Source organism: Symphodus melops (assembly GCF_947650265.1).
Source record: "Symphodus melops genome assembly, chromosome: 5".
Lineage (NCBI taxonomy): Eukaryota > Metazoa > Chordata > Actinopteri > Labriformes > Labridae > Symphodus > Symphodus melops.
In genome coordinates, this window is record NC_136695.1 from 20,714,593 (window position 1) to 20,775,206 (window position 60,614).

General features: G+C 40.2%; 1 protein-coding gene across 5 annotated transcripts; it reads left to right on the forward strand.

Annotated features, from left to right (window-relative positions):
* The first annotated feature begins 3,005 nt into the window (after positions 1–3,005).
* kcnn3 (potassium intermediate/small conductance calcium-activated channel, subfamily N, member 3) lies at positions 3,006–56,856 on the forward strand. Of its 5 annotated transcripts, none has more exons than XM_079344628.1 (12): positions 3,172–3,214; positions 3,543–3,595; positions 3,679–3,932; positions 11,538–12,646; positions 24,955–25,050; positions 36,507–36,803; positions 37,788–37,909; positions 39,704–39,845; positions 46,142–46,252; positions 52,686–52,813; positions 54,760–54,829; positions 55,667–56,856. In XM_079344628.1, exons 3-12 carry the CDS (start codon positions 3,863–3,865, stop codon positions 56,099–56,101), a joined length of 2,580 nt encoding a protein of 859 aa, XP_079200754.1. In that variant the 5' UTR covers positions 3,172–3,214; positions 3,543–3,595; positions 3,679–3,862; the 3' UTR covers positions 56,102–56,856. The 5 variants fall into 5 exon arrangements, with proteins under 5 accessions (XP_079200758.1, XP_079200754.1, XP_079200757.1 ...); XM_079344629.1 differs by lacking the exon at positions 3,172–3,214 and adding an exon at positions 3,308–3,358; XM_079344631.1 differs by lacking the exon at positions 3,679–3,932.
* The last annotated feature ends 3,758 nt before the right edge of the window (positions 56,857–60,614 follow it).

The window sequence follows — 60,614 nt, forward strand, 5'->3', positions numbered from 1 at the left end:
CACACACACACACACACACACACACACACACACACACACACACACACACACACACACACACACACACACACACACACACACACACACAAACAACAACCCTGAATAAACTTAACTCTCATGCTGACACTTTCAAACTGTAATTAGCTTCTGAACTTATTTAGCACTCCTGAATGTAAGTAACAGGGCAGCTGCACACTTGTGGACATATTTAGCCAATTGCCTCCTCAATCAAGCTTGGCACATAAAGTACAATATAGCATTCCTTTTGTCAGAAGGTTTTGGACCTTGACTCCTAACTACCTACACATTAAAGGAGGCCTAAATTTGACGCTGCTTCTCAGAACCATGAGGTTGAAAAACAGGCCATAACTTTCACTCACCATATCTCCTGGCCATTACAACACCAAACTATCAACAGGGGACAGAGTAGTGTTGGTGGACAAAGGGAACCACAGCTTTACACTGTTTAGCTGTGGTAAGAGTCAGAAAAGTAATTGGGGAAACATGATCCCACAGATCTCAAATGCTGCCCACATCTCAGATTTGCTGAGTGACTGATATTGGTCTGGTGCTATGCTAACGGATGGCTATTTCTGCTATGTAATAATACTGATAATACATTTGTTTTAGCTCTTTTACATAGTGCTTATTTGGAGGTATACAAACAAAAAAACAGAATCTAGAAGAGTTGATGCATTGAGTACAGCATCTTCCTATAGCCTAATTTATATCTTATATAAGATATCAAACATAGCTACATATGTTGCCATGGTTCTTGTCCCTTTCGCTCAATATCCTCTCAGTATAGACAATTGGGATGACCTTTTTGCAAAAAAATACAGAAACATTGGAAATGGTATTGGAAATGTTCCAGTCTTCATTTGTAGAAGAAGTACATTTGTAGTTGTTGCTTTTGTTTTGAGTTGCTTATGTATTTGTTTTTGTTTTTGTTTTGTTTTTTTTAAACTATTGCTGTTTGCACTGTGGTTTGGAGAAAAACAGAACGTTTGGCAAAATTGACTATGAAACAGATACTACACTGGCATTTCAACAGGCACAGTCTGATACCTTGAAGTTATGTTTATATCCACTATGGCTGGATGGTTAAAAAAGGCTCTGTTTTATGGTTATGGTTTATGACAACACAAGTTGGATTCTGGTAAGAAGATACCTTCCCCTCCCCTCCCCTGGTATCTCCACCCATGGACTCCACCTCCAGTCTACAGCAAAACTTTTGTGCTGGTCTGCCATTTTTATGGTCTCTACAGAGGAGTGATGTATACCTGGAAAACTTAGGGGGGTTCATCGCATTTAAAGAGACACATACCAAAACATAGCGTTCTGAGAGATCAGGTTTCTACAGGGTCACAAACCTCCTTTGGTGCTTGATTCATGTTATATTTTGACCAAAGCACAGCACAGATGTTTCATTTAGAGCGCAGGGGACTGTTTGAAAAGGGAAAAAAAAGAGTATAATATTTCCCTTTTAATCTCTGCATCATGGGCCATGGCTATCATGTTGTTACTTGTGTGAAGAAGAGGAGGGGGCACATAAGTTGGAGAGAAAGGGGCTAAGCAGTCAAAGTAACCCAGTATGAACAGGTCTTAACTAAGAGCTATAGTCAGTTCAAGAACATGTTAAAAGCCATTGTGTTGTTTTCAGTAAACTGAGACATGAGTTAAGTGTGACTATTTTAACATAGAGTTCTAGATGGATTAGCCCACTTTGGGAGGGACTGACTGCCCAATTCATGATTTACAAGAGTTCTGTTTCCAGTCTTTCCCTATAAAGAATCGTTCAAGGCTTAAAATAATTAAGAAATAAAACCTATTACATTTTAATTGCAACTAGAGAGAATAACAGATGTTTATGGCAGCAGTTACAGCAGAAGAGTAATACATTCGGTACAAGCTGTAAGACATATTGGACACCAGGAGGATTTTCCAGAAGAACTAGACAGGTAGATATGGTGTCAAAGGTTGTTGTTGGCCATAGTCACCAGTAGGATTCTGAGTGACAACTAGAAATAAGATGTGGAACTTATAGGTGGCTTAGAAAGAAAGCTGATCACGTTGTCTGGTTACTGTGACAGTTTGGCATCATTGCAATTCTCTGGGAACCAACTGACACAAAGCCAGGTCAGCTGATCTATCACATGTGTCCAATCGAAGTTAAAGCTGTTTGTTTGCACTAACTCATGTGTTTCATCTTTTCTAGATCTTGGTTTGTGTTGTACCAAAGAAAATTGTAGAATTGTAGCCATGGATCAAAAAGTCACATTTTCCTTCAATTAAAATAAATGAATTTATCTGTGTGTTTTTAAGTATAATCTTTCTTAGAAAAGTTGGGCAGATTGAAAACCATCCTGTATTTCTTGGTGTAGATTTGTGTAACACTGTTCTCTTCGCAGGGATAAATAACGTTCTGACTCACTGGATGATGGACCCTCATCAGGCTAAGATGCGTCTCGCTCACTGTCAGCGATGGCTTAAAAAAACGGTCACCCCTTGTTTACAAGTATATAATTGGAGTTGAATTCTCTGAATAATATACTGCTGCGATCTCACATTAGCTCACTCCTGCTTGCTGCCAAAAAGTCTGACTGAAAAATGTGGCCCTTTACGTTCGCACATTCAGCTTCATATATCAGGAGTGAGAAAGCCCTGTGTCATGTTTATTACTACACTATAGTTTTTGTTTCAGTGTTTTATTGAGTCTTTATTTTTGTGCATTGTCAGGATTAGTACATTATGTAAAGAACTTTGTAGGATTGGTGCTCTGTAAACAAAGTGTCGTGGACCAAGCAGTCAAGGTAAGTGAACACAGGTTGAAAGTTCAACAAGAAGCTTTATTATTCAGAAAGTGTTTAACAAAGGCACAAAAAAAAACTCTGTCAGGGTACATAAGTAAAGGACTTGTTAAAAGAGGTCAAAATGAAATAACTCGACTGAAAGTTCATGCTAACTGAACAAGATGTAGGCTACTAAACTAACAGACCTCAAATGAGAACTGATGGGGATATTTAAAGCTGCTGACCAAACCAAAACTAACACACAGGGGAGAACAACACACAAAATAACTAAAAGTTAACACCAGGGGATCCTGATCCCCCCTTCTGATATCTGAGCACTTGGTTTGGTCCTCCTCCACAAACTCAAGCTCCACCCTCAGCCTCATCTATTGTTCGACCAGGAAGGAGAGCACACCAGCCAGGTAACTCCAAAGGAAAATAGAAATGAATGAACAAAGCTTTAGTTAGTGAACAAAAAATGACCAAATAAATTTACTGTGTGTACTTAAATCAACGTTTTAATAAACAGATGCTTAACCAAACATTCCTTGTAAATGTTTTCAAACGTGAGTGCGAGTTGTGCGGCCTACAACCTTTGAATGTGTGGCTATGTCCATCACACAAAGCTTAATGGTTGAAAGATAATGTGAAACAAATAGAAACACAACGTTGCACAAAGTTAAAAGGCCTGTTGGAAAAAAAATTTGTCACGATTGTTGAATATTTTCCCCGTCTATGTTTGCTTTAAAGGAGTGAGGAAGATAGTGGTGAAGTAAAATGTCCAGTGTGTTCCTGACAGTGAGGTGAGTTCTGTGCTCTCACTTGAAGCTGTGATACATCTGGACAAGTGTTTAAACCTTTTTTTGGACTTTTCTTCTCCTCAAAGATACCCTGAGTCTTTGAGACACTCACTTCTTTGTCATGATTCACTGTTAGACCAATCTGTTCGTTCATGACTTTGAACTCACCACAGAGTGTGGCTCTGCCTCTATAGTGGTGTATGTATCAGTGTTTGAAAACATACTACAGCTGTGACTTATGCAGAGGAATGGGACTCAAATAATGATGAAATGTCTGTTTCACAGCTCACACGAAAACAGCATGAAGATGATTATACTGACCAAACAAGGCATCTGTCAGGTATTTGTTCAAATCCGTTCAAAGAAATGTGATGTGATTTGCCATTAGGCTTTTCTGAACTCAACATTAAGCTTCAAAATTGTCCAGATCAGCTCACTGCAAATATGATTGTTGCCCTTAATGACTGTTTGTTACTCTCTGGATTTTTCTTCAGTCTCCTGTCATGTCCAGACAAAAATAAACATGGAAAATAATCAACACATATTACAGTGCTAAATGGATCTTGCATGCATTAAATAAATGCATGTCTGCACATTTAGTCTGTCTGATTTCAGGATACCATTTACTTAGTTTATAGCATTTGCGAGAACCAAGAAAGGGAGGATATTTTTATTTTATCGATATTTTATTTTTGATGAGACTTACTACGTGATCGCAAGCTTGTTCTCTTTCCGATAAACAGTTTTAAAGTAAAAAATGCTTTTAAATCATTTTTAAAAATATTTATACAACTATAACGATTAGAAGACATACTTGTTGGTTTTTAACAGTGCATTTACTTTGCTAAATAATCTTTAGTGTCCCCTTGGTGAAATGTGTCTTTGACTAAGTTCTGCCAACTACCAAAGAGACAATAAAGTGTTTTCAATTCAGCAAATTAACTGTTAAAAGAAACAGGTATAAAGTATTTAAATTAGTACCGGTATATGAAAAGTACATACATTTTCAAATTGGAATCTCTGGGTCACTTTAGAGTTTATTTATTTTTGTGGTTGTTTGACAGTAGCAGTATTTATGTTGACATTGCCCTTACAAATAAAATTAACTTGATTTCAATCATTTATGAGTTTGCTTATTTTGTATATCACAATAAAGCCTATTTTAGGCAGTTGTTTGTAGCCCACAGAATAATAAAGTTGTAATCGTAGTTGCACTAATATTATAAATCTGTAAAATGCTACATTTCTCTTGTTCTTGTCTATTGTAAACTGATAAGTTGAAGTAAGATCCTAAAAATAATTCTATGAATTTTGTATTTAATTTCACTGTATTAGATTGTTAAATTATTTAAAATTGCAATATATTGCTGGCATCTGTGCTGCCAGTAGAAATACAGAAATGTAAATGGCCACTACTGTAAAGTTCTTTAAAGTATTCATACTGTAAAATAACAGTATATTGCTGGTGTCTCTGCTGCCAACTCTTTACTGTTATTTTACAGGAAAGCACTGCTGGGTTTCTGGCTCTCTGGGAATGGAGCGAAAGAAAACCGCTCTCCAGTATCCAGTCTATATAAACTCCCCTGAACCCTCAGAAGAGTTGTGAAGGACATGAATGTCAAAGTTATAAGAAAGGGAGAATTGTGTCCGAGAGGAAATCAGGCAGTGTCACTACTCTGCTGACAAGCAACTTTTAGCGAGACAGCTGACACAAACACCAACCAGTAGATCAGTACAACCATACTATAGACTGTGTTACCATGCTGACACTGTGAAACACATAGTTACCATTTGAACTGCTCAAACCCTTGTAAGTGTTTGTAACATGACAGCTGCACACTCTTGTTAGCACACTTTACCAATGGATATTATGGTCAGGGGCAAGGATAATCTACTTCCAAGGAATTTTCTCATCAAACCAGACCTGACATAAAGGACAGAGTATTTTGTTTGGTGTTTGATATGTCTGACGGACATATACGGTAGTCTAAAAAGCTTTGTCAAAGGTGTGTGTGTGTGTGTGTGTGTGTGTGTGTGTGTGTGTGTGTGTGTGTGTGTGTGTGTGTGTGTGTGTGTGTGTGTGTGTGTGTAGGTGTGTGTGTGTGTGTGTGTAGGTGTGTGTGTGTAGGTGTGTGTGTGTAGGTGTGTGTGTGTAGGTGTGTGTGTGTGTGTGTGTGTGTGTGTGTGTGTGTGTGTGTGTGTGTGTGTGTGTGTGTGTGTGTGTGTGTGTGTGTGTGTGTGTGTGTGTGTAGGTGTGTGTGTGTAGGTGTGTGTGTGTAGGTGTGTGTGTGTGTGTGTGTGTGTGTGTGTGTGTGTGTGTGTGTGTGTGTGTGTGTGTGTGTGTGTGTGTGTGTGTGTGTGTGTGTGTGTGTGTCTGCTGGTGTCAGCCCTTTGATTAAAAGGGCAAAGCTGTTTGTAGGTGATATATTTCACACAACATTACCAGTAGCTTTCTGCAAGCTTTCCCCCTTCCTCCTTAGTATTTTACTCTGCTCTGTATGTATTTGATTAGTCTCTCTCAAGCAGAAGGATCAGAGTGCCGTTTGCTCGGACAGATCTGCAAACATACGGCCAGTTTTAGACTGTGGGTGACTCTGCACAGCTTCCTCTGCACAGGCCTTTAATGCAATCCGAGCCATTAGGATACAGTGGATCCGGTGTGGAGCAGTGATTAGAGCATGTCTGATAGAGTAGGTTCGATAGAGCACAGGGGTTCATTAGGAGCTTTGCAGCTATGTAATGCACTCACTCATCACCCCTAGGGCATTTATCATAAATCTGGACAACAGGTGTCTAATTCAGAAAAGGAGTAAAATATGTTCCTCCTTTTCCCTCTCTGCACTGACTGGACACTGATGTAATCCATAATGCTTTTCTTTTTTTTTTATTACGCCCTTAAATTTTTACTTTATTCTGAAAAAAGGGTTTTACTCATGCATCATATTGGTTATTATCCCCCCATGGTTTTTGTGGCTTTCATCATAATTCTACAGTGGGTTGACTCAGACCCAAGTAAGGGTACGATGACTCTTCGGCGTGTCACTACTGGAGGAAAAATTGAGGAATACTTTTTGTCGGCTATATATCTGCATAGCCATCCCTCCTTAAAGATACTGGGACAGTTGTACTGTTTATTGTAATTGTAATAAAATGTGTCTAGCTTGGGTTTTCATGCGTTTGTTTGGGTGTTACTCTTATTTCACTCATTAGCCTCACATAGCCCCGCCTCCCATTATGTCACTATAAAAGTTGTGTGATTTGCACAGTATGAAATTATTCAAGCTGGTATATGGCCTTCAGCACTTAGGTATAACAAAGCGAAAGAGAAAGAGGGAGAGCTATCAGGTGGACAGAGCACTCATCTGTATACTATTGTGTTGGCATAGCAACTGCCATCCCACTTTATTATTCCTCTTTGTCTTGTATTATTCACTTTCTTGTTCACATATTTATCCCAGCATACATCTGACGTCTGCTGTAGGGCAGGACTGTGAACTAACCTTTTCATTCAATGGGCCCATCATTTCTCCTCTCTGTCATTCCACCCTGCTTTCACCACTCTACACTCTCCATCTTTCTCTGCTGCCCTCTAACCTCTGTCCACAATATTGAGGCTCCTGAATGATATACAGTGTGGCCTGCCCTCCATTTCTATTTTCTGTCCCCTTCGGCCTCTGTCAGTCCCCTTTTTACCTTATGGTGCTTTATTGTGTCCTATTGTGTTAGTCAAATCTCTTCCTCGCTCATGCTCTCTCGAGCTCATGTGAGAGCAGCTGTGAAGAAACCACTGCCAGAACATAAAAGTTTTGATGATTAGTTTGTTGCATCATTAATTTGAATCTTTTTACTTGAGCTCATAAAGGGTGAGAACCAACATCAAAACCACCTACACAGTCACGTTTTTTTTATAAATTGACTGCGTTCAACTATGGGTGCAACTAAAAATCATTTAAACAGTTGATTGATTTTATTTTTTTCTTGTGCCCGATCAGGGAACAATGAAAACCCTCATCATTGCATGTTGTATTTTGTCTAAAAAACAATTAAACATGATTTTCGACAAAAAAGTGGAGCTGAAAGACAATGTTATATTTTTGCTTGTTAAATAACAACAATCCATGTAAAAGCCCTCAATATTCTTATGCTAAAAATAGATTTAAAAAAAAAGAAACCGTTGTATATTGTGTGTCTGAGCCTTATTCTTTCAATCTGTCTGATATGATATAGTCTATAACTGACCTTTGATCTTACTCTGGGCTATTCTTTAAAGAAGTACTGCCTGTTGAAGCAGCCACTCTCCATCACTGACCCATCACGAATCAGCCCAGGGCAGAAACAACACATTACTCTGTTTATTTGCTATTCATGAGGAAAGAAGGAGGAATGGCCCTGTGCTTTGATTCAGAGGGAAACACTTTGAGTAGAGAGGAGAAAAAAAACAACAATGAATTAATTACAATATAGCCTGATAGTAAAACATATGGCATGGTGATTTATATGTCCAGTTCAAATGAGGTGTTTGCATATGGTTGTGGCGCATAAATAACACTTGGGATCATCCTGCATATGATTTACTTTATTGATGTCTGTCAGGTTTCATAATCGCAGAATAGGCTGACCTTTTTTAGGCTCTCACAAGAATCAACGTCAGCGCTCATCCGATTAAGAGTGCACGTAACGCACACTGAGAACCATCATTTTGAAGAGATTAAAGTAGGTAGAATAGCTTCATTATGTGAGATTATGTTGTATGAGCTCTCTGCAGTTGGAATTATGAAATGATTAGTCAACTTGGAATGAAATCGGAGAAACACCCTTGTTAATTATGCATCAGTATGTTTTCCTTCCCTTAAGGGTGTAAATTAATATTTGATTCAATCCACAACTTTATTTATTACTGCAAGAGCAATTCTAGGCAGAAGCTCAACACATAAATCAGCTGATAAAAGAGAAAAAACACTGAATTATACCAATCATGAATGAATGATCATGAAGAGGAACTCAAATATGTACATGCATGGCACCAATGCTTATGCAGACTTGAACAACTGTTGCGAATGCCATGCGGGCTAACTAACATACCAGGCAAAACAAACCTGTTCCACCTGAGTTGTTAATTTACTGGCCGTTGTTGGTCAACATTGACAAGCGACCCAGTGTAATACCCCTGGATGGATGCCTCCCATAGGTGGAGCTTTTTATAAAAAACGCACAGCCACCACCACACCCAGTGATCTAAAGGTTGTTTCTTTTAAACATGCAAATGAAAAAAGTATGATTTGTAAAGCAGCACAGGTGAAGATGTTTATAAGCACCTTTTAGCATTTAAAATCAAATTTCATTATAAATAATTAGGTAAAAGAATTGTATAAAGAAGGTGCTTATAAACGCGTTTGCATTATTATTATCCTAATCCACCTCTCACACACGCCATCATAAGAGTTGTTTTGTGTGGCAGCTCCAATGGTTGCCTGTTTCAACAAAAATAGCTATTGTAGCTTTTTTTTTTATTTTTATTTTTTTTACACTTTATCATACTTACGATAAGATTAAAAAAAAACAATTCCTTCATTGAGTGTATCCTTTGGAGTAACTAGGGTTAAAAGCAGGAGATATGGTGACAACATGCCATCATATGTGACTGAATAGGGCCCCATTGTGCAGGTCGCCCTGAAATCCTGGCTGCGCTAGTTTCCTGTTAGGGGCTGGTGACAACAGAGGGTCGGGTGAAAGTCAAATAACTTGTTTTTATGTTTAGATAACACTCTTAAGAACATAAAAATGACATTTTAATGATTGGTATTCTAACTTAAAAAATGACATACTTTGATATACATACATTTTGAATTTTCGTTTCAATTTTAAATTTCTGCTTTAATGAATTTGTTTAAGTGTGTATAGCCTATTTTAAAAATTGAAAATGGTACTGATAGAAACTTACACTCAACTGTAATGAATAACTAACTGTGAACATCCTGTACACATTTGATGACATTCTTATTTTGATTTCCAGAGATACATGTGATAAGGCTGGAGCTGTCCCTTTCAGAGAAGCTCTAATTTTTACTATTCTCATTTGTTGGTAAGATGCATAAAATATGCACCAAAAAAAAGTAAGTGCATTAAAATATTTTTATACAACCATCCGTTTTATAAACTAGACAAGTGATTTCAAGTTATGAAAAAATATGTTTGTGCTTTGTTCTACCTCGGGTAGGGGGTATCTCGAAAACATTTTTGAGGACTTTGTTCCTCTAGTAAGAGACGCACCGCTCCTGCTGCTCCACACCCTCCTCCTCGCCATGTGTGGTGGGATTTTTTTTTTTGAAAATCACTTATTTTTAACGACAGACTGTTGGCAGGTGTATTCACAATTGCTTAATAAACGTGAACATTAGTTTGTGACTGTTTATTTAATATGTTTCTTTTCATTGGGTTGCCATTGTCTTGCGTCCTTTCGCAAGCGTAACAGGTGCGTTAGACCGTAGACTATAGTGTCTATGAAAGAGGCAGCAACTACACGCGCTGTTTTCCGAAGCTAGAGAAAATATATATAGGCCTATGTATTCACACTACAAAAAACGGGGGGGGAAATAGACATTTGTTTGGCATCATCAACTACAGCACAAAACCTGCCACCTGTTTTCAGCTCTGATTTCGCCTCTCTGATTCTGTCCAATGGGAATGAACGGTAGGACTGGAGGCGGAGAAAGAGGGAGAGAAGTTGGAGGAGAGAGTGAGAGATAGGCTAGATCCAGGGAGACAGTGAGCTGTAGATGGACTTGAAGTCGGTGGATTCTCATACTATATGACAGGCTTCACTGCTCATTTGTGGAGTGGCACTGGACGCCTTGCTTTGTGTTGGCGGTTTTTGTTTATTTGCCTGTTTTTTTTCCTCCGGTGATAATTTTGGAATTTTTTGACGTGCAGCCACAGGTTGACCGATTTAATCCAGTCAACATGGATTACACCTTTTCATCTCGGGTCGATTGACACTGAGGTGATCGAAATGGGCACCATCGAGAGATCAGTGATGAGTGAAAGGGAAACAAACTGAGCATAGCAAGTGAGCGCACACGGAGGTAAACATCTGTGGGGAAAGCGACGCACAATTGCGAGAGACAAGCGAAGACCTGTGGAGGGACCTGTATGAAAGAAGGAGAAGCGACAAGATCATGGGATGGCTTTGACAACATGAAAAAGAAGAAGTGTGGTGGTCTTTTTTTCATCCAGCCAGTGATTCAACACAACTAACCTGGGGGACAGGGACTGAACGAGAAGAGGTAGGTAGAGAAACAGACAGGGAGGAGGGGGGGGGGGGGGGGGGGGGGCGTGAAGGTGTCTGGTTATATCATACTGAAAGTAGGTTATTGTTTTGGATCAATCAAATGTACAAAAATGCAGCCAACTTGCGCTAAACTCAGACATGCACACATTGAATACTTCTCCAGCTATCAAAATTGACTCATGTAGCAATATAATCCCTTAGTCTCTGAGCCTGATCTCATTTCCATGGTGTAAAGCCAGAGGATGTGCACCATCCCTCTGGCATACAACAGTGTAACACAAATGACATTTTATGGCTCAAATGGCTGGAAGCATTGTGATGATAGAGAAGGAGAGGACACTGGGTAACACAGACAGAGAGCGCTGAGAGGGGCTGACTGGGCAGCTGAGTCAAATGCGACTCAAGGAATAACATATTCCCCAATTATTGCTACTTTTCTTCACTCTGCTGCACCTCTTTGTCACACGTCCTCAGCTTTTGGAGTTCAGACTATTCCCTCATGTCTTTTAACTAACCATTATCCATCAGCAAGCTCCCCCACTCCTACCTCAAGCCAATATCTGTCTCCTTATTATTGCGCTCAATGAAAAATAGTCTGTATTCTCTGTAATTTTTCTCCAGTGACAGTCTGATTCTTCTTTCTGTGTGTGTCTGTAGAAAGGTGCCTGGCCACAGCCGTGACCATGGAGCCTCCCCCGTCTCTGAGCCTGGCTCTGCTAGGAGGGAGCGAGGATGAGGACCAGCGCTTCCTCCTACCCCTGGGCAGTATAACCCATCCCTCTACCACTGGCAACCAGCCAGGATCAAACCACTCTAACCACATGGGAGGATCAAGCCTAGATCGTCTAAATGGCAGCACCCCGTCCCCTGCCGCGCCCAGTTTACCTCCAGCATCGCTACCCAAGTTGCCCCTGTCATCCTCCACAGCCCAGCCTCTGCCCCCATCCATCCCCAACGCCCTTCACCCCACCAGCACTCCACTCTCCTCCTGCCTGGGCTCGCAGCACAGCCTGAGTGGGGACAATTCACCGCTCTACAATCCCCTCTTTTACTCCTCCCATTCGCCCTCCATGGAGCGGGACAGGGACAGGGATAGGGAGCGAGATAGGGGGTGCAAACACAGACAGGCCAGCCCTCTGGTCCATCGCAGGGACAGTAACCCCTTCACAGAAATCGCCATGAGCTCCTGTAAGTATACAGGTGGGGTCATGAAGCCCCTGAGCCGCCTCAGCGCCTCCCGCAGAAACCTCATTGAATCGGACAGCAGCAGTGAAACCAAAGAGGCTGGCGTTTCAGCTGTTGCCGGGGCAACTGCTACTGGTAGTCATGATCGACAGCGAGAAGCCCCTCCTACCTCCTTGTCGGCCCAGTCCTGTACTAATCAACCCCCAATCCAGAGCCCTCCAGAGATTGTGATATCATCCAAAGAAGACTCGCCATACCCCAGAGTAGGGTATGACATCACAGACTCCACATCTGATCAGATGTCCATCTACCACCAAAACCATGCGCTGGTGGAGAGCAGGCGGGCGCAGACAGGGAGGGGCAGCAGGCAAGGAGGGGTTGGGGCAGTAGGAACTGGGGCCAGAGGCAGCACCTCCAAGGCCTCCAAACGGAAGAACCAAAACATTGGCTATAAACTGGGGCACCGCAGGGCACTGTTCGAGAAGAGGAAGAGGCTGAGTGACTACGCCCTCATCTTTGGGATGTTTGGAATCGTCGTCATGGTGATTGAGACCGAGCTGTCTTGGGGCGTATACACAAAGGTGAGAAGATCAATCACTGGTGCTCACAGGCCTTTAACTGATTGTACACACAAAGATAATATATTAGTCCTCACTACAGCTGCCCAATGTGTCCTACAGAGTTAGAGAAGTTTGTTAAAGTTTGAAGAAACAACCCTGATCATGTCATAGTCTTGTTTTGGGCTTAGAGATTATAAATATATAGGAGAAGCCTGGGTTACAAACTAAGTTTTTAAGGTGTAAAAGCCATGGTCATAAACATTCATGAGCGTCTAATTGAAGACATGATACTTTTACCCAAAATGTACAAAGCCGTGCTCGCCACATTCTATGGGATAGTTTGCTCCCTATCTAGTAAATGATTGTGTTTCACTTTCCATGCATGGACTGTGTGTGTAAGTCTCCAGAGCGTCTCAGCAGTACCGCTCTGTTGTGCTCCAATCTGAACACGCGGCGTGTATATTTTTGGAAGAGCGTACGTCCAGAAGAACAGAGTAGATACACCTGCACAAAGTGCACAGAGCATCCGGTCAATTTCAAAATAAAAAAAAAAATGTGTAGACAAGTAATACAGGAAGTGAAATGCGTCTTCGAACCCCATGTCACCAACCCTAACGTTCTCTCCTTTGGACTGGTTCGGGGCCAGAAAAATCTGAGTCTGCTTTTAACAGTTAATCACTGAATTCATGACTAGTACATCCAGAGTGCTGTCCATGTTGTGTGAAGGTTGTGTACTGTAATGACCAGGCTTGGCAGTTGCTGCTTCTGAGTGATGTAATACAACAACACAGGATGGGGGTGTGGGGCAGATTATCAGTATGAGGCCAGGATCTCATTTGTCTGTGTAATGGGGAGTGTAATAAGCTGAATGGGCCCCTGGCTGCCTATGTCCGTTTGTTTCGGCTGTTTGTGTATGCAAGTGTTTTTGTGTGAGTGCCAAGGAGCCTTGGAGCGTATTGTGCATACCTTCTTGATGTAAAGATACTTAATTTTCTTCTTTCAGTCATTTTAGTCAACAATTTTTTTTAATTGAAATGTGGTAGAGAAAAAAGGACCACATGAGAGCACAGATTTACACAAAGCCCATTAGAATAGTCCAGCTGGGTGTGTCTGTCGTCTCTAACTCTTTCTCTGGTCTCCAGTAGACACGTTATCATCCCTGTGAAGTCCAGAAAAGTCTTCCTTTTCTGTTTTACAAGCGTCGTTGCCAACTCATGACTTTCTGAAAATCTTTGTTTTAGAGGCTATGAATTTTTTTGGTAAATGGTAATCATAGTTTAAAAGTCTTTCTCAAAATCCCTATTTTCTCTTCTGTGTACCTTTTCTCTTTTATGAAGAAGTCTTTCTTTCTTTCTTTCTTTCTTTCTTTCTTTCTTTCTTTCCCTCTGCTCTGCTGTGCTCTTCCAGTGGGCGTCAAACTGGGGGAGTGTGATCAGAAGAGAGACAGAAGTGGCTGGGCGAGAAATGAAAGACTGTAGAAGGAGACAAAAAAGGCAATGCGATAATGAAAAGCCTGATTTAGGTTGTTAAGTCACAACCAATACCCTCCTCAGCTCAATCAGGCATTGTTAATTAGTGAGAAGTGATGGACAGTTTATAATCCCAAGAAAGTCAGCCATGGTTGATCCATGTTCATTAAGGTATTGAGTTGAGGGTGGAAAGTTGGATTTGGGATCTATGTTCTTCCTTGTCTCCTTTCAAGGTTACACTTCCTTATTTGAAGAGTTTGAACTCATAGCTTCATTAGCAAAGCCTGATCAAAATTCATTTTTACGTGCAGAGTGCCAAGCTACATATTTTTTCGGTTTTTATGTCTCCTGTTCTGGTTTGCCTCCAACAGATACTGGAGCTCCATCAGACAGTTCAAGCCCTCACTTAGGTAATTGAGGTGGAAAGAAGCATGCTGGTTTGTTGTGGGGAAAAAAAGGATGGAGATCACAAAGATGAACGGGAGATGGATTGGAGGTGGCGAAGTGAGAAGTGTAGAGGTCCATGCAGTGCTTTAAAGCAGTCTAAGAGGGAAGCCTTGAATGATTTCTTGGATTGATTATTGATAATCTCTCACCCACACATGCACTGTCCAACCCGGCACACATGTGCTTTACAATCTGGCACACTGAAAATGGATGTTGTCTCGCTGAGGTGCTGCATTCTTAGTATTGACTGAGATGCTTAATATGTGCAGTGAGAGCTTCTGGTGGAAATGTGATAGATCATTTTATGTATGTATTTGTACGCTCACTGTCCACTTTATTATCTCCACATTAACCATATGACCAAATACAACGGCCCTGTCATAAATTCAGCTTTTACAATTTCAAAAATCATAACTCTATAAAGAGACGTTCCTAATACTGTGATCTCATTACTTTCATCAGAGGAGAACAGAATTGCCAGCACATTTCAAACTTTTACATTTGATGAAGAAGAATTATTATCTTTATGAAAACAGAAAATGTTCAGCTTTGAAATGTGTAATCTGTAATGTAGGATTATTATTAGCACTGTATTGGATTACAATGCCTGTGTATACCGCCTGTGTGTATGTGTTCCTAACAAACCAGCTGCTCTATCTCTCTCCCAAAAATAGAGATGAAGAATAAGAATGGAACTAAACAGGGTGGGTTGGATGGTGCGTGCATGTGTGTATTTGTGTGTTTGTGAGGAAGGATAAAGAGGGAGAGGTTAACAGAGGAGGACATGATGTTCGTGACTGTGGGTTCAGTGACTAAGCATATGTATATTCATGTGAAGAAAACAGATTCAAACCCTGTCAGCACATACTGTGGCTACAGCTGACATTTTCAATTCATTCTAATATAGCCTCCGTCCTCGAATCTTATTGTATCTTGTCGAAAGCAGTCAGGTTCACAGCAGAAGTTCACAAACCTTTCCGATGGTATGCGAGGCTATGTTGGAGATAAAGAAGAAGAGTAAAGATGGCAATAAAACTTCTCTATGTTCATTGACTTAGCAGTGATGGAATATGTGTGTTTTATTTCTATAAATAGGCACAGTTAGAGAATTCATGCTACTGTAAACTTCACCTTATTCTCATAAATATTGAATATTTCCATGACATCAACATGACAGGTAAAGTTACAGGTTATTCTCTGAAAATGTTATTACAATAACTCCTCAGCAAGCAGTCACAACAACATTTAAATATTTATTAGTGTTTGGAATCGCAGGGTAACTCAAGATACTATGAGACACAGTAAAGTAAAGGCTTAAGAGGGCAGCAATCTCACAATACAGCAATCCTGTGATAGCTGATCAATTGCAAGACAATCATAAAAACATCATGAAGTCTAATGAACTTAAGAATACAACTTTTTTTTTCTTTTTTCCCAGCGTCCTTTTCTTTGGCAAATTGCCGTCAGTTCACATTACCCTCAGAGTCACCAAGTAGGGTCTTGGTTTTATTGGCAGGTTATTGTATTTGGGGTTTATATTTTAAATATTGAAATATTGATATTCGGCAGCAGAGATTGGTAAGGACCGATCAGGATGATGATAATAAGCAGTACTGATATTTTGTCACACCTCTAGTATATTAACAAACTTATAAAATCATTAATATAACGAAATAATGATTTACCCCCCTTGTGTTTGGGTTTCACTATCAACAGATAATTAAATGTAGTTTTATTTGGGTTGTATGTAATGGACCAGCACATAATATTCTATCACTTTGAAATAGATTTTAGGTAGTTTTTTAAAATTGTTTACAAATATTCAAAATAAAAAAGTCAAATAGGGCTGTGCTGCTAACGATCGTTGTAGTACTAATCGATCGGTCTTGGTCTCAAGACCAATTTTTTGGAGGTCTCAAAATCAAAAGCATTTTATTGTCTTGGTCTCAGATGGACTCCAGGTTTCAAGATTCAAGATTCAAGATTCAAGATTTCTTTATTTAGTCCCGAAGGAAATTTGCCTTGGACGTACAGGCTGCTGCATAACACATAACATGACAGAAAAAAAAAAAAAAATCAAGTCAAGTCATTATGGGATGTTTTTTTCTTGATTCTTATTTTCCTGGCTTTGTCTCAGGCTCGTCCTACCTTCTCGTTCTCGGGAATGTATTGGTCTCAGTTAGTGTGGTCTTGACTACAACACTACTCTGAATCTCCTTACTGTGATCAGTTGCCTTCAAGTCAAATTGTTTGTTTTACTGATCCCTGCTTCTTGGAACGCCCTTGGCTGATAACTAAACAGTAAAAAGCCAAAGAAATCTTTTTTTGGAAAATCAAATTGGACAAATACTTAGGCAAGGCTCTGTGTTGTATTGTATAATTTATATTGTTCATTTCGGCAATACAAGGATCTACAGTATGTGCTGGTGTGCCCCTGTACATTAACTTGCGTATACTGTAAGGTTTTAGATGCAGGACTTTCCTTCTAAAAGTATATCTTTGCTACTCCTGTCCTTTTGGTTATTTCGAGTTAATACATGGATCTAAATACTTCGTCCACCATTGATAATCAGTGCTCTGGGCTGTTTGTGAAGCTCCATCCTGTAAATGTCAAACCCCAGTTGTTGAGCTGAGATACATTATGCAGGGAAAGAATATTGGATGAAGAAATAATTCATGAATGTAAAACAGTTTAATTTATCTCAGGCAGAAAGATGAGGTGTCCCACAAAAACTCTTCTTTTTCTGCAGCCTCTTGTAATGATGGAGCCACCAGCTTGTCACTGACCCAGGGCCTTGACACTGTTAGCATTTAACAGAAGTATTTATTAGGAACAGGTTAAAAGGGAAGGGAGTCCTTGTCTGACATGCATCTCCATCTGAGAATAACTGAGGCCTTCGGACACGTGGGATCTAAGCATGTGGCCTGTCACTGTCAGATCAATAGATACATTTCACAAAGGCCCATGTGGCTCCTCAGGGGCCCCAGCTCTGTGCCACGTTTCAGGCCTGCAATGGAGCACAGCTATTCTGAGGAAGCACACAGCTGCTACTGTATCAACTTCACCTGTCACACTGTCAATAAGCACACTTTAGGCTTTGACATGCAGATGGGTGTTGAACGTTTGTTAGAGGACATAAGGCCAGGCTATCATGTGTGAGCAAGCACCCACTTCCTGTTCTTTTCCTCTACCACATTGAGTATTTCACAGATAAGGAACCAATTTATTTGTTATACAGGCATCATTATTCAAAATACTCATACAGCTTAAAAGTCAATGTCTTTTATCAATAATCACGTATACAGTAGATAATCAACTACCACTCAACGTTCCAATCTGCCACCATAATTTATCAGATATTACTCTTTTTCGACGCTTCAGAACAGTAGTACTGGAGCTTCAGTTTCTGTTGGAGGCAAATTGTGCTGTACTGCCATTAAGACACGATGAACGTTACAAAACATCAAAAAATACATTGTCAGGTGGTTTACTACTGTATGTGGCGATAGTGAGTGAAAAATTAAATTACTGATCGTCAGTTATGTGATGATAGAAAACCTTGTGGAAAATACTGTTATACAGTGGCATAAGAGAACAGATGTCAGGCAGTTACTGATGTGACCATAGCGAACAACAGCTGTGTGGAACTATTGTTTTCGTGCAGTAAAAAAAAGAACGGATCATAGGTTATTAATTTAGTGAAAATAGTGAAATACAAAAGAGCAAAATGTGCTTTTTATCAAAGGGAAGAGAAAACTGATTTCTTTTTGTGACCATTACAAACAATAACAGGGTAGTGAAGGTCAAGAGTCAGAGCTGGCAAAACATCAGCAATTAAAATAGTACAAGGCAAAGCATTTTCCAATCAAAAATCTGTCTGTGTGGCGCTCGTCCTCTGACAACAAAAAGAGACCTTCATTAGTGTTCTATATCAATTATGGGAAAAAAAATACAGTTTTTATGGCAATTGTTCTCGGCATGTATTTGTTCATGTTATATAAAGGATTGAACCTCAGAAATAACAATATAATTTTTTGATTTTAAAACACTGGATTTGTATCTGAGCTTGATATTGGATCATCTATACTCGCTACCTGTGTCCTTGTCCTTTCTTTCTGCCCTTTTCCCACTAACACAATGTATTTACCTCCCTCTTTGCAACTCTAAAATATGTCTCCATTCCACCCAAGGGGTTCATCATCCATCCCAGCGGGCTCACAACATCTCTATCTCTCCCTCCCCCCCTCGCTCCCCTATCTGTGACATTTCTCACAGACATTTACTTTGTGACCTTTGCAGCCCTTTATCTGCGAGGACACTTACAGTGGCTGCTTACAGCTGCTCAGACAGTACGAGCAAGCACATCATCAGGGAATTAAAGTCACCCACTGCCACTGTACTCTATCAGCCGTCTCAGCACTTCTGCACGCCTCCACCCCCCTTCCTCCTGTCTGTACTCCTCCTCCTCTTTTCCTGCACTCTGCTCCACACTTTCTTCATCTTTTAGATCACAAGCTTCTAAGGGGACAGCAGGTCCCAGAGGTCTCACTAATAACAGGTACAAATCTGCTCATTCCTTTCAGTGTAACAAGGCTCGGCTAGCTGTGTCTGTATGTGTGAGTGTGTTAATACACATGGGTGTGTTAGGACTTGCATCATCCTGTGGGAACACGTCAGTCACGTCACTAAGTCATCTCCTTTGAGGACAAGCACCTATGGCGTGTTAGTCTGTATGTTTATGTCATACTGGTACACATGGATGCACCTGCTTGTGCGGTTGTGTGTGTGTGTGTGTGTGTGTGTGTGTGTGGGTGTGTGCGCACTATCCCACCTTTCTTTGTCTGGATTTAATTGAGTGTGTAGGGCTGTAATGGTGTGTCAGTGTGCAGTCGTGTGTGTGTGTGTGTGTGTGTGTGTGTGTATTTATCCTAGTAAGGTGACATCTCTCCTCTCTCTACTGTTGGTTTCCCTGGAGACTGATTGCAAGGAGGCATGGCACTGTCAGGGATAGACTCCTAACTCTTTACAGCACGCTCACACACATGCGTTTGCGCACACACACTTAAATGCATTTCTATAGTGTGTAAGGGGACCTATCGTTACGAAAGTAATATGTTGTAAAACAAAGTGTATTTGCGCTCACATCTGTGTCAATAAAGGTGAGGTGGGGACAACTGGGGACAACCCTTAACTAGATACTGACTGGTTTTGTCCGAAGTCATAAAAAGCCTACTTCTTACAAGGTCACAAACTAACAAATATTTGTTTGATTTTCGTCTGCTCATAAGAAATGGAAACAACTAAAGTTTTTGGTTAAAAAAAATGTCAATTACTGTCGCTGGTTCTGTGAAAAATGGAACTGGGAATATTTTTGCAGCCCTTCACTGTTCCAATCAGTTGTGCATCTTATATGCAACTTTGATTTTTAAACATTAAAAGTACCCAGAACTGAAACCCTGATGCAGATTCAAGGATTTCAGTCATTGTTGATTTGAGAATTTGCATCAGTGTTTTCACCCGTACAATGCTGGTTGCCTGGCAACTTCCCTGTGAGAGTACTTCCAAGTACTACGCTCACCTGTTGATCAATAAGAAAAACTAACACTGAGTAATGGCCTTTAAAATAATGTCTGTAAGCAGTTTAAACAGAAAAGAAGGATATAGAATAACCCCCTCTCTTAAACCACAGCCTGTCATTAGCTGGATACTTAACGTATAGACAGAGTGGTATTGATCGGCCTAAAAGTGACTCAACATATTTTCCATAATGTGCACAGATGGCGGCGATGTCAAAGTAACATCAGACAGACAACTGACACGTATGTTGCACATTGCTCAATTTGGGTTATAATGGAAAATTGTGTCAGATACTAAACTCAGCATTGGCTGTAAATGCCAACATTTTACCCTGGTTAGATGATGAATTTTGGTTGGGTTTGTAGACAGAATAGGGCCACAAATAGTGTTGTAAAACCATGGTAAAAGTGCATTGTGCATAACATGTGACCTTTAACCAAATACCAGAAGAAAGGGAAACTGTCATGAGAACCCCATCTTTTTTTCTACAGAAACTGACTTTAGTTTGTTTCAAAGCATGCGGCTGAATTCCTACTGCAAAAATCTGAAGCCGTCCATGTCCCCAGTGAATTAGGCTGTCACTGTATCTATCAAGAGTTTTAAAGAGGTGCATTCATTTGGTAAATCAAACATTGGTATTTGAGGTGTCGATTTGCTAGAAATAAATTGAACAGTGTGAGCTCATTAAAATGGAGAGTTCTCAGTTGCTATGGTTTACTAAAAGCTGTAATGACCAACTGGAGTCATGTAAACACATACATGTTCCTCACAGTCAAGTCTTTTATGATACAGGTGAATTTAAGGAGTTAAAACATGTAAATTTGAAATGCTCCTGACCGCTCCTGTGATTGGCAGAGCTGTACAGGCTGCAAAATTTTACTCACAGAAAATCCCATTTCAGCTCAACTATGTCTTCAAATGGATACAGCTGAAATCCCAGTCTGCATTTTTCTCATTAGCACAACAATGTTGGCTTCTTTGCACCTAGCTTGCTTCAGTGAGTACAAATGAGATGTTAGCAGCAGAGGAGAGAGGAGACATGAGAAAAAGAGGATCTAGGAGAGTAAAGACTAAAAGCAGCTATAAGGCTGTCTGTAAACAGATAGAGGAAATCAAAGGACAGCTAAAGCTAGATGCTATTTTACCGGAGTCGTGCAGTGGCCTGTAACCATTGATAAATGCAACAAATGAGGAGCACTCCCTTAATGCTCTCCTTGATAGTTGCTGTTTATATGCTTGTTTTTCTGTTCGATGATTGAAACGGCAACCAGTCTCAAATTTGATCCCCTCAGATTTGATTAAAAGAAAAAGGAATACTCAACACAGGACGATGTCTCGAAAGATTAACAAACTACACTTTGTGTGTGTTTGTATTGTTGAATTAATAACATTGAGGCCAGTAAGACTCTATGCAGACCCTAAATAGACAGTAACACACTAACACACTCTATTTTCCAGGAGGCTGACTTGCAATATATATTCATGAACCCAAAATGCAACATAGATAGTGCTTAATAAGATCATGAAGGAAGGCTGAGTAATGTGCGTCTAAACTGGGAGTGCAGCCTCAGATAAAGAGTGTGATTGGCGATGAATACTTAATAGCATCCTACTTACTGTAACAGCCCAAATATCTGATCAGAGAGGCTGCTGTCTTAAGGTGGCTCAACTCTTCCTCCTGAAAAAGACAGCAGGCTTTTGAGGTTATCTTGTGGTCTTCGTGAATCGGGAATAAATACTCTTTGAGGAAGTCAAACAATTTAACTATTTGTGCCTTCTTGAAACCAAAGAACTGAATGCACAGTTTAAATGTTCAAGGTCAGAAAAGAGACAAACTGATCATTTTGTTGACTGCGGATTCTTGACATTCTTGATGTGTGAGTGGAACCTTTTGTTTTGATCATGTTTTCCAGTTGGAAAGATTTAAAACAGAATAATGACTCAAAACGCTTGGACAGAAATGAATGAATGATAACTGAATCCTCCTTGTATCTTCACACATATATTGTAGTATGTAGGAAAGTGTGTGTTCTATTTGTGAGTAATCCTTCTGTTTTCAGATGCATCTTCAGAGACACCTTTTTACACAATGATGATTTTGTGATTTCAGAAAGTCACAGAACTCTTCATATGTTCATAGGTGACAGACACAGCAGGCAAACAGGGACAGAGCTGGCCATTCACAAAAATGGGCTTGTAGGAGGGGGGGTTCTTGCAGACAGTACCTGAAATTTCCAATATCAGATATACAATAAAATACAATAGATTACTGTATTGTCCCCCAGGGGGAAATTTGTTGTCACAGCAATGCACAGTTGGTACTCAGGTATACATATGTGAAATGGCACATAAAGGGCTTTCACACTTGCGGAAAAACTTCTGAAAAACTCCTGATATACATGTCCATGTATATAATTAAACGCAGAGGTGCTGCTTGCCACAAACGTAAACCAAAGAAATGGCCCAAAGTGTGTTTTTAAAGTGCACATCCAAAACAGCCTATAGAAATATTATTTAAAATTTAAATTAGGGTTGGCATGAAGACATTTTTTAAAGACTTGACTTTGCATTTGGGGATTCTGTATCGTCTGCCACGTTGTAAAGACTCATACACACAGTAGAGGATGTGAGACCTGTCATTGTCTGTGTTTGCCTGAGAGCAGACTACTCGTATGTTGATTGTTTGAAGAGGTTTTCAATCCTCCCTATAACCTTCACTGCAATCGGTACCAGATGAGCAAGCTCAGATTTCAACTGAACAGAGGGGTTGGAATGCCAGACCTTCATCCAGTACGTAAGGACGCTCTCCGACACATCCTGGTAAAACAAAATCATAATCTCATAATCAAAACCGTACACCCTGAACCTGTGTAAAAAGATGCATTGTTTGCTGTAAATGTATTTCTTTTGAAATGTCAGAAGTTATCTAAGTGTATAATAATATAATAATAATAATAACTTTATTTATGAAGCGCTTTCAAACAAAGTGCTGTACAAGTACTAAAAACACTAAAAACTTAACACAATAAAAACAAATCAGGATGAATAACAGAGTGTAAACAAGTGTGTCTTTAGCTTGGCTTTAAAAACATCCACAGAGCATGCCTGCCTTATGTCCATAGGTAGACTGTTCCCGAGTGTTGGTGCACGGTAAGAGAAGGCTCGCTCACCAACAGTCTTTTTCCTCACTTTAGAGACAGTCAGCAGACCAGATCCTTGCGAGCAAAGAGCCCGAGAAGGTTCATATAGTCCAATAAGATCCATTAAATAGGAAGGTGCTGCGCCATTTAAAATTTATAGGTCATTAAAAGCACCTTAAAATCAACACGGACCAGACATGGTATAATGTGTTCATATTTCCCAGCTCCTGTCAGAACCCGAGCTGCAGCATTCTGAACCATCTGCAGGCCTCGGAAACTTTTTTAGGTAGTCCTGACAGAAGAGCATTACAATAGTAATTAGTATGCAAAAAAAAACTGTTAAAGCTGTCATTGCTTTTTTTAAAATCTTGAATATAACTGAGGCATGATCCATCGCCCTGACCTATGATCCAGCATCATCTCCCACCCCATCATTCAAAAGTCCTCAGTCACATATGATGAGGCGTCCATGTCTGTTGATTTGAGAGTGCCTTGAGTGAAAATCTGCTGATAACTAAAGTCAGTTTGATTCATCCTTTGAAGCACATGACTGAATTTCATGACGACATACCTGATAGGCAAGTCTGAACACTGGCACATCCAGGTTTTAATGATTTGATATATGTTTAGTCACTCAGGTCTTTGCCATTAAAGAAAAAAGGAAAAGTTGTACCTATATGATGTAAATATGTAACTGTCCTTCTTCAAATAAAACTGATACCAAATAAAAAGACAAAAAAACAGAAAGAACAGCTAACACAGAGCTGAGAGCTGTATCCCATAGCTTGATAACAAGGTTTCCTGATGCATGACAGATTTGGATGAGGTGAAGGTGAAGTGATGTAACACATCCTCCACAGAATCTTGTTTTTTTGTCAGAATACCAGGAAGCTTCAGAGGACATTAATTCCCCATAGACACTTCCCTAAAATAGATTTTTTTTAAATCTGTGTTTATGAATTTCTCATGCCATTTCTTATTACCTGTTCTTTTTAATTTCTATTCAGCTGTGATACCTGTTGCTCATATTCATTTTCCTTTCTGGTTATTTTCAGGTTTTTGCAAATTTTGCTCAAACACAAGCAAACATGCTGTTTCCAGCTTAAATGCTAAAAAATGAACACGAAGACAAGCTAGTAAAAACAGTCTGATGGGGTTTCACCTCCTGATCTTCAAATTTTATTCAAAGTTTATTTTCTTGTGTTTCTTGTCTTAATGGACCAATATACAGTATGAATGTGTTTGTGTGTGAGTGTGTGCACATATGTGTGATGACTCCAGTAAGCTGTTCTCTGAACATGTGAGGTGAGGGGGTTAAAGAAGCCACTGAAGTGCTATGAGTTGTATTGATCGGAAGTTCCCCACTGCATTGATTATAAGCCCTATGAAGCCAGACAGGCGGAGGATTTAAGGCTTGACTTCAGAGCGATATTGATGGCTGGAACACTACCACATTACTTCTAGTCAGCTTTAAAGTCTGTTGTGTAAATGTTAGTTCTTATTGTCTTTGCTATTTTCTCATCGTAAACTTGCTCCTGGTTGAATTTAACTTATAAATAAAGATTAAGGGACAAACATGGCTTGTTTTTTAAGATTGTGTGGTTGAACATTACAATTACTGTCATGGAAAAGATGATGTAACGTGTATCTATGCTGCATGATTCTAAGGCTGTCTGTTTTTCTTTCTCATTACAGAGCTCCATGTATTCTCTGGCCCTGAAGTGTCTGATCAGCCTCTCCACTGTCATCCTGCTGGGTCTCATCATAGCCTACCATGCACGGGAAGTTCAGGTTAAAAAATAATTACACACTAACACAAAGCTAGTCAAATGTGTATGTTTGTCATTTTGAAAGCTAAGGTGATGATAGCTTAGTTTTGCTGGGACTTTGAGAAGAGGATAGATACTACTCTCATGCTTAGTAGTATTGAAGAGAGGTGATTACCTTTAATTTTCCAAAAAACTGGAAAGCTTTACCCTGGCTCTATCTATACGTAAATCAGTTGGTAGACATACTGGCTGATGACTTAATTTCTAGCCAGAGTTGGACAGCATCTACTGTACCAAGGGTTTTGGCATCCTTCGTCTTCCACTGACCAAAACACATTTCAAAACTGATAAAACAACAAAGGTCGGTACAGTCAACAGCAGAGCAGATTCTTGTGTCCACTTGGACTAGAAACTCATCCATTATGGAAGTTCAATGACTCTTGTATTAGCCTTCCTTATATTTCCTCTCGATCTATACTGTTAGATGCAGCACCAAAGGGGCTAAATTTGTCATCAGAGCTGTCAATCATGGTATCTTAATAGCATCAAATAAATAGTTAAACCTTAACTTCTCTGAGTAAAGGAGTAAGAGTTACTGTCTTTTGTCATGGTCCGCCAAAGGGACACTGGCCTGGATCTAGTCTGGCATTCTGGCTGGACCCAACAGAACTCATTTTAATGTCAGAAATCCTGTTTGAGAAAAAGGTATTTTACATGTTTTTTTGTTTTATTTTATTCATTTTTATTTTATAGTTTGACCCAATATGGAGAAGGCAGAGCATTTGACCTCCAAAACTTTGACTTCATCTTGTGAAGCTAGCTGTCATGTCATTAGTCTTTTAAAATCTGTTAGTTGAAGTTGGGGCTTCAGAGCTCAGAAACAATTCTGATTGTAGAGAAACTTTTGAAAGCTTGTTGGCTACACTTGCAAGCACAGTTTATATAGAGATTAATAAAGGCTAAACTGTCATCAGATGACTGCCAACGAGATTCTGGATTGCATTCCACCCAACCTTTGTCCTTGGACAGAGCTACGTTAAATTAACCATCTGCTATATGTGGCTTGACCGTTAGTGGACATATTAAGAAAAAATAGAGAAGACGTTTATTCCTTCAATGTCTTCAGTTTTTTTTCATGTATTTTTGGTATTAGCTGAAGCACAGCTCTGCCCACAGTGTCAACATTATGTTGTTTTCCCTCAGCTTAGAGTGACAGACCCAGGTGTGTGTCCCCTCCAACCAATTAATGACAGTTGTAGTGGGAATCGACCAACCAGCCTGCTTTTCTTTGCATTGAGTGGATACACACCAAATGTTAAATACACACTCCGCCAACAACAACTAGTCATTCAATAGATGAAACAGAGAACACAAGTAATCGCTAACGCTGACATGCGAGGCATACTGTATGCACACACAAACACACAGCCTCAATCTCTTGTTTGGCTGAAACAATCAATCAGAACTGCTTTCATGCTTCATGATATCTGTTTTGCTGTTTGTCATTTTGCTAATATAATGGTACCGAGGTCATTAAGCCGGGGTTTTGTTCTCAAGCCATTTACAATCGATGCACATTGACTATTTATGGGAGCCTTGTGGGAATCAGACCCAATGAGTGCCCCCACACCAGCTATTACTCCTACCAGATAAACCACGGAGCAACGCTCATCCATCTAACCACATATTAGTTTCATGCTGGGACTTTTTTTCATTACATTGCAGTTTGAATGTTGCCGGAAATGTCTATTAAAGTTCCAGTGGGTCCCTGATTGAGATTTTGATGCTTTCTGCATTAAGGTCCACGCATTACATCAGTGGATCAATAACTAGGTGGCTAATATTATTATTAATAATAATAATAATTATTATTATTATTATTATTATTATAAAGAAATAAAAATAATACTAACTATTGGTGGCTGTTGATTATTCACTGTGGGATTCACAATGGGACTGATAGACTGGCAATGATTCTCCAACAGGCAGCTGCAGTGTTTCAAGATTCTCTGCGAAAAACGAAGCCAATTCAGTGAATGCACATGTGGTGCACGTGCAGGAATGTGTTGGCGTATATGTCAAAGAATTCATTGATAAAAGAACCCTCGCTTCTGCTCTCAAGTTTGATGTCACACTCACATTTGGAGTCAGCCATCCTCCCACGCACACTTTGGCTGCCGCACGTGACAGGCACGCTAATGCTAACAGAGAAGAGATGGAGAGATGGAGAGAGAGAGAGAGAGAGATCAAATGGTATTCTGCTAATCTCCTTTGAGAAAAAATTCCTTTTGATTAAATCAAGTTAGGGTGTGTACTATAAAGGTATCAGTGGGAATCACAGCAGGGTGGGGGGAGGTGAGGTGGGTGTAAAACCAAAAAATCACTTTTGGTATTAACTTGGGAGTGGATGATGGTAATTTATTTGCAACAGACAGCTTCAAAGGATAATCCTGCTTTATTACAACTGCAGTATTGTTTTCCAAGTTAGGATAACACTGTTCCCAGTTACCATGCTGAAATGTGGAAGCGCAGTGACATTGAACTGAGTTGAGTTCCTACCACATGCTTTGGCTAGCTATAGACGGCACATTGAAACAGTGAGTATGACTAAGTGAGTTTACATGGAAAACCTCTGAGCAAACAGTTAACTGTACACTTCCAGCAGAAACATTACAAAGCAATATTAGCTTTACTTGAAGTTGTGTTTCTGGCCTCTGGATCAGTAAGTGTTTTTGAGTAGCCTATCTAGAAAAGCACTCTAAAAAATATATTATTATTAATATTCTGTTTGAGCTCTTTTTTCTTGGTAAACCCCTACAAGCTCCACGATATGCACTAGCTAGTCTGTTTGTCTTCTGTTCTGTTTGATAAACAAAAACAGTGCTGATGAAGATGAGAATGAAAAAACAAACAACTCTATGGGTTTATCACTTAATGCAACATTATGAAGGAATTTAGTTTTGAACTCTGAGGAGGGGCTTCTCCTCTGTTGAGAAATTCTCTAAGGTCTTTATTGTAGAGTTTCAAAACATGCTTCCTGTTTACTTACATTGCAAATGTAGTGAGTAGTTGTGTTTTTAAGTGATTCTGTACTGTGAGAATTATTTGATATGGGATACAGATAGCCTCTGCTATCTGTCCATGTAATCATAGCATTTTTAACAAGACAGCACATCTTGACAGAATGCCGGCAAAAGTGTGAGAAGCCAAAGAACCACGTCTCTCACCTGGCTTCTTGCTCAGTCAATCTCTTTTTCTCTTTTAAGATTCAAGATTTCTTTGTCTTTCAGACTCTATACCGAACAAAAATAAACATATAATATAATATATATACAAATATGTGTATGTAAAAAAGGGATGAATAGAATTCAATTAATAATTATGTGAGAAGCATTTTCAGTTTATGAAAAAATGTTGCGGCACCAACAACAGTACTTCAACAGTACAGAGGAAATAGTCCTCCAAGCAGGCCGCCTGGGTTCGAATTCAAACCCCACTCTATCTCTCTCTTCCTCTGATTTCTAGCAGATAAACAGTGGGATTAATGTTTAATCAATCAATTAATCAAGCACCAATTCATAACAAATGTTATCTTGAGACAATTTATAAAAGAGCAGATAACAGACCTTACTCGTTGTTATAGTATCTACAAATATCCAACATTAAGCCATCATGAGCATTATGCAACATTTAGCAAAGTTACAGTGTCAAGAAAAACATTCTTTTACGGGGCAGAAACCTCGAGCAGAACCCGACTCATGTTGAACAGTGTTTTGCTTGAAAAATGTGATCGAGAAAGATGCACATGTGTATACCAATATTCCACTTGCTACTGTAGTGTATTAGAGTGCCAAGAGCAAAACAACAAGAAATGGGATAGACATTGAGTGTGACTTGTTGTTTTCCAGCACTATGTCAACAGCAAACCTGGCTCCATAAAAATGTAATATTTCACAATGTTTAACTATGGAGTTTTGCAGTTATAGGTGACAAACATGTAGTTCTGTATCTTTGCATACATACAGTGCAATAGCTGCAGAGCAGTGACAGTGTGCAGCAGTGCATGCAGAACATGTGAAAGTGCTTTCCTAAACAGTATGTAGGCTACACCTGAAAGCATACATGTTTCATTACATGCATGTTAAGTTTCAACCTGCCTGCTGGCTCCCAGCCTGTTTGCTGATTACATGAGCTATACACAAAGTGGCAGTTAGTTTCAGTTTTTTTTTTTTTTTGTTTTTCTTTTGCTTTTCATGACTTAAATGCACACAGAAAGAAATATTGCTTTGTAGCATCAAAGGCATTGTTCGATACAAATCCTATTCTCAGATTGCAACACACACTGCCTTGCATGGACACTGCATGCACATAGACACACAACTCACACACATAGCATATATGCATTTGCACAGAATTTTGAGGAGGCAGAGTCGTGCACAGATCAGAATGATGTTATCTGATTTAACAGGCATAAATCCACCTTTCTCTTTCTCTCATATCCATTTCTCTCTCCTTCTTCATGTCTTTTATCTCAAAGTACGTTTGTTAACACCATCAGCGTGCGTCTCTTTTTCTTCCTTTTTTCTTCTTCGCTCGCCCTGCTTATCAGATTAGATCTGTCTCTCTCCTCTCCTCTGGGCTTCAATTCAATTTTGTTGTTTAGTTTCACATCCTTTCTTCTTCACTCTTCTCTCCTTGCCTTTATCTCAGCCTTTAACTTTTCACCTCTTTATCCTTCTACTGTTATACTTCAACATTTAGCTCTATTTCTCGACCTCTAAAAAACCCTCACGCCCTTTTTGCCTTTTATCTCAGCCCTCTTCCTCCTCTCTCTACATCCACACTGTCTCTTCTAATCTGTCATGGGAGAGCCATGACTGAACCATTTGTGCTCAAAGTGAAACAAGGAAAAACAATCAATACAGGCTATACTGCAGTTCATCTGTACTCATCAAGAATTAGACATTTTCCCCTTAATCACTGCCTTCAAAGGAATTATTCGACTTCTTATTAACTATTGACAGCAATTAGCTTTTGGTGGAAGAGAGTAAATTAAAGCATGCTGTGAACATGAAGCAGAAGTGTTAAATTTAGTTTGGTAGTGAAAAATGGCAGGAGCTAACAGAAATCATGTCTGATTTGAAAAACATTGTAGTTTATGTGTTGTGCTACAACTCTGCAGAGCCTCACTGACTGTATTGAGTTTTGCAAAATGGAAATTGAACTAAGTTTTGTTTGTAATTTCAATTTGTACATGCATGGATGGGTCATGGTTTACCTTGCTAAGTTTGGTATTGCCATGTTTTGTTTCTTCGTTGTCATTTCCTGCTTTAGGCAGCTTTTTCTTGCTTTCTTCCCTTATCTGTATTTTCATTGCTTTATTTCCAAGTTTAGTCTTGAGTGTTTCCTGTTTCATTTTGTAGCTCTTGTTTCTCTATGTCCTGTGTGTATTGTTACATTCTTGAGTTCTCCGTGTGTCTTAAGTGTTTCCTCTTTTATTTTGAAGTTCTTGTCCCCAGTGTTTCTTGTCTTGTCTTGTCTTACTTCGTCCTGTGGTCTGATTTCCCTCCTTTTTGATTGCCCTGATCATAGACATATACACTAGACGCCAAAGAGCCTGTGTCCGCCAATCGCTTCGATACGTCAAAGCGGCTGCCATATTGTGAGGGTCAAGTCTGCCCTGTCAACCTAAACAAGTCGATGTGACAGCGATGTGTTTTCTGAAGAAAACCACGAAAATATACATTCTCACGACTGTGAAGAATCATTGCATTCAATTGTAATCTATTTATAATTATGGATGTAGCTGATAATATCTCACCATCAGGACTCATTTAAACCTTTTCATGGATTTAAAAGGTTTTGGAATATGACTCATCAGTTCTCCATCATCAGTCCGAGTCATTACCAAATTAATTGTATGAAAGTAAATTAACTTGGGTGAATCCTTCTTTACATTAGAGAGTTGTGGTTTACTACTTGCAGTGATCCAAACAGCACTGTGGCTTTTCTTATCTGTATTTCTTTGATTTTGCATCTGATCATCATGAATTTGAAATGACATCTTCTACAGATATCAGTGTGTCTTTACTTTGGTTTATCATTGTAACCATGTATTAGCAACTAAGCAGAAATAAACCAACAAACCCTTTTATATCACTGGCTGACTAACTGCTGCCAGATAATGGGTGCCAACCTAACAGCTACTTCATGATCTAAAAGAATGATTTAAATGGGTTTTAATCAGTTAACAGACATTTATCTAACTTGAACTCTTTGAACTTTCAAGTGTCCACCTGTCTTTTCTTTTCTGGTTTCTTTTTCCACTGCAGTTATACTAAGAATTTCCTTCTCCTGATTAGGTTTCAAACTGTGGCAAAAGAAAACGCAAGTTCTCAAGTGCATGTTCAGGTGGTTCCTAGAGTGTCGTGTCTGGATTTCCCAGCTCTGCTGTGCAATTTGCATAAAAACACCAGATTGGATAGCAAGTGGCCATCTAACCCTGCTGAGTTCTGTTCAGTGAAAAACTGATGACATTTGAACCTAAACCTGCCTGGAATAATTTTAGGTCTTAACAACACACTTTGTTCACACAGATTGACAATGAACCTCTGCTTCTTTGAAATGTGTGCACTGTAATATCGCAGAAGTACTCAACCGTTTTTTTATTTATTAACAAAGCACTTATCAGCGCATATATTAGTCTCCCTAAGGAAAACATGTGCATCTGGTTTGCCGGTGACCTTGAGATGACAATGTGCAAGGATTTGTGTAAAGGCCTCAATATCTCTGTAGGGAGCTGAAGGAAGTCTTAAAACTTGCCTAAACTGAAGTAACCTGCATGTATAGGGTCTACTGTGGACAAACATCACGCGTCTACTAGATCTCTACAGTCTATTGGTTATAAAATGCAAGATTTGAACACGCCTAATATTTCTGGTTTGGATTTTGAAGATTTTTTTTTCTATCATGAAATCAATAAAAAATTGAAATGTTCCACTCTAGAGTAGCCCTAGTATGTGCTCTCTGGTTAAAGAGTTGGTAAGGGAGGGTTGAGTTCACATAATTCCTTTATCTCTCTTAGTCTGATAAATAACTCCTCTGGTCGGCTGAAACAACAATTAGAAACTCATTCTGGTAAACTAGCTCATTCACCAGCTAATAAATGAACCATGGGTGTCACATGTTTTGTTTGATAGGTTGGCGTTTGCACCTTACCATTGTAACACACACACACACACACACACACATACACACATACACACACACACACACACACACACACACACACACACACACACACACACACACACACACACACACACACACACACACACACACAACAGCAACTAAAAAGCAGAGCAGTCTATAACAAAAGTACTCATTTTATCAAGTAACTTTCAGGAAATGCAGACATAAAAGAGAAAAAACTGAATTGTTTGTAATGTATTTAATCAAATAGAAACTCAGAGAGAGTGTGTGAAGGAGATATTTCTCCAGTCCATTAGTGCACTTTAAGCATTAGAGAAGTGTGTTATTCGGTTACTTTGGGAGGATTTTAGCAGCAGTCCATTGATCAGGAAGACACCAGCCTGGCACTCAAAGGCAGGCACCCAACATTAACAAAACAAAGTGAGCAGTAGTCTTCCTAAAAAGGGTTTTCTTCTTTGAAGTCCTTAGAAGTGTCATATTTGGACTGTCCTTTCATAATATGTCTACAAAATGCTGCATTATGTACACACACCCTGGGAAAATAAGAGATTCCTCCTCAGGCATAAAAAAAAACATCTCACTCACCACTTCCAAGAAACGCTAATTCATCAGACGCTGCCAGCCTTTGGCTAATTTAACTAACCCAGTTTGTTTTTCATATTTGTTTAAAATGAAGGAGATTCCAGGTCTCAAGACACCGCTGGTGGAATCCTCGCTTTACTCTCTCTTGCAGTTTTTAGATTTTCTAGTGGCAGACTCGCTAACATCGCTCGTGCACACACACAGAACCTTCCTTCGCACACTTTACAACACTTTCTTTTCACTTCCCTGTTAACCTCTCTCATTCCTCTCTGCTGTTGACGATGTAGCAAAACCGCCACAGGGGGTGTTCCCTCAGAGAAGCCATGCATATTCACGTAGATCCTGTGTGTGAATGTGTGTGTGATTGGCTCGCCCCAGTTTTTTCTGCCTGTTTCAGGGATTTCCATGCTGTAGGACCTAGAAATTTAAATAGTGTTTGTTCTGTAACCGTCTCTGTCTCAGATCCTGTGGGAAACTACATCTACCTCTTTTTCAGAGACTGCTTTTGACAGGGGCATGATTGTTTGTGTGTGTGTATGTACATATGCAGAATCCGCCTGCATGTCTCTCTCGCTTGTTCATGCAGAGTCTGGCCAGCTCTGTGTCTGGTTCAGTGATGAGAGACATCTGCATTCTGAGATTTAACACGATTACAAAGGCACAGTGGCCGCAGGGACTGCGAGGGGTCGAAGCACGGATCAGGAGATGGCCAAGGAAGAGTGATGAGAGGTTACAAACTCTTCCAGCAGGTTGCAGATGTTGCAGATGGGGGATGCTCGAGGTCAACAAACTGTCACAGAGTTCACACTCCACCTATGAAGCGGCCTGACATGTTTTGTGCTGTCATTTTCACACATTTTTTCCTTTTTTTTTTGTTTCCCTTCTCTCCAGCTGGTCTGCTATTTGTTTTTCTTTCTGCCCTCCTTCTGTCCTGTCCACTTTCTGTTGCTGTTCCTTGTCACTGCCCTCTGCCCTGTGATGCCACATTTTGTTAAAATTAAGAGAATAACAGAGGGCAATTTATGTTTCATGCTCTTGTTCATTCCCCCCCTTTGGGCTTGTGTTCTATGTCCAAGTTTATTTGGCTTTGCTGTTCTCTGACCTCCCTTGTTCTCTCCCGATAGACTGCTTCTTCCCCTCTCTACCTCTCTCTCTCTACCTCTCTCTCTCTCTCTCTCTCTCTCTCTCTCTCTCTCTCTCTCTCTCTCTCTCTCTCTCTCTCTCTCTCTCTCTCTCTCTCTCTCTCTCTCTCTCTCTCTCTCTCTCTCTCTCTCTCTCTCTCTCTCTCTCTCTCTCTCTCTCTCTCTCTCTCTCTCACCGCCCTGGTCCATGTAGGGGCACTGGCACTCACTCACTCCCATTGACAGATTACTTTCCTAATGGAATTTAATTATTTATCCCTTCCTCATGGCGATTTAGCCAGGAAAAGACCGACAGCAGGAGCGCGAGGGAGGACAGGCCAGGAGGGGAAGGAAGGAAAGGGAACGGGCGGAGGAAAAGAGGAAGAAGGGAGAGGCACTCATTTTCTCCGGCAGCAAGAAACTGGATCACCTCGGTTTTTTATTTGAGGCCATGTCATTGTGAGAGAGAAGGACAGGGATGAGTGATGTGTGGAGGAAAGAAAAAGAGAGGTAGATTGAAAAAGCACTGAGAAAAGAATGAATGAAGACGTATGCACAGTTTGGAGCCCTACGATCTGGCAGAAACGAGCACACAGAAAAGCGTATTTTTGTCTCTTTAGAGGAGATGACATGGATTCAAGTCTGGATGGTTAAATTTAGTCTTGACCTTATGGGACCAAGCGATTTCACCCCCACATGGGGGCTTTGTATGCATAATTTGACCCAAAAATAAGAAAATACCCCAAAATCTTCTTAAGTGTCTGCAGAGCTGTCCTCTCTTTAATTCATCTACCTTTTCACTCGTTGTCACACACACCTTTTTACCTCATCGTCTCCCGCTTCCTTTTTGCTCCTCTTCCCATGCGTCTCTCTCTTTTTTGACTCTCCACCTCCCTCTTCTTCCTGCTCTTTCTCTCTCTTTCTCTCCCTCGCTGGGGTTCCTAATTAAGCTTGGCTGCTCTTTGATGTTGTCGCCTTGGCAACAGTCACCATGACGAGGCTGGGTCTGCACACTCTCGCACAAACTCACTCAGGCATACACAAAATACACACAAATACAGTACACACATTCTGTGAAATCATTAGAGTACGGCCGACGTTTGACCCTGGGTTCAAATGACTTCTTACAGAATGACTCTGGCGCGTGCGTGTACGTGTGTGTGTGTGTGTGTGTGTGTGTGTGTGTGTGTATACACATGTTGGCTACATGCATGCTCACATGCTAGCAGGTGAACAAGGGAAACACGTACATCCTGCTGGGCTGGATGTAGATAATGATGAAGAGCAGTGTGTGGTTTAGTAAGCTTCAGTCAGCCTTTATCATGACAGTGACCATATCGTGGCTGGCTGCCAATGCTTGTTCTGATGTTTGACCTATTGTTGTAGTTGTTGTTGTGCTAAATAAATGTTTGTGTGGGATAAAAGCCCTTGAGATGAATCATGTGGTAAAGAGCAATTGTTAGCACTGGCTGTTTCTGCAGGCGCTGCAGCATCAGGTGAACTCTTCTGATTTACTGAAGGGGAGTTCCTCGTTTCTCTCCATGTCCTCATGCTATGTGTTATGCCCCTCTCTCTCTTTATATTTCAAGAATCTGTTATTAAGACATTTTTTTTCATGGTTGAGTTCTTAAATCTGGGCTTTGTCTCAATAAAAAAAAGATATTTTACTGTTAATTTGCAACAGTTTAAAAAATGAAAAATGAAATCATCATGCCTCAAGGGGTAATGAAAAATCAAATGTTGTTCTCTTTCATTTTTGTGAAGCAGCATGTTTTGTTTGCAGCCATGAAAAAGACCTCTGTGCCACAAAAAGACTGAAAAAAGAACTAGAATATCCCCTTGTTTCAGGAAAATCACACTTTTTTTTAAATTCAGAAGACCATCTTGACTTAAAAAGATTGAGGGGTTTTTTTTCTTGCCGTGTCCTCCTCTCCATGACATCTCCCTGTTCCTATCTTTATCTCTTCATTTCCTCTGTACTTCATCCATCTCCTTATAACTGGCTTCCCCCCCAACCCTTCAACCGCACCCCTCCGTTCCCTGTCAGCACTGTCTAGCGGAGGGTTCCTGTAATGAAACCTGCTCTTATCATTTCTTCATAACACCCGCTTTGTGGAATATATAGAAAGTGAATACAGTAATTACCAATGCAAAACAACATACAAGGAGAGAAAACTTCCATTAAAGTAGCATCATTTGGCTCAATATAATGGTATTTATTCAGAAAAATTTAGTTAAAGTGATAACCAGGACCATGTTTTTTTTAAGAGCATGAGATGACAAGGCATCTTAAAGTAATTTAAGTTAGAGTTGTTGAGCTGTATGAAGATGATTCAGGCCACAGTGAAGTGACTGAATAGATTGCTGATTAGATGGCTGGTGTTTTACATCTCAGAAAAGAGACATTTACTCTAAATTGCTGCTGGTTCCTTTAATCATCCTAGTCAGCTGTAGATACGAGTGCCAGCAGAGACTTGTGATGAAAAGTTTGCACTGCAATGCTTTAACAAGTGTAACTCCTTCTCTATTTTAACCTCCTTTCATGTCCTTCCTGTCCCTGCAGCTGTTCGTCATCGACAACGGAGCAGACGACTGGCGCATCGCCATGACCATGGAGAGGGTTCTGCTCATTGCTCTGGAGCTGCTGGTGTCTGCCGTGCATCCAGTACCCGGGGACTTTAAGTTTCAGTGGCGGGCGCGGCTTGCTTTCTCGTACGCGCCGTCGCAGGCTGAGGCAGACCTGGACATGGTGCTGAGCGTGCCAATGTTCCTGCGCCTCTACCTCATTGCTAGAGTCATGCTTCTACACAGCAAACTGTTCACTGACGCCTCCTCCAGGAGTATAGGTGCCCTAAATAAGGTCAGAAGGGTTTTGTGTGAGTACTGTGCTGTTAAGATGTGGTGGTCAAATCTTCATCCAGACAGAGCTGAGAGAGTTATTAAGGTCAAGGGCTCTGTGCTCTGAATTAAATCTGTGTCTTCCCTGTCCCTTTCATTCCCGACCTCTATTCCACTAACAATTCTTCCTCCAGCTCTGTCCTTCTACTCACCCTGTGTCTTTTCATCTACCAGTTCAAATCCCCTTCCCCTTCTTTTGTTAGAGGACTAAGATGTAAGCTTTGGTGGATCTCTCATAATACAATACGAGATGGGAGCGTGAAATGGGAACAAGATATTGCGTACGGCTCAAATGGGCCATGAAAAGAAAGTAGTCGAATAAGATTGCAATACGAGTGTAGCGAAAATGTGTACAAGCCGTGCAATAAATGATCGATGGCGTTCTTTAAACGATAAACCAGGTAGTGGAGATGTAGTACTACGATGTAGGAAATATGCAAACTAGTAAGAGGAGGAAAGTTAAGATTTAAGATAAATAACTTATCAGGTTGTGAGTGTATCCAGGATAGCAGTCCTCTGACCCTCGGGCTACAGCTACAGGCAGAGGAGGTAAAGCTTCGAACGAAGTGAAGATCTGAAATGATGACTTATTTTCAGCTGCCTAACCCTTCCACGGCTCGACTGCTGCTCTTTACCCATCTGCCAAAAAGTTGATAACAAATGAGCGTCAGACTCTGAAATAGGCCATTACTCAAAGACACTATATGTTTGACTTATGTCGGAGGGTGAGCCCAGATCTCGACTCCAATTACAGCAGAGATTCTCGGAGTGCAGCTCCTATCAGAAGCTACTCAGAAGACTAATTAGTGAAATATCCAATCTGTGTGGGAAACATCCTGTTACAGGATAAGGATTCAGAGTTAAGCCTGAAAACAATGTGTTAAATGTGTCACTTATAAGCTCGGCTTTACTTAGTGTGTACTTAATGTGTGTTTGTGCTTTGCAGGTACATTTTAACACACGATTTGTAATGAAAACCCTCATGACTATCTGCCCCGGGACGGTGCTGCTGGTCTTCAGCATCTCTCTGTGGATCATTGCTGCCTGGACCGTAAGAGTGTGCGAGAGGTCAGTGACAAAGCTGGTTCATCGGCCATTTTCACACGGTGGCTATTTTTCAGTGATGTTAAATTCAGCTTGGGAAGCCCAAATGCGGTTAATTGTAAAAAAATATCTTCCTGCTTTGTTCTAGGAGGAGAGCATAAATCAGAGTACCTGGCAAATACTATTATACACCTAGATAATTTAACGTTAGCTTAGAAATGAATTGGGATAGGATTTTACTTTATTGATCCCCAATGGGGAAGAGGGTTAGGGTTATTATCTAGCTAATGTAATGTAAGCTAGGAAGCGTTTGAATGCTTACTTTAGCTGTTGTCTTACTTGTATCCTAGAGGTTAACAAATTTACATTTTATGTATCATTTTACGTATTACCTTATTTCCTTCTAGATTTTCACTAACAAGTGTATTTTTTTTATTACCAATGCCTCATCTTGCCTTACTAATAAATCAGGAAGCAGTAAAATAATGTTGTAGGATACTCTTAGCGTTAGTAGCTCAGTCTGTAGGGAGTTGAATTGAAAAATTGGAGGGTTGCCGGGCCAGGTCAAAATCAAGAACAAGGATTGAATTCGTCTGTTAGTTGGAAATGTGCCAGGTCCCTTGCTGAGCCCTCTCAATGTGCCATTGAGCAAGGCACCAAACCCCCAACAGCTCACTCTAACATCTCTCCGTTTGTACATGTCCATACTGCAGGGTCCTGTTGGTGCAAGTGTGTATAGCATTTTTTTAACAACAGAGTGTAAAAGTAATTTCCCCTTGTGGGTAAAGCCGGCGATGGTTATGTTAATTCTTTTCTCCTTTCTGTCTCAATCTATGGTCCTGGTTGGGTTTTTTTGCCCATCTAATGATATACATACTTAATGTTGTTATGAACCACTCTAATTAAGGCGTGCTTATGGGTAAGCAGTTAGTTTGTGGGCCCCATACATACAGTAGGCTGTTTTTATCATTGCAGGTTCGAGTCTGACCTGTAGCTTCTTCTTGCATGTCATCCCCCACTCTTTCTATCTTCCCTGGTTTCCAACTCTATCCACTGTCCTATCTCTAAATAAACCAACTTTTTGAAAGATTTTCCTTTTAGACTTGTGTATAAACATGAATAAGTGAATGAGAACAAAGAGGATATAACCTTAAACAACACAGACAGATGCTCAAATATGGAATAAATACTGACAAGCAGCCCTGCTACTTACTTAGGGACCGTTTCAAACTGTGTATCAAATTGTCTTTAATAAGAAAGAGAAAAATGACTGTCAATTATTTAACATGTTTAAATTCTTTGAAAGATAATCAAGGAAATACAGGAAAGTGTCATTTGAGTAACAAGCTTAATTAACCACTAATTACCAGGCTGCTGGGAAATCATAGTTTGGTCAGCATCCAAATTAAATTGGCACTTGCTTTGCAAATGAGATTATCCAAAATCCAAAATTCTGATAAAATTAAGTTACACTTCTTTAGACATGGTAAAGATGTGATCATTTGTTTGTTCTTTCATGCTTCAATCTCAAGATCTTAAAGAAAATGTAAATAATAATTACAATATTATTAGTTTATCTGTTCAATAATTTCTGGGGGTTTGGTCACTATGGCAACAGCATTGTGCACAGCAGGAGTTGTATGACGGAGGTATTTTTGTGTTGTATATACTGTCATGACAAATCAAAGGACGTGTGTTTGATGTTTGACCCTCTACAGACAGGAGACAATGGGTCAGTTTTGGTGTTATTTACGTAGTTGTAGGTTTAAATCTTTACACTTGCTGAATCCGCTGAGCAAACATGATATTTAATTTCAGGTACCACGACGCTCAGGATGTGACGAGTAACTTCCTGGGGGCCATGTGGCTCATCTCCATCACGTTCTTGTCCATCGGCTATGGAGACATGGTCCCTCACACCTACTGTGGCAAAGGAGTCTGTCTGCTCACAGGAATCATGGTCAGTACCCCCTCACCCCCACCCACCTTCATTACTGTCCACCCTTTTTCTGAGGTCAGCAGATTAGAGAGCATGCTGTCATTCGCAGGAGAAATTCTGCCATTTGGATGATTTGGGCAATCCTCCCTGAATTAGCCTGCGTCTGTGCTTCTGTGTGTTTTGGGTGTGTAGGCGTGCAAACAAGAACATGTTACTGTGTTTTGTGTGTGCATGTATGTGTGTGTGTGTGTGTATGTGTGTTTTGTTCCCTTGACTGTCCTCATTGCATAATGAAGGTCCACCTTTCAGTGTGCCATGTCCTCCCACTCTCAGTTTCCCTCCCTTTCTCTCTCAGCATTTAATTTCATTCTGTACCAATATCTACCTCTCTTTTAATTTATCCCTCTATCTCTCTCTTTCTGTCCATCCATCTCTCTTTCCCTGAGGCCATGTGTTTATTCCTCTCTAACGTCCATCTGTTAGTATCAGTGTTAATCCGCTGACTGTTCCTCTATTTGCTTCACTTCACAGGTGTTTTTCCCGACTTTTCCTGTTATGTTCTTTCTGTCGATGTCTCTGTTTGTCTCTATTTGTCACCTCTGTCTTTTTTTCCTCCCTTCAAGATTTCCTTTTGTTTGCTGTATTAACTTTAACATTCATTGCTCTGAAATATTAGAGGAAATTAGTGTCTTTTTTCATGCACAGAAATGAGATCTTTTTAATGGCTTTACAGCTAAACATCATGTTGCCTCAGAATGTGCTAATAAGGATAGATTTTGTTGTTTTTTTGTAAAGTCAGAAAAGTAGGAATGAGATGGAAATATAGAGATAAAATGTTTTATGTTTTATTTATTAATGGGAAGGCACCACATGAGCAATCAAAAGGCGGCGTACAATATAAGAGTCAACAGTCACAGCACTGCGAGAGATAATGTTATTCTCTAAACAAGTAATGTAATATTCGTACTTATGTTATTTACAGATGGTTTATGTGTGTCTTTCTTACAAACCTAATGGTTGCCTGGATGGACATTTGAAATGTATAGTTCCATTTATTTTCTGTTGGCATCCATGCTGTCATCCCTAATGTGTTTTAAAAACCTGATGAGCCAGTTGCACAAAATACTTTACCTCTTTAAAACTATAGTATTTAGTATTTCTAATACAGTTATATTCAAGCTTTTAAAGGAAATGAAAAGTAAAGACACACAAGAGAACATTCAAAGTCCTTTTCTACTGCCTTTATCATCCTCTAAAAAACAATTGGGATGTATGCAAGGAGTGGGGCTTTTGGCTTAAAGGCGGTTTTCTTTCTTTGTATAGTATGACCAGACGGGACACCCCATCAGACATCCTGAGATGGGTGCTGTCTGATGTCTCTGGTGACTTTATCGTCCCTGCACACAGAGTCCTTGTCTGACCACTTCCAGTTCTTTAACAAACTGCAGCCTGTATGGTTGAATGCTGAAGACAGTGAAGATGAGTCTTAAGATGAAGTTAAATGACTGCTGGATGATAGTTTAATAAAATCTAAAGTAAGGAGTAAAATCCGTTTGAGAAAATTCAAAATCTAAAGTATTTTTCATAAGTTAGTTCAATTTAAAGGTATTTATTAGCATTATTTTCAGTGGAAATACAAGTCTCAGTCTTTTATGTCTTAAAATGAAAATGTGCCATTAATATTGCAGTGTATTCTGACGCACTGACTGAAATCATTTACTTGCCTCAAATAGAGGACTTTGGTGTCTTTATTTCTGTCAAGTGACTTCCTCATAACTTACATGCATGTGTGACCTGTATGTGTGGTCTTTCATCGTTTCTGTTCCTGACCAAAAGTATGTATTTGCCAGTCACCTACAGTCTTTACTTTAAAGTCCAATAAACACACTCACCCACAAAGACACACAAGCACAGACCCCCATTTGCTGTATGAATCATCCAGTCGGTGTTTGAGACATAGTACAACTCTTACTGTTACTTTAACACACACACACAGATAAACACAGAAACAAACAGCGGTTGGATACAGAACGTCCCAGGCCCACAGTTACAGACTGCATCCTCCACACAAACAGTGACACAGAGCTTGACATACACTCACAGGATGACTCCCACACACACTCTCCTCTTCTCTCCACTCCTCTCCTCCATCACACACAAACACACTTTGCTCAAAGAGTGTTCAAAGGAGTTTATTTTTGTTGATCATCAGAGAAGACACAATGATGCAGGTAGAAGGAAGGCTTGTGATAGAGAGGTAGACGAGGCCGAGCAGGTTGAGTGTAAAAAGAAAACGCAATGATTTAAGAAAGGGAAGGGGATCATGGGTAAAAAAGGACGTGTTTTTTTTTTTTCTTTACTTGAGAATTATTGTAATGAGCTCCTATAGGAGGAATTCTTGCAGTCGTTTCTATGACAACACTTAAAGGCCAGTAGTGTTGGAATATACCACTGCCCTGAAGCTATCCGGGGGTGTGCCAGGTGTTGGTGTGTATGTGTGTGTCGCTGTGAGTAGGTGGATGGTGGCAGCATAGACTAACACGTTTAAACACAGTGAACCGTTTATTGTATGTTCTTATATAGAGGCAGAAGGTGAATGCTCTACATGACAAGTCATTCAACAGAACTGCGTGTATTTGCATTTATCTATGTTGTTATGCACTTGACATTAACATTAGAATTCATAGTAGGGCTGCTCGACTAAGTCAGAAATCATAATCGTGATTATTTTGATTGAAATTGAGATCACACTCGTTGACTTTACAACATTGGCATCATGTGCATTCATTTATTTTATTTGAACACTCTTAACACTTTGAAATCCTGAACAAGTGAAAAACATTAATTTTAAAAATAATATTATATATCCATCCATCAGTCCATCATCTGTACATTTTTCCCGTTCTGGGTCGCGGGTTGCTGGAGCCAATCCCAGCTGTCATTGGGCGAGAGGCAGAGTGCACCCGGGACTGTTCGCCAGTCAATCATAGGACTGACATACAGAGACAGAGAACCAGCCACACTCACATTCACACCTACGAGGCAATTTAGTCATCAAATGACCTAATGAGTATGTCTTTGGACTGTGGGAGGAAGCTGGAGAGGGAGAACCCACGCATGCACAGGGAGAACGTGCAAACTCCACGCAGGGATTTGAAACCAGAAACCTCCTTGCTGTGAGGCTACTGCACTATCCAATGCAGCCCTAATATGTAATTAGAAATATATATAAAAAACTAGCTATTTTCTTGAGGTAATGGGGATGTACTCTTGTGGCCAAAATATAACAACAAACACTTTGAACCAGTGAGCACATATGACTAAACTATACGGACAAAATGAGTGACATGCAACAGGTAAATCTATATTAAACTTTATCTCTATTGCACCCCATGTACAAGGTGATGAGTTCAGAGTGAATACATTAAACAACACAGGAAACAATGCATCAATCCATCAATCCATCACCATCCAATAAACCCAAGCAAACCCAATAATTGACAACAAAACTGGCACCAAAGCTAAGGAAGGGATAAAAAGACGAGAAGGATGCAAAACAAAACAATATACGTTAAAGATGAGGACAGAACAAAGTCACTATTCGTCAAAAAAAAAAAATTAAACATGATGAAATGTCTTGGGTAGGGAGTGTCTTCATCTACATGAAAAATGCAGCGTCTATTCTATGTGTGTGGATTGGGTTATTGAATGTGTTATTTTTTCCATTTGTAATTTTTGTAGGATTATCCTCTTGTGTCTCATGGGATATTTGTGTTAGGCAGAAAAACACATGCGGACAGCTAAAGGGGCGATAGTAAATCTGTCGTATTGCATCTGATCAATTAGCTTATTTATGCCAGTTCAACAGTGCCGCTAACAATCCACTCCCCACTCTCAACAATTTAGCTTCACCTTGAAGTGCACACAGCTAAAAAGAAAACAACAGTAGAAGAATATAAAAAAGTAACTCTAATTAAGAGTTCTTCTGTGGTAGGAGTTAACTCCATTGTCGCTTGTTGAACTATAAACAAAGCAGCACAAGTTTTGGCCAAAGTCCTTTCTAACCAACCTCTGGCTTCATCAGACGCGCTGAAAAAGGTCATTATAGTTATATCAATGTCAGATGATGGTCGGCAGATTCCGAGATTCTCAGTTCTATAGATTTGTTGCTGATTTAAAAAAATAATGCTGAACTACATTTTTCTTGAGAAAACAAGCTATAGACAATTCAAGAAATGGTGAGGAACCATTAAGTGACAAAAATGTTGTTATGCGGGCTGGTCCGACTCAATGAGAAGCCTTGTAAACAAGCTTAAATCTTTAGAATGTCTGCTGTAATGTCTCTGCTCAATCCTTTATTGTGAAGCACTTTGTGATGTCTGTTCTTGAAGGGGCTGTATGAATACATTTTGCTTACTTACTTCGTAAAATCAATCTTAAAAGACACTGAGATCCAGGGAATTTAGGCTAACAAGATGCAGAGTAGCTTCTATTTCAAGCCTTTAATGTGCTGTTGGGCAAACTAATCAGTTTCACCTCTTTTTCAACATCTTCCTTTTTATGAGTGTTCCTGCTGACCAGTTTCAAAACAGTTTTTCTGTATTTTTGCTGAAGCTGAAGAGGTGAAGTTCTTATCACAGGTTTGCACAACTGTGTGATTCCCCCTGTTTTTTTCTGACAGCTTTGTGGATGGCTGCTCTGTGAAGGAAACACCCAGGCGAATGAAACAAATCACGGTCGCACACAGCCATCATCAGCTGTGTCACTTTGTGGAGATTGCAGAGGGAGCCCTGCTGAAATCAAATGAGTGCAGGCGTACATACACAAACAAACACACACACACACACACACACACACACACACAGAGACACACACACAGACACACACACACACACACACACACACACACACACACACACACACACACACACACACACAAAGAAGGCACGCACTTATAGCTGGTCTTGACAAACCAATCAGCACCCTACTGTTTATGACCAAGAAGGGCAATTTCGAGCACGCACACACCCACATATACATGAAGAAAGCTGTGCTATACTGTACAATAGCAGTCCAACGATGGCTCATTTTCCCCTCAAGCACGGACATGTATGAATGCTCTAAGGGTTTTCTCTCATCATATTTTATTCATACTTTGTGAACAAAAACAAATAGAGGATGAGTGTATAGACGTGGCGAGTAATGCCTGTTTGTGCCTTACATTTTAGCCAAAGTTATTTTTGGGCCAACGTTGTTTTATCATGTCAAGAGTGGGCATGAAAGTCTTTGCTTTTTTGCTTATACACGCTTCAAAAATGCTGCTTGCTTCCCTCCCCTTTCGCTCTCGACCTCACTATGTTTCTTTGTTGTTTATCTCTTTTATCATCTCTGTCTCTCCCCCGTTGTGAGACGCACACACTTGCGCGCAGGCAGGAAGAGACCTCATACATTTTCATTAAACACTGTTAATCTTAATTCATTGCTTATCAGAAGATATGTGACCTCATTAACATCCCCTTCTCCTCCATCTTCCTCCAACCACTCCCTCCATGTTTTTATAGTTACCCATAACCCTTCACTCTTTATCTTTTCCTCACTTCTGCCTTTTTTACATCCTCTCTCACCTCTTCTAAAAACCTGTGAGCGCTCAGAAGCCCTGTTGAAAACAGTGTCTAATCTAAAAGTTAATTAAGTCTTTCTTCCTCCGCGTGTTCCTGCTCTTCTTCTTCTCTCATGCATGTCTTCCTGCTTGAGAGACTGCAGTCAGTCTTTCCCAAATGACTCTGCCATGTGTCCCATGTGGGCCGAGCTGGAAAGCACACCAGCGGGTTTGTCTTTTTTACACTTTTACTCTTTCTGCAGGCCCGGAGCCTCAGGTGACAGTAATAGACTGACACCACGTAAACGCAGACTGACAGCTTGTAATTAAATCAAATGAGTTGGTGTCGATCTTTGATGTGCTGGTTTTTTTCTGTAAGGGGCCTATTTTTTCAGCTACATATAGGGGGATATAGACGGGATCTCGCACCAGATGGCTTGGGAGTGAAAATAGACTTGGCTCTCCTCTCGAAATGAGGAAATGTGGATCTGGAGCCGAGCTTTCCTTCGTAATCCTCTCCTCTCTCCTCCATTCACTTCTCCTTCTGTCATGTGGCTCCCTTCAATCATCGGGGCTAATTTCCCCAGACCAACAGCCACCGATTTACCAATTCCTCCTCTTTACTGACTCACTCAGTGCTTTGTTTTCTCCTCCCTTTCTCTCTCTATCTTCTCTCTGTCTCTCTCTCTCTCTCTCTCTCTCTCTCTCTCTCTCTCAGGGTGCTGGTTGTACAGCTCTGGTGGTTGCCGTGGTAGCCAGGAAGCTGGAGCTGACCAAGGCCGAGAAACACGTACACAACTTCATGATGGACACGCAGCTCACAAAGCGGGTGTGTAGGCTGATGTGTGAATGAGTGTGCCTCGCATGAATAAAACAGAAATGTAATTTGTAAAAAGAAAGGTCACATTCTTTGTGAAACAGAGCTGTGATTTATAAACGTACAGTTTTTATAAGCCATAGGGGATTTTGTTCTGAATTTTTGGATTACTTTTGTGCAGAATATAAGATGGTTGGTGTTATAGCTTGTCCTTTTACTGCCCCGCCTCCAGGCTCCCCAACTATACATCACACTATCATCCTGTATTGTTCTGACAGAGTGCCGTGTTATTTGAGTGAGTGAAGGCAATGAAAGGTCATCTCTTTCTCACTTACCGTCTCTTTCTTTCACTTTATCTCCCATCTTTCTCCCCCTGCATAACCAAGCCTCTATCGCCTATCTTTTCTGACATTTGTCTCTCTTATCCCTTTCTCTCTCTTTCTATGTGTCACAGTCTCTCCCTCTTTTCCCTTCCTTTGCCCTCTCCTTTGATTCATCCTAACGTCCCCCTCCTCTTCCCTGCCTCCTTCCTTCCATCTCTCAATCCCCTTCCTCCTCCGGTCCTTTTCAATTTTTCATACGGTTAAAAGACCCAGGTTTCAGAAATAGCTCCCATATCAAATATGTAGGGTACATTATGTCAGCGGGGTTTCTGGGTGACTGAGAGGGGCAGGGTGATCAATGATTTCAGCGTTGATAAAATATCGACAGAGAAGAAGAATAGACCCTCTATTGCAGCCGGGCTCTCACTTCATCTTTCTGCAGGCAGTGACCCGGTCAAACAGAGTGTGTTTTTATAACACTTTGAACCATGTGTGAGTCTTCACATGCAGACTGCTGACAAGCAGCAATTCAACTGACCCTCCAATGCACCTGAACCAGTTTTTAAAAAACATGTATCATTTAACAATATCCATAACTAATTGTATTAATCAAAGTGATCAATAAATTCTCTCTTCTTTATATTGAGCCAAATCACAACAGAAGTTACCAAATGACACCTCATATAGAGCAAGTCTTGTCGGTTGAAGAGAAGTATACTAGGAAGAACGACTGAGGTAGACATGCACCAAATGATTGCAGGCAAGAAGTCGAACCTGTGACCGGGACACCATGAGTTGGGCTCTACCTGCTGAGCTAATCCAGCAACCCAGCCCTTACTTTTCTAAAAGGCTGCTGTATTGAAACTGAAGATCCGTATCACACTAACTTGTAATCCTATTTGTATCTATCTCTTTGTAACTGCTTATGCCTCTGGCAATCATAGTATTATGTTCTTAATATATATTACACCTCTTTTGTGTAAATGCAGTTGAAACATAAGCCGTGGTAATGCCATTCATTGCATAAACGTAGATAAGGCTGCTGCTGCTCACATTTAATCAGCCCCTTAATAAAGATAATAAAAAAAAAACTAATATTTTAAAGGAAATGTACCCTAAGTCCAATAAATCCAAGTCTTAACAAAGCCAGTCTCAGGTAAGGAAGGTGTCATGTTGCACTTTCACTCAACTCAATACAGCCTGCTGCTGGGTGACATTTCCGTCAAAGGGTCTTGAGTTTATGTGGTGGTAATTGTCTCCTGCCCTCTATTACTGAGAGAGCAATGATTGAAGCTTGTTGTATGCACATTGATTTACATGGCGGGGCCATAACAAGAGAACAGAATCACTCAAGGCTTTTTAATGAATAATGCATGGATAGACCCTACAGTGCATCCTGTCATCATCATATGTTCACACACAAACACAGACACTAAAGCACACATGCATGCTTTTTAAATCACTGTCATTGTGTTCCCTTCATTTAATTGATGAACAGCGATGTCTATTAAGTGCCAATCAGTGAAGCTCTTAACAAGTGGAATATGGTGTCATTGTTTTTATCTTAGTCAAGCGATTGAACTAATACAGCACCAGAGCTTTAAAAATGGCATGCAATGCAGCTTTTAAACCAAGCAGAAAAATAAACTTTTATCTGTTTACAACACATCATATTTATCCAAATGTGTGGCCTATTTATGACAGTTCCTCATATATTCTTAAATAACTTCAAACATTTCTCTTTCCATCTTTCTAAATTTTTTCTGCTTTCATCTTCAGATTTTTAGATGCGCCTGACAAAGCTGCAGTTTTAATGTTGTGTGGACTGAAGCTAGTGTAGACCTAAGGTTAGCTTATCAAAGAGGAAGATTTGCTTTAAAGAAGATCCTCCTGAGTTTACTACTTATGGTTAATTTTTATATAATGTTCATTTAAGCGTCTAATTTGATTAAAGTGCATGTTATTTTAATTACATTTAGATGTAAATGTAATGTGATACTCCAAGTGCTTATGTTTGATGTCAGGACTTTATATCTTTATGTGGCATTTAAAATGCCTCAAAAAAAAGTTCTGAACGTAGCTGTAAACTGTGGCTCCAAGACATCTCGTAAAAGTATATCTGGTATATATTCTAGTATATCTAAATCACCCTGACACAGGGTGAGGACAAACTTAATGTTGCTGCCAAGTAAGTAGGGTGCTGTCTCCTTCCTTTGGCAGCACTACCTTGTCAATCACCACTCTCACTTGTCTCTTTGACATGTGAACTTCAAACAATTTCCATAGTATTTCAAAACTTTTGGGTCCTGATATTTTCCAGACTTTGCATTACAGAATCGTCCAACTCAGCATTCTCAGTCAAGTAGTTAGTCTGACGAGGTCAAGGTCACGTGTAGGTAGCAGCCATCTGTTTCTGTGTTCATATCGCCATAACATACATAAGGATGTATCTATAGTAGAAAAATAAATAAACAGTCAATTCAAATCAGCTTAAAAAAGTATTAAGTAGAAAAACGTATATAATGAGCAATAATCCATCTGATCAAGTGAAAAATGGCTCCGAAAGTCTTTTCTCAGGTCAGTGACTTTATTTCAGTCAGTTGTAAAGTCCGACATTCCAGGTCCTTCTATAATTTGCACTCCGAAAGTGTCTTCCCCCTCCTCTCTGGACCAAATGGTTAATTCAGAGTACTTTTAGAAGTCCCTGTGGCATATTCAACATCTTGCCCTCTGTGAATATTCAGTGTATACTCTGGGCTCCGGCCAAGTAGGAGGTGCAGCAGTGCCTTCTAATATTTACACCACCAGCTAAATAGGAACAGTCTAAGCCTCTAAGATTACAATTACGCTAACTTTCAGTCCACATAGAAAAGAAAACAAAAGCATTATAAACTTTTCCAGCCTTTAAATTCTCACACCCGCCAGATGGACTCTAATGATTGTGTGATGGTAAACAAAAATCAATCTGACGCTCGTTGAGGGCCTTCACACATCTCTATGATCATTCTCTTCTTTTTTTATAAAGCGCTGTCTAGAATAAAAAAAAAAGGTTTGGTACGTTGGGCTCTCACCTGAAATAAAATGTGTCAACTAAAGTTATGCTTGGTTGCTTTGTGTGCAGGTGTTGACTAACACAAGGCATTTAGGAGACTCAAATGTTTAAAAAGCAGGAAAAGGAAGCTATTATTTAGTTTTGTGACGTGCTCTTGACACCCTAATTTGCATATTTTTGTTTTTCTTTAGTTTTCAATAGAATCGAATACTTGTGTAATTGTTTACCTTTTGCACGCTATCTTTTTTTGATATACAAAGTTTGAATCTCAAAATGGCTTCGTTTCACCTGGAAATAAATATAGGCTAAAAAAAGGGATCAGTGAGTGTGTATGACATACAAGGTTGCTGCCATGGTAAGTTGCCTGTTTGTTTACATTTTTGGCTCTCCTCGAAAACACCATTGTTGTACTGCAGCAGCTAATTACTGATTACATACATGATCATTAATTCCCTCCTGGGTCGGAAGGATCAGGCCCCTCCGATGTTGCAGGAAAACTGTTTCCATGGTGATGAAGGGAGAAGAAAACAAATCAGGAATAGATGTTCTTTTTCCATATAACTGGCAAATAAGGGGTCAGAGGGCATTTGTTGTTTATTTTTTATTTCTGATACCAATGTTTTAATGTTGAGTTGCATTACTAATATAATTAGTGATAGTGTCTGTGTTTCTATTTAGACTGATTGATTTATTTCCACAATATGTCATCTAACACCCAACATGCTGAGGTGTGGGAACCCCTTGTTTGAACAGATTTCTCATGTACCTGACATAAGGTGTGCCGTGTAGGAGAGCAGCCAGAACAGATCTTTGACCCTAACCAGCCATATGGCTCTATCATGGCTGCCCAAGTACACACCATATGGTCTAAACATGGCTGCTGCTGCCTTCACTTGGTTTCTTGTGGAGCATTATCAGCAGTTCTTGTTGAGTGTTTTTTTTTTTTTTTTCATTAATGGAGATGCCGTTTTAGCAGTGTGATATTATCGGTCCCTGTTATTTGCATGTGGAGCAGTTCCCAAGATTTAAATGAAGGGTGAAGCTTAATTAAATGCCCCGAAAGCAGCATATCAGGCTCCTTCTGCACTTTCTGTACTGCTGGACTGATGTGGAAAGTTTGTGTGGAAACTTGAGTAAGAGAAAACCGACCAGACAGACACAACATGCCATCGGTCATCATATTTGATTCACTCTGCAGTGAGTAATAAGATGATAAATAAGATCTGACGTATCAATTTACCAATATGCCTGTAGATGTGAGAGTATTAAATGTGCTCTTCAGTATCCTGGCACATGATTTATTTCAACATAACACACACAAAATATTTTTTTTATTGCTTTGCCTTTTGATCTCCCTTACAATAGTCAAAGAAGCATACTTAAATCTACATTTATAAAAACAGAAGAATGAACACACCCATCAGAATAATTCTGTCGTTGACATTGTTGCCTGAGGCCCACAAACAAGATGTCTTTTTTTTTATGATTACTCTTTAGCGTCTTTGCAGCGCTGTCACTGTGTGTCCCTGATACTCAGATGGGAGTTTAGTAATCCTATTGAAACACACCAAGAGAAACATGGGAGAGCAGGGTTTACATCCAAATCCCATTAGCCATGGCAGAAATACTTTTTTTTTTTTTTTTGTCCATTTAGGTTAAATATACATATTTTGAGACGCTACCATTACATGTTGTATTTTGGTAGGGGTAAATCCATTTGTAAGGCTAACCATTATTAACAGTGATTAGATAAATGACAATTAAACAGAATGACTGAATCTCCTGCAGCGGTTTCATATATCATGTGTAGCATGTTAGATTAGCTCTTTTTGGTTTGACTTCCATGTGTCATTGAAAACACATCTGCAAAGCCCAGAACCTATCCCTCTTCTCTTCATCTGTAGCCAATAGCCTGTGTTGGTCCACAATGAGTGAGCTTGTGTGCGTGTGTGAGCTCATGTGCGTGTGCGTGTGCATGCGTGCGAGTGCGTGTGTGTGTGAGAGCAGTCCTTGACTGCTGTGGATAGGTGCTGGTTAGCCAAGCTGCCGGGGTCTTTTGTGCTCCTCAGACGGGGGTATAATTGTTCTTTGTTCAATGCTCAGCATCTCTTTGAAGTTTCCCCTTCAATTTTTGTCCTTGCAGATTCTCCCTCCCTTCTTCCCCCCTATTGTACAGTATCCACCCGCACCTTCTTTCTTTTATTTATTTCATTATTTGAAACTAAGTGTCAGGCCCTTGTGTTGTGATTACTACATATTATTTCAACATATACATATTAAAGATGCATAAAACATAAAGGAACATTTAAGGACACATAATTGAACAGAATCCTGATCCCAATTTCACATTTAGACGGTTTAACTAAAATGTAGGAAATGACCATCCTGCTGTGACTGTGATGGCTGTTAAACTTTCCATCTGTGAGCATTATTACATAGGCTATTTTTCTGACATACCTCTTCCACATGAATGGGTGTTGTCTCTGCCAGCTAGTGTAAGAGGAGCCATTCTTTACATTCTTTTAATTCAGTCGCTTTCACAATTGAACATTTTTAATGAACTGTAGTGAATTACCTCCAACCAGCCAAAATAATGCAACCCATTTGAATTTGTGTAGGATATAATGTGGCGTGTGTGTGTGTGTGTGTGTGTGTGTGTGTGTGTGTGTGTGTGTGTGTGTGTGTGTGTGTGTGTGTGTGTGTGTGTGTGTGTGTGTGTGTGTGTGTGTGTGTGTGTGTGTGTGTGTGTGTGTGTGTGAGAGAGTGTGAGAGAGTGTGAGAGAGAGAGAGAGAGAGAGGGAGACTCCTGTTAGGTTCTCATTGCCAAATCTCCCTGAGGAGAGAGCTGTTTATGAAAACCATTGGCAAGCACCCTGAACAGAGAGACAGAAGGAATGAGGGCAGTCTCTAAGATGAGAACCCTGCTTTAGGTTTTTTTTCTTTACAGGAAGACAATTTAAGAAAGAAGGGAAGGAAGGATTGGTTGACCCACTGCCTTCGCCAGTTGCCAAAGGCTACTTGTTGCTAACAATGTGTTTTTATTTTTGTGTGTGTTATTGTCTGGGAGCAGATAAAGAATGCAGCGGCTAATGTGCTAAGGGAAACCTGGCTCATTTACAAGCACACCAAGCTGATGAAGAAGATCGACCACTCCAGGGTCCGCAAACACCAGAGGAAGTTCCTCCAGGCGATACATCAGTGAGGCCACACCTTGCAAGCACCCACACAAATGCACAGACACATATCCACACATGCACACATGCACACAACCATCCCGCTGAGCTCATGATGCTATTGAAATCAGCTGTACTCTCCGTCCACCCACTGGTTGAATCAACATTGATAATTCAGATAAAGTGCATGAATCCCTGTACACACAAACGCAATACACACACACACACACACACACACACACACAAAATGATTCATCATCTCCTGAAGTACTAAAGGGGCAGGCTAGCAGCAGTAAAATACAGTAGTGGGACTTGGTAATCAGTGCATTGTGTACTATTAGACACACTGTGATCATTAACTTTATCTGTACCTCGGAGTGTTGTTGGTGCTGCTAATAGGGTAGACTGGGGAAGGTTGCATCAAGGGACGGCTACAATTACTCTGTTTCCTCCAAAAATGCTGAAGAGGATGTTCTCATACTGCACATGCTCAGTAAGAGCCTCCGCCCACATCTACGAAGTAAAAACATCCAACATTTACAGCTGGAGAAAAAAAAAAAACTTGTGCGGAGGCATAAGTATTGTTTTTCATAATCTTTATTTGTGTTATACAGCCCTGAACCTATGACAAAAGACCTCTACAGTAGTTTGTCATATTGATATATTAACTCCCAATTTCCATTGTTAGTGTAACTCTAAATAGTCTCAGTAACTGAGAGACATGCAGTTAGTGTTATAAGTGTCCCCAGACATCCCTACATAAAGCAGAAACATCAAACATCAAACATTTTCATTTCACTTCTTCCATATTGTTTGGCTACATTTAAATAGCTGAATCAGTGGCTAAGGTGCCAAAGGTTGTTTAACTCAAACATTGTTGTACATTCTCTGTCTAGCTTCACGATGAAGTGTGTCCCCCTTTAAAGTCGCCTGCTGCTTTGATCTTGAACAGTTCAGTCTAGACGTTGGAATAAGTGCCTTCAAAAGGCAGAGTCAAAGGACTCTTAAATGTTTACATGAAGCGGCTAATCCTGAAACACGTGGAGTGGTAAACCCTGTGAACAAAGTGATGGGGTGATTTGAGGCTAATGTATGTACTTTTAATGGTTCAAAGCTTAGGTTAAAATGTTTATCTAAAGGATCAGGATCATTAAAATGTATCTGCACGTTTTATTATGAAGCAAGCAACAGGGTTTTTTGTACAAAAGCCCAGATAAGACCTTTCCAAATTATTGTCTTGGGGTTTTAGAGTCAGCGAGATCCTATTTTTAATTGGACCCTGGGAAGGTTATTTATTTTATTTATCTTACTTTATTCACTTCTACCCACTACTGACTACACCTATCTGGGCAGCACCTGTCTCTGTTGTGGGTTTGGTGCTGCTTGCTTTGTGTTGGGGTGAGGAAAGAGGATGGTGACATTAAATTACTTACCTATTCATTTACTTCAATTTACTTTACATCAAATTACTTATTATTTATAATTTTTTTACTTTAAAAAAATGTCTCTCCAAAATCTATTAAACACACACAGACACACACAAACTAATAAACACCTACACACGCACTTCTTCCGGCTTGTACAATCTACCGTCTTGTGTCGTAAGTGTATTGTCTCTTATCTTGCAATAAAAAAAACTTTATTCACTAAGGTTTATTTCCCTATAGACTAAATTCTGCTGCAGGTTACCAAAACTTAAAATAGCATGATCTTTCACTTAAGCTTAAGGTCTCCCAAAATTAAATGTGTGTTTCAGAGTACACTGTGTACTGGAAATGTTCAGACATTGAAATCCACTACAGGTAGAAGGGATGCTGGAGTAGGCAAGGTGACCCCTCCACTGTGTTGTTGTCTGAACCCCAAGGGATTAGTTCTCTGGGCTGACCACTGTGTATTTACTGGGATGCAACCTTTGTGTGTGTGTGTGCACATTTGTGTAAGTTATGTGTGTGTTTGTATGTCTGTTTGCAGATTACGCAGTGTAAAAATGGAGCAGAGAAAACTGAGTGACCAAGCCAACACACTAGTGGACCTCTCAAAGGTGAGACACACACACACACACACACACACACACACACACACACACTAAACGGACCCCCCCCCCCCCCCCCCCATAAGAAAATATATCTCGACATTCCTCTGTTTTAGTGCTGACCTGCCAGTTTCTGTGGCTTTGCGTCTCCTAGCAACCGGAACAAGTGTTAAAACAGGGATGACTGAGTGAGAGAGCGAGGAGGAAATGAGGGGAGGGAGGGGAGCGCTCATGTTTTTCTGTTACTGAGTGGGTGTGTGAGTGAGAATGTGAGCGCGCACGTCTGTGTTTGTGAGTGTGTGATTGTTAAAAGAAAAAGAGGGAGAGAAAGATCAAGTGTGTGTGTGTGTGTGGTGTGTGTGGTGTGTGGTTTTTTGCCCTTCCATGGGGTGATGCCTTTAGTGGCAAATATTTTGCAATCATGCCATCTCAATGACTTCATCTCAACCGACCACTTATGTGTTTTGCCATGGTTACTAAGGCCAGCATGTGCGATGCAGGGACACTCTGCTTCCTTCTTGTCATTCTCTCTTTTTCACAATGTTATAACGCCCACACAGAGACTTCCCTCCAGCCTCTACTCCCTCTTGGACATTTTTTCTTCTTCTCTGTGTGTCATACTCACTCCTTCTGAGCTACACACTGGCCCTTTCTCTTCTCTCACTTCTCTCTCTCTCTCTCTCTCTCTCTCTAACACCTTAGCTCGTCTCGTTTTATTTCATCCAAAAACATTATCTTTAATCAAGCATATTAAAGCAGTCCTCATAATTCTCCTGTTTATGCGTCCAATCTGTGTCTCTTGTTCAATGTAAGCTGTGTGCACTGAGTCATCTCCTCTCCTCACAGATGCAGAGTGTCATGTATGAGCTCATGTCGGAGCTCAATGACCGCAGCGAGGACTTGGAGCGCCAGATGTTGTCCCTGGAGCAGCGGGTTGAGCAGCTCACCGCCGGCTTTAACACCCTTCCCGCCCACCTCTCGGCCACCCTCAGCGCACAGCATGCCGCCCTGGTCCACCTGCTCAGAGAGAGGGATTCAAGGGACGGTAGAGGAGGTGGTGGTGTAGGAGGAGGAGGTGCTATGGTTCCCATTTCCCCTGCTGCTTCTTTAACAAGTCCTCCAGCTCCAATGTCTCCAGTCCAAGTCACATCTCCCGTAACTCCCTCATCCCAGGTCACTACTTTGGCCTTGGAGTCACCTCTGTCACCTCCACCTGGGAGCCCAGAGGGGAGCCTTGAGGCGAGTCCCAACCTCAACACCACTTGCACTTCTAGCTGCTGAAGATAGCGCTGAGGACCAGGACAGGAAGACAACAAGGACGGAGCAGAGGAGGCCAGGCTATTCCTCTTTCTTCAGACTAAAGGAGAAGAAAAAGGAGGGAGCAGTAGGAGGAGAGAATCGAGAGGTGATCCTCTAAAGCTGGAGTGACGAAAACAGGACTATGAGGGGGACTATTAGGATTAAGATGGAGGGCCTGTGTGAATGATGAGGCACGTTAGGGACTTTTGGGCGCTTTCCTTAATGAGCGAAGATGATAAACTGGAGACTCTTAAAGGTGTGAGGGAGAGGAAGGACGTCAAGAGGGTGAGAAATGGAGGAGGAGAGGGCGAAGAGGGGGATGTAGGGAGGGAGGAGAACTAACTAGAAATAATTATATGAACTCATAGCTCCAATTACTGTAAAGGCCTTTTATTATTCTCTCTCTCTCTCTCTCTCTCTCTCTCTCTCTCTCTCTCTCTCTCTCTCTCTCTCTCTCTTTCCTGCCCTTCTCCAAATCTCTCTCTCCCTTCATCAGGAATTAATGACCATAACTTTTTATCCTTATGATGTATTTTCTATCCGAATGCTAATTGTGTGTTAACGAGCATCCCTTTAACAGAAGGTCCAATCAATACGACCATTATATATACACGTATATATGGAAAAAAAAACTAGTGGCATGCATTGCACACACACACACACACACACACACACACACACACACACACACACACACACACACACACACACTAAAACCATTTGAATTATCCACACAATACAAGGAAACACTGCACAAACATAAATACACACTATCACAATGCAGGCCCTATTTAAACCCACACAGAAGAATGAATGCAGAAGCCCACAAGATAATACTTAAGCCTATACTGCCAAGCACTCAATGCACTGTCAATCACCACACAGCACTGCCAAATAGTGTGGCCGCACTGTAAAAAAATGTTCATCCAAACAACTTATCCTTCGTAGCCGCGAGCTGATGCAGTAGTTTAGACCTACAGTGCATAGTTGTGACACTTTAACTACTCAGTCGGGAGAATAGTGAATGTCAGTGAGCTGCACAAATTACAAATTAAGTTTAAATAAGCTGGTATGACACTAAGGGACATGAGTCATAGTCCGTTTGTGGTGAGGAAGAAAGTAGCAGATGACAAAATACACAAACACAACCACAGCGGGGCTTTATTCCTGCAATAACGTGTAGTACTGACTTTCTGTAAAATGTTTGATTTCTTTGAAAGTATCTTATCAAACCTAAAATTTCTCATTTTAGTTTCTCAGCGCATTTATACAGGGATTGATGAAAGACAGAGAGAACAAAAAATGTAACTGCCATTTTCATTGGCTGATTGAATTTAAAACTGATCATATATATTTATGACATTACAAGACAGAGCTTTAACTTTTGTTAACATGTATTGTTGAATTTTACTGTCGTCTATCAGCCAAGAGCTCTGCTGGAGACCAATAAGAGTTCAAACTTTATCAATTAAAAATAAATTATTTATTCTTTGACTATGAAGAGGCTCAGGTCAGTGAAGTCAGATTGACTTGTAAGATTTAGAATGTATTTTTGTTGCTCTAATTCTCTAAATTTTTTAAATAAAAATTACACAAATGCTTCTAGCAAACGTTAGTCGTTTAATTTACTTCTCAAAAATCTCAAAAATGTTTTGATCGTGATTATAAGTTAATGTGATTAATACTTTTTCACTGTATGGTTGTGACCTCTTTATAAAAGGAAGAATAAGTACGTACAAACTGCCATTCTCTTCAAGCTCCCAAAATGATGCACTGTTATCAGGAATGTATTCTGCGTAAAGAAATACACTCAAACAGTCTCTCTCGCTCAATCACTTAAACTGCCACGCAGACACAGGAACAGACATCTATACATACATACATACATACATACATGTGCACACAGATGCGCACACACACACACACACCTCGACAACCAAAGTGCTCTCTCTCAAATGGACTTCAATAATAGGCAGGAAACACTGCTGTCACTGGGGACAAAAAATAGCAGGAGGCGTTGCAGATATCTTGACAATATTTCTGAGGGAATAACTGTGAAAAATCTGGGTATGGACTTGTTTCAGATCTGTACTGGACTGCTCTTCACTGCTTTAAAACAGGTTACAGAAGACGATGGATGGACATGAATAAACCTTAAATGAGAAATGGCCCTTGAAAGGATATCTGTTTATGAAATAAATAAAGCATTGAAGTAGAGACAAAGGTATATCTGAGATACTGGGGTGGTGAATAGAGACAAGCCTACCCTTACATTGGAGACAAAAACTGTCTTATAGCGACATGCTGTGGCCGGAATACTGAATTACATACGCTTGGAATATTGTATAGTATGCTGTTAACGAAACCTAGCTTTGTATTGCTTAGTCTTTTCTACCATTATGATTAAATGCAGTTATAGCTGATATGAAAATATAACTAAACTATAGTATTCTTCTCATTTGTCATGACACTTATGATATATGTATTAACAAAACGTTAAATAATTATGAACAAGGAAAGTGCCGTTTGAGGTTGAAATTATTTTGTAATTTTATTTTATCAGAGAGAATTAATAAAGTATATATCTATTACATTATAGCTTCCACATTTTCTGAGTCACTGTTTTTTTCCCGTTAATTTATGTTCATTTACTTTTTCTTTTTTCTTTTTTTCAATTTCAGGGAAAGATACTTACTCACTTTGGCAACTCATTTATGTTGTTAGGTCTTCATTTTCTTTCTGAAACAAATTCATTTTCTGTATCTCTACACCATAAAGAATACAAATTGGATACCAAACATGCTGGTTCAAGCTTAGATTAAAATGGCTTCAGGATACTTCAATGATTTATTTTCAGTTATAGGCCTAATATCTCTACGAAAATGGCACCTTTCTCTGTGTTTACTGTCTGTTTTTTTAAAGAAGTTTATGAACATGCTAAACGATTTTATACAAAACAAAGAAAAGGTACATTTCCAACAGGACTTGTTACATCCTAAAAAATTGATACACTTTTGAAATAGTTTTCCTATAGGGTTGTTAGAAATCTGAATGGATTCTTTTAGAAAATATAAAAATCCATAGCTTATCTGGAATACTTGCTTAATTAGAAACCAGCCGAGCCTTATTCCAATAAATAAAACAAATGAAAGTCAATTGTGTCTGTTATTTGTTGACTGCTTTCTCCATGAGCTACAGGTAGAGCAGCACGTTTCAAAGCAGAAGATGGCAGAGCAGTCAGGCGTCATACCAGAGGCTGTGCAGCAAGAGAATGCAAAAGCAGTAAGACGTGAGGCAGAGAGGGCAACAAGCCGTAAGAGGTAGAGCAGCAAGCAGAGCAGTATCACGTGGTGCAGAGAAAGGCCGAGTGTCCGAGAGGATGAGGTGCAACAGGGGGAGCAGAAAGAAGCAGAGCAGCTAGAGGCACAGCTGTGCTCGGAAACCAGAGATAGAACAGCGAGAGAGGGACCAGAAGCTGGAGGAGCAACATGAGGCAGACGGGTAGGAGGCAGAGAAAGAAAAAGAAGAGAGCTGTGGAGAAAAGGGAGACAGAGCAACATCAGGCAGAGCAGCAAGAGGTTGAGAAGAGGGAGGCAGGGAAATAAGCAGCTGAGCAGAGAGAGTTAGAGCAACAAGTGAAGCATTGAGAGGCAGAGCAGAGACTGGCGGAGTAGTGTGCAACAGCAGTGAGAGTCGAAGCAGAAAGTGTATGAGCAGAGGGAGGCTGACTGAGCCAGTGGAAGAATGGACAGGGTTAGCCAAATGAAGCTGTAAATCAGAGAAATGAAAGGCATTTTGAGATTGTTTCATGGAGCTTATATTCTGAAGTATTTCAAATCATACCCGGACACAATCCAGCCAGTTCAGCTTCAGCCACATTTCATCCTAACTGCTGTATCTAACACATACTGTAGGTTTACATTGTGGCTACACATTTTTGTGTCACCACTTCCACACTGTTACTCAACATGAGTAAGGGATTTATTGTATTTAGGAAAATCTTGATCATTCAGCCTTTAATAACGTAAGGTATCATGTCAAACTACTGTGTAGTTTTTTAATTATTATTTGACCATGTAAAACACTCCAGTTAATTGCAACTTTACAGAGCATGATTTCTCCTTTTATACAAGGAAATTGATCATTATTTTTCAATAAAAATCATGTCCTAAGAAAAGATGTGTTAAGCTCAGGGTGAACATAAAACACAGTAACAGAGGTGTGAAAGCCAGGCAGTCAGAGGCACTTCTCCGTCTGAAGTATCACACATACCCACATGTGAAAGCTATGTGCATTTTCATATTAGTGTTCTACAATTTGTCGGCAAGGTGATGTTGATGGTCTGTTTTCTTTTCTTTCTTTTTTTCCCGTGTTTCTCTCGTTTTATCTCCACATTTCTCTCGGTCCCTCTATTTTATAAGAAACCCATTTTATGTTTTTGGTTTGCTGTTTGATTAATTTCAAGTCAACTTGAGCCAAAGGATGACAAAACAAA

What these genes read in the sequence shown, in the direction of transcription:
- kcnn3 (XM_079344628.1), top strand. Translation starts at nt 3,863, where the DNA reads ATGTCTGTTTCACAGCTCACACGAAAACAGCATGAAGATGATTATACT. An exon ending in CCAAACAAGGCATCTGTCAG is followed by an intron (nt 3,933 to 11,537) that starts GTATTTGTTCAA and finishes GTGTGTCTGTAG; the next exon opens with AAAGGTGCCTGGCCACAGCC. An exon ending in ACACGCAGCTCACAAAGCGG is followed by an intron (nt 46,253 to 52,685) that starts GTGTGTAGGCTG and finishes GTCTGGGAGCAG; the next exon opens with ATAAAGAATGCAGCGGCTAA.